Source organism: Enhydra lutris, unplaced genomic scaffold (assembly GCF_002288905.1).
Source record: "Enhydra lutris kenyoni isolate GAN:26980312 unplaced genomic scaffold, ASM228890v2 scaffoldscaffold19, whole genome shotgun sequence".
Classification (NCBI taxonomy): Eukaryota; Metazoa; Chordata; class Mammalia; order Carnivora; family Mustelidae; genus Enhydra; species Enhydra lutris.
Window position 1 is genome coordinate 25060923 of NW_019154103.1, and position 72089 is coordinate 25133011.

The window sequence follows — 72089 nt, forward strand, 5'->3', positions numbered from 1 at the left end:
TAAATTATATAAGTTTAAGGTGTACAACTTGATAACTTGATGATATATATGTTACAAAATCATTACCACAGTAAGGGTAATTAACGCATCCAACACCTTATATAATTACCTTTTTGTAAGTTGTGACTGTGTGTGTGTGTGTGTGTGTGTGTGTGTGTGTATTTGTGTATATACATATTATAAGTTAGGTAGGATTTTATAAGTTACATAGAGTTTTAACTCAGTCTTTATCCTTGTTAATCAAAGTCCTTGTACATGGGATACTATATATATAAAAGTGTGTTCATATGCCTACACACCTATTTGCATTCACATACACATATAACAGCAGAATAAAGTGAAGGAAAATTATCATTCATATATTTTGTCTGGGCGTGGTTTGGAGGATTCCAAACTAGAACCTTTGGAGAGTAATATGGTTAAACTTTGTATGTGCCCAAAATGCAAAAGAAGACCAGTAACAGATGAATTATCCCTGCATTATTCTGTTAAGGTTGTTGGTCTTTTCAAAGAGGCACACTAGGGTAATACTTGATAGTCAGCTCTTTTTAGGAGACTTATGGATTAATTAGGTTATCTTCATAATATAAATTAATCTTTTAAGTTGAAGCAACAATTACACATGGGTAGCATAATATATTTTGGCAGAAATTCTCCTGGGAGACTATAAAATTATTTGATGTGAAGAGTTAGTTTTCTTTCTCTTCTATGAGGTCAACCCAACAGACCTTATATAATAAGTTTATTTTCATAGCTCTGGCTTTCCTATTTTCTGTTCCAAGACATATGTAGATGTTTCGCAAACTTCAAAGAACAGGGCATTTACCTGGGAGGCTTGTTTAAAACAGAAATAGCAGGTTTTCATTTGATCTTTACCCTCCACCAAACCTTAAGAATCAATGAACTAGAGTCTTATAGTGAATGGGAGACAAACTCTTTGGTCAAATGTGTTTTGTAAATATGGGCTTTCAAACTTTTCTTTCTTGGGCGCCTGGGTGGCTCAGTGGGTTAAGCCTCTGCCTTCAGCTAGGGTCCTGATGTCAGGGTTCTGGGATCAAGTCCCACATCAGGCTTTCTGCTAGGCAGGGAGCCTGCCTCCTCCTCCTCTCTCTCTCTGTCTCTCTCTCTCTACTTGTGATCTCTCTCTCTGTCAAATAAATAAAATCTTAAAAAAAAAAAAACAAAAAACTTTTCTTTCTTGGGCGCCTGGGTGGCTCAGTGGGTTAAGCTGCTGCCTTCGGCTCAGGTCATGATCTCAGTGTCCTGGGATCGAGTCCTGCATCAGGCTCTCTGCTCAGCAGGGACCCTGCTTCCCTCTCTCTCTGCCTGCCTCTCTGTCTACTTGTGATCTCTCTCTGTCAAATAAATAAATAAAATCTTTAAAAAAAAAAAAAACCTTTTCTTTCTTTACTACAGAAATTCTCAAGCACTCTCCTATGTCTATGGCTCTGGAACCTCTAATCTAGGAGTATAAATGAAGCATCTTTCTCTCTCTCTCTCTCTCTCTTCCTTTTTATAAGATATCTATCAATGTATTTCAAACTGAAAATTTCTGATTATTTTATGTCCGTCAATATTGAAAGGTTCTTTCCTTCAAATTAGATTCAATTATTATCACCAGTCATGAAGCTTTAGTGTTCAGATGAATTTCCATTTCATATCTTGTATTCTGCTAAGGAGTTATTCTCAAAATTCCAAAGTATATTTGGGAATGCCCATGACTCATGAATATTTTCATTTTTTTTAAGAGTTTTTTTTCAAATATATGTGTTCTTCTGTTTAACTGTAGTTTTGTGGATTGGGTAATTATAAATATTAAGACAATTAAAATAAATGTAAATTTTTGACATATTTAACAACTGGTGCTTAGGTACTTAGGCATAAACAGATGGCTCAAGTGCAGATGTTTTCAGATACTTGGCTACTGTTCCCCTGTGGATCATAAATCATGGTAATAGCCAAAGACTCCTGAGCTAAATTAATTAATTAACTAGCTCACTGAATAAATAAATAATAACTTGATATAAAGTTTTCTTAAAATCCAGAGAGGGATTTTTTATTAAAATGAAGTGCATTAATTCTCCATTCATCTATATCCCTACTGTGTTGGTTTGGTGTGTTGTGTTGTGTCGTGTTGTGTTGTGTTTTGCTTTCCCCATACAATTAATACTTTCTACTAAGGTCATAAAGTGGTAAGGGTCTGAAAACAAGGTATCACCTATCACATTCTGGTGATATGAAGTTACCCCACATAGGATTGTGACCATACACATCACAGTAATAGCTGATGTTTACTAATAATGTTTACACACCAGGCACTGCTCTAGGGTTAATATAGATTAACAAATTTGCATTAACCTCCTCATGATACAGGTTAACCTATTATCATTCTATTTTCAAGACAAAATTGCGAAGCAGTGTCTGAGAAGCTCAACTTCACATACTTGTGGAATTCGGATTCAGTTCAGCAAAGTCTGACTTCAGAATATGGGGTCTGAATATCTGCTGTGATGGTTAATTTTATGGATACACTTGGCAAAGTGCTATTACCTAGTTATTTAAACAAACACTAATCTAGGTGATATTCTGGAAGTATTGATGTATTTAACATCTACATTGATTTAACTTTAAGTAAAGGAGATAACATTTGCTTAGAACGTTAGTGGTTGTCCTCATCCAATCAGCTGAAATGCCTTAAGAGGGGAAACATTTTTTCTGGAGAAATTTCACATGAAAATTGCAACATCACCTCCTGACTAAATTTTCAGCCTATGGACTTACCCTAAAGATTTTGGACTTGATTGCCCTATTTGCTACAAATTTGCCAGCTCCCCAATTGTGGGGTTAATTCCTTGAAATAAATCTCTGAGTGTATGTATACACATATATCCCATTGATTCTCTTTCTTTAGGGAACCCCAAATGATATATACACTATACAATAAAATGCCAGGATATATAATTGTTTCTCCTCTAACAAGTGTGCCCTTTGGGGCATGTGTCAATTTCTAAATGCTCAAAAATCGTTGTCCTTACCATTTATTTGGTAGCTCACTATCCATGAAAACCTGTGATTTACACGGGTGTAAATTAATGCTTAAATGATGTTCTAAGAACAAATTCTCTTTAAGAGCCTAGTATTCATCCCATGGGATGGAGAATAGGCTAACCTTATTGATGGCTCTTTCTGCTTCTTTCTACTCACTGCAGTTCTACTCATCTTCTAAAACTTGACTTGTCCTGTGTCCTCCATGAAGGGCCGACTGATTATTCAAGTCACACGGATCGTTCTTCCCCTTGAAACAAGTGAATACTGATTCTACACTATTTGTCTTGTTCTCAAATTGTTCTCTTAGATCTACAATTAGATTCTAAGCTCCTGACCCCCTTTTCACTGATATCCATCATGGATTTGAGCAGGCAATCCAGTAAACAAGTATTCAGAAAGTACCTCTTAGTTTTTTGTTTGTTTGTTTGTTTGTTTTTAAAGAGAGAGCACAAGTAGGCAGAGAGGCAGGGAGAGAGAGAGGGGGAAGCAGGCTCCCTGCTAAGCAGAGAGCCCGATGTGGGGCTCGATCCCAGGACCCTGAGATCATGACCTTAGCTGAAGGCAGAGGCTTAATCCACTGAGCCACCCAGGTGCCCCACCTCTTAGTTTTTCAATTTGATTTATAACAACCTGGAATAAGACTCTTCCAGATCATGTGATCTGTCCTATGACAATACTGCTGTACTCAACTGACCACAAAAGCCCAAAATAGTATACCCCATATATGTAGGGACAGTACAGTGGAAGATCCTAGACCACATACTAAATAATAGTCTCAGAGTATTCTGAAGTTTCGTTAAGATTGTCAGTTACATACATATTCTACATTAGTAAAATCATTTTTAAGTGAGTGGGTGTTGTCAGTAGTCTTAACAGTGCTCTTCTTTCACACACATTTAACCGCCATGGACTTTTATTATCCTAATGACATTTTAGGTAATCTTATCTTTTAGACTAGTGACTTTCAGATCTGTATATTCAGAGCCATTCATAAATATAAAAATTTGCAAATTTCATTCTTGTATGTATTTTCTTCCATAAGTTTTTGTTGATGGCTAGGAGCCATCATTGGTTGTTAAATTTATTTACAGAACATTTTACATGCAGAACAAAAGTTCAATAACGTCAAGGGAGTTTTTCTACATGTTTCAACAATTAGAGATAAAAATAGTTCATTGCTGTATGCGTGGTTTAATTGTCTACTGATTGACTTAGGCTCAAACAAATTTTCAACATATATGTTTCAAATTTGCACCCCAGAAAATTATTACTTTACTTCCTCTCAGGAATCTTTGAAAGTATATTATTAGTGAAAGCATATATGCATTTTATTTGGAAAATTAAAAATCTAGGACACTAACCTGATCAGAGGTGGAAAATGGAAGCTTGGAATCCAAAACTGGGCAAGAAGAATTTTTCTTGTTTTCTTCTTTCCTTCCCTTCCTCCCTCCCTCCCTTCTTTCCTTCCTCCTTTCTTCCTTTTTTCCTTCCTTCCTTTTATCTTTTTTTTTCTTTCAGCTCCATTGTAAATACCTTGGTTAGGTGAATTTTGCATAAAGTTTTATATTTGTGATTTATTTAGGGAAATCAGAGATCTAGCAATATGGGTGTTTTCTTGCGTGTCTAGCACTGAGCAATAGTTTCCACTTAAGAGAAGCATTATTCTTCCATCAACCACAGACCTCATCTGTTAAATTAAAATTAACAACAATCATTTAAGTAAACTAGTTGCCTTATATAGGATTCAGAGAATAGTGGTAAACTTTATTCTCATTTTTATTCTATACTCAACCTTTAAAGCTTATTTCCTGATTTATGGCCAAATATATATGAGAGTCTCATTATAAATTCACTTTTTTGTCCTACCTCCTCAACTACCATCCTATGTATAACTGGTCAATAAAAGATAATACAAATGAAGTGCCCATGCTGCTTCAGTAAAGAGCATCTTCGGAATCATACATTTGAATACCCCTCATTACCCAATCCTGGTAATTACAAATTACTACTTGCTTCTGGTTTTTTTTTATTCATATCACTAACAACTTCTGTTAAGAAGGAATTGACAGAATAATCTGAGTATCATGGTAGTAGGTTAGTTGGCATTTATTTTGCTTCAGTTAATAGAAATCCTTGTATTTTCATCAGCAAGAAATCTCCACATGAAGATGTGGTTTCACTGATAATGAGGAAATTAAGAGGAAGAAAAGGAAAAGTGACATCTAGCTGAGTGGACCAGTTCTAACATTAAGCTTATGATGCTGATGTCTGTGGCGGAAGAGGAGTTACTTAATTTATGAACACAACAGGCTAGCAAAAAACCTGTTGTGTTAATTGTCCTCAGAAGTGAGAACCAGGGGCGCCTGGGTGGCTCAGTGGGTTAAAGCCTCTACCTTCGGCTCAGGTCATGATCCCAGGGTCCTGGGATCAAGCCCCACATCGGGCTCTCTGCTCAGCAGGGGAGCCTGCTTCCTCCTTTCTCTCTGCCTGCCTCTCTGCGTACTTGTGATCTCTGTCTGTCAAATAAATAAATAAAATCTTAAAAAAAAAAAAAAAAAAAGAAGTGAGAACCAATGCCAGGTTCTCCTCCACCATATCATGGTACCCAGGCACTTCAAGTCTGACAGAATAATAAGTAAGTTCCCATGCAGTGCTGCACACCACACACAAAACAATATTTTCACCTCTTATTACCTCAAACCACACTGAAATCTTCCTACACTGCAGAACCTGAGTCATCTTTTGGAAAAATAAAACAAATACCCAACATTTGAAAACTGAAATGAGTAGAAGATCACATATGTCAAATATTTTGAGGAAGAAGTCATTGATTCCCTTTTCCTCATATTCTGCTATCTTGATCTCAATATACTCCCTAATGAAATTTGGCCCGTAGCCTGCCATTTCCAATTCCCTGCTTACATGCTGATTTTACTATTCTGTTTGAGACAAAGGAGTAATAGAATGAAGTAAACTGTTGGAAAATTATGATTTTCTAAATAAAATGGACTCATCTTTTATATGTCACACAAAACATACAAGAAAAATGTTTAAGGAGATTTTTTTCCTCTGAAAGGAGGGGGGACCAAAAGGATAGGTACTGCTTCTTGAGTCAGAAGACCCAGCTCCTTTTTTCACTAGTTAAGGAGTTTTACCTAAGTCATATAACTTGTTTGAGCTTCATATGGCTCTCCTGTAAACAGAAGATACTGATTATTATTATTAGTAGTAGTAATAGTAGTAATAGTAGTAGTAGTAGTAATAGTAGTAAATTACTTAATTATAAGAAACAAATGTAGAAACACAGATAAAGGTTATAGATGTCAATTGAAATTATAGTATGAGTTATAAAAATTACTATCTGGTTAGTACTTCTTCATCTGAGCCCCTTAGGTTTTTTGCAATACTCCATTCCCACTCCCACCTAGGGCTGTCATGTCAATTTCAGGTTGACTGTGACCCTGTCCTCAAGGCAGGAAATCCAAATCAAAAGCTGCTTCTTCTTCAGTTCCGTCTCAGCATTAGTTGACTAAAGCCACATCCCATTCGATCAAGGTCTTCTTAGCAGATTATTTAGTCCATCAAATCCTTTATTGCTAAGGTATTGCTAGATCAGGGATTAATTAAAAACAAGGAAAAATAACAACAATATAACAATAATAATGAGGGAAAATGCAATGTCAGTGTTTTTGAAATTGGCAGTGACTACTATCTCATATAAAACCTGTATATGTAGACATTATTTATATATACATAGATAATCTCATATATCTCATAGATACAACATATATATCTATATACATATCTATATCTGTATCTACAGATACAGATATAGATCTCCTATTGTCAACTTAATGTAATGTCTGTCACTAAGGTCAGGCCACAACTAAGTACTGGATCTCAGCTACCAAATACGATTTTCCACTCCCCAAAGTTATAAGACTACTCTAATTCTGAAACAAAAGCAAGGAAATCACACACAATGGCTGTTAACAAAAGACCTTTAAGAAGTTTCTTCTGGTCCAGCAGCAAAATGATTATCTGTTCAGACTACACAAAGGATGGAATAACATTAAGGCTGGTCCAAACATGCAATAAAGGGAGAATATGTGAAAAAAAATTATGATGAATCTAGAAGGCAACAAACACCATCATCTTGTATATTAAAGTAATCTACTCTAGGTGCCCTAACAGACAAACAAATCTCTATGGCTTAGCTGTAAGTTTATTTTATAATTTATTTCTCACTTTTTATAGTCTGATGCAGATCAGGTGTCCTTGCTAAGTCTTATATCTGGTTAAGCCAACTGTAAAACATGGCCACACAGTTGTATAACAGAGTAAAGTGAGGTATGGGAGAGACATGCCAGCTACTAGCTGCTTACATCTCAAAGTTATACAAGTCACTTCATTTCAAAGTTAGCCACATCTGGCAATCTTAATTGGAAGGGATACTGAAAATTCCAAGTAAGCTATTGCTAACATTCTGTAGAGGAGAGATGGGCCACCTGACCCAAAATTTGATTCAGATAGTCAGACTTAGGATACCACTGTGCCTCAAGAGGGTATGAAAAATTTAATACTCCTATAATTGGGCTTTTGGGGAAGAATGCAAGGAAGTCTCCCAAATAGGTCCAAAAACGTGTGTATAGGGTCAGTTGGTGTCCAGAGTAACTAGGGAGGGTGAAGGCTTGGGTTTTATGGCTAATAAGAGCCAGGGCTATCATGCTGTGGAGTTTGCACTGCCTCCCTAAATGGTTTGTTCAAAAGCTCAGCATTGTAAATTTTGAGACATGAAATGAGTGCTTTGGTCACTATCAGTAACAACCAAAGTCTGAAAAGAATAAGGAATGCCTTGGTTAGGACTTAGGGACTTAGTCTGTGTGGAGACATGTATGTCTTTGATTTATATTTTCAAAATCTGTGAGGCAAGAGACTCCAGAATTCTTTACCCTAAAAGAGGTAACCTTGGGTATAAAAAGTTGTTGCTTCCATTGGCTAGATATTTTGTGCAGACCAGCGATAACAGTCAGAGGGTCTATAAAAATGTTTGGAGGGGACCTACTGTTTTCCAGGGCAGCCTGTGCTAAGATAAATGCTGGAACTTTAGGCAGTTGTGCTAACCTTTGGGTTCCATCCTTTATCAGGAACATCCCAGTTAAGAACTGAAAAGCAGCAGCTCTCCAAGAAGGTGCATCACCTGTAATGGCTGCATTGCCATTCATAAACATTTCACTTTGGTGTTCCAGGGGGCTCCCCAGCTAGCCAAGAGGTGCAAAGAGGGACGACCTCCTCCAGCAACACATTTGTCAAGGGACTGAGGATAGGAAAGCCTACCTCCTGCTGAGGGTATGATACACCAGAGGGACTAGGTTTCACTCTGTCTCACAGACACAATTTCCTTTAGGCAAGAAGGCCTCTGTGATTTTGCCAAGCTTGCAAGATTCTGCCTGCATAAACCAAGACATAATAGACATCTGGGTGTGTAGGGTTACAGGCTCGGGGCCTGTGAGAGACTCTATTTCTAGGAGCCTGGAGCATATGATCAACACTTGTCATTCTAATGCCATACAGTGTGAGGTTGAGGAAGGCAGTTTCTTTCATCAGAAGCCAATGAACCACATATGGTCACCATGGTTACCCAGAAACTCTAAAAGGCATGAGAGGATGTTACCAAATCCCTTACAGGGAAAAAGTTTCTTACAGACATTAATGAGAGTGTCTGTTGTATTGCAATTTGGACAGATTCCATAGGCTTTTTTATAAAAGTCCCATTCAACATGGGCTGAGTGAGTTGTGAGTAACAGCATAAATGGGTATAAGTAAATTTGTAAAATGAAGTATTTGTTGCCTTCAGAACACAAAAGGACTAAAAGATGTTGGACTTATTTTAATGGTGTAGGTTTCGAGAGGGTAAATATATGTCTTGACAGCATCAGAGAAGGAATGGTCCTCAGGTTACCAAATAATTTTCAGGAATTAACTGAGGCTTTGTAGGATGTGTGGGGCAATGGCCCATTCCCTTTCCCTTAGGTCCTCTGTGACTATTTATATGTCTTGCATAAGTATGATAAATGAATCTTGGAGGAGGAGATCATCATTATGAGGGCACACTGGTTCTTCTGGGAAAAAATGGATGTGGTTGACGTATTCAATCCATTTCATTATTTTTCAATGGTCTTGCCTTAAAATCTGGCAGTTGAAAAAATACTAGTTGCTCATCAATTCATGTATCTTTTAAATAGCCAATCACTTTTTCACTAGAATAAGCTCTGGTGATGATCTCACTTGACCTTCACAGTCCTGTATCTGACTCCCGATGTTAGCACTCCCACCCACTCCCCACTTTCCACCACTTCCTGTATGTGCTACTCCTCAGTAGAAGCAGTGTTTATTTTTCTTTAAATAAACTCCTCCCAAGCCATCTTTTTTTCACCTATTGCTGTCCTTGTGACAGAATCTGGCAGATTCTTCTTCCCTCAGTGAGGTTATAGCTCATCTCATCATTCAAAGCACACTTCTCTCAGGGAAAAATTTTCCCTCGGGCACAACAGCCTCTCAGCTATAGTCCTTCATACAGTACTGTATTGTTTTTTTGTGTGTGTTTTGTTCTTTTTTTAATGATTGGATATATTGTCTGTTATTACCTGAAAGAAACAAAAATCAGTTATATTTATACTTTTCTATAAACTTTGGAGTGAGCTTTCAGATATACTCCTTCATTTGATTATTACAACAGAAGTAAAGATTTATTTTATATTGTAAAAGAAAAAGAAACAGAATCTAGAACGAAAGTGGACTGCTGAGGGACTGTCTTAGTTCAGGCTGCTGTAATAAAGTCCCAGAGACTGGGAAGCTGATCCACAAAAGATTATGTCTCATGTTCTGGAGGCTGGAGGTCTGAGATCAGGATGCCTGCACCATGCCCAGGTTCTGGCGAGAGCCCTCCTCCAGAATGCAGACCTCTGACTTCTCTGTGTCTCTTCCCATGGCAGGAAGATGACGGGCTCGCGCTCTGACCTCTTACGAGGGCACTCATCCCATGATTGAGGACTACACCTTCATGACCTGATGTCCCAACAGGTTCCACCATCAAATACCATCACACTAGGATCAGGATTTCAACATAATTTCAGAAGACACAAACATTCAGTTCATTGCAGGCACACACAGCTGGTGAGTATGAGAGCCAACACAAGCCCAGTCTTAGGACTCTTTGCCCTATTCTAATCTCTTATTCTCATGTTTGAACTCAAACCCCATGGAGTTATGCCTGTGTCTTTCAAATGTTAAAAACATCAGAACTTGCCTTAACTGTAGGTAGAGAGAAGGATGTTTTCATGGCCCATTAGATGGAGACCATTAAAAGCCTCTGACATTTTCAATCTTTTTCCTACCACCTGTTATTGTGACCTTCACTCCACCACTAACAGTATATCAACCTAGGTTAAACCATGGTTTATTTAGAAATCCTTAAAATGCAGTCGTAAAAAGTAACCTCTTCATATGATTGTTATACTTAATTAATGATTATGAATTAATTGGTGATTATGAATTAATTACTTAATACTGATATAAGCAATAGAACAGATACTCTTTTGGTGGGCAGGAGAAAATAAAAGGATTAAAGATTTAGAGGTTCCCCTTTCAGTAAGTGTATCCAAAAGAGGTTTCATCAAATGGTTCCTGGATAATACAAGGTCCTGGCTTCATGGAGAAAACTAAGTAAAGATACAGGAAAGCTGATGAGATTATAAACACTATCCTTAAGATTTTGTACAGGTTTATTAACTTCAGAGGTAACAGTCATTTCTTAGCAGCATTTTCAGGACAGGGTTTTGGGCCATAGGAGAGTTTCAAGCAAACTTTTTTTTTTTTTTTTTTTTAAATCCAAAGAATCACAAATAATTGGACTTGGAAAAAATGTTAAAGAATTGATTTACTCACATCATTTTTCAGACAAGACAGGGGACACCAGATAAAGCTGAGTAACTAAGTCAAGGTCAGAAACAAGTTTTGGATCAAGGTTTACTTCATTGTCACTTGTGCTCCTCAGTGTAATCACAAGTAACTATTCGCAGAGCTCAGTTTGGATTATGTCTTTACTCTTTTCTCTGCCCTCTGTCCCTGCCCTCAACTACACTGTGCTCATGTGGGCTCTACTTGCCCTAAAAGCTCAGTTCAGGAGATCCCTGTTACTTCAGTCTTGGTCAGAGCCTTCTTCCCTGTGTCTTCTTAGCAAGATAAGCTGAATGTTATCTAGTACGTATCACAGAGAGGATACATAACTCTTAACTTATCTATCCTTCACGTCCAGGATATCCTTATGTCCCACTTTTCTTTGCATCTCCAATGCTAATAATGGTCTCTAATCCTCAGTGGCTGACACAAAGTAGGTGCTACATAAATGCCGAATTCAAAGATCAATGGGTACCTGCGAGAATTCTCATTTTATACAACAAGAGTTTTCTCTCCTTATTTCTAGCTAATTGTAAGGTTAAACCCCCTTCCATGCAATCTGAATATTCTTTCTCTTTGCCATATGTTACTGAATTAATTTCATAACTTTAATTCATGTCATTTCCCAAACTTACTGTAGCCTTGCCATTTCTATTCCCCAGTAAGTTTTCCAAAACAGAACCAATCTGTTTAGAAGGGTGAGTTATAATTTTCAATTGTCATAGTTCCATTCATTTATTCTACATATCCAACAGGCATTTCCCTCTCTATTTTGACAGCTTCAGTTCCACTGAAATATTCATCATGTCCCAGCCTCGAGCAGTATTTTTCTAGAAGCCTCTGTAAATTCAGAACAGATCAGAGGATAAAGGATTTCAGGTATTTTAACTATTTTGCAATAAACACAACACATTTATCAAATTAAAGGAACTTTGTCAGAGGCATGATAGAGCAATGGAACTCTCTGCAAAAAATAAAAACCAGTACTTTCTATGTGGAGGAACGTTTCATGAGGTTTATCCTCACTTCCCAACTACAAAAGAAAAGGTAGAATTTTATCCAAGTGCATGACAACTCTTTTGACCTTCTAATATGCTCAACTTCTGTTGTGGGGGTAATTTTATTTGGCTTCTATAATTTTATTTTATTTGAGATATTTGAATATGCTTAACAATGTATATTATAAAAATTATGTATATCACACTCCCTCAACCATGCATTCTATGGGATACTTACCTAATTTAAATTAGCTGTCTTCATTATTTTCAGAGGATATGATATTCAGTTTTTATTTATTATTATATTAGGAATTTAGCTCAAATATATCAATAGCATAAAATGATATGCTGTGTTCAGTTATAAAAACAATAAAATGTAGGTCATATCAAGAATTGTGAAACATTTGAGCTATTTACTCTATTTTCAAACTAACAAATTAACCTTGCACAGTGTCATGGATGCTGGAAGAATGCAAGAGATCCTTGTGGCAGAGACAAAGCAAGTTTATTGCTTATAGAAATAGCAATACTCAGAGTACCATTATTTTCTTACTCTGGTTTTCTGAGTCTTTGTTTCCACAGAATGATGTGATGATCCCGTAATTATCAGGTGAATACTGCTCATGGAATGGATTGGGTTACAGGAGAGGAAACCTGAGCCTTTGCTATACATCTGCAAATAAACATGCTCTTTACCCTGTAGCTGGGCAAACTAGCTTTATTGTACTGGAGCAGCTATATTATACTAGACAGTAAACAGATCTGCCCTCTGCTATTCCGGATGGAGGCACTAACTCTATATTTTACTGTTATTTGTAATTCTTTTTTTTTTTTTTTTGAAAGATTTTATTTATTTATTTGACAGAGAGAGATCACAAGTAGGCAGAGAGGCAGACAGAGAGAGGAGGAAGCAGGCTCACTGCTGAGCAGAGAGCCCGATGTGGGGCTCGATCCCAGGACCCTGAGATCATGACCTGAGCCGAAGGCAGAGGCTTAACCCACTGAGCCACCCAGGCGCCCCATGTTATTTGTAATTCTTAAAAAAAGAACTCAATAAAAACTGTCAGTTTCTGCTCAGAAAACATGCAGTAATACGAGGGACTCATGGTATTAGTCAGGATTCTCCAGAAGAAGAGGATCAGTAAGAGATTGACATGATTGGCAAATTGATGTGTGAATTATTCATCACAGAATTTATCAGTTTTAACAGTTTTACTGTGGAATTTCTAGGGATTTCCACATACAGGATCATGTCATCTACAAAATAGAGATAATTTTATTGCTTACTTGCCAAGAACAAGGTCTGGTGAGGTCCTTGTTATGATGACTGGGTCCTTTAAGTAATCCATTAATACAAGGAAAGTAGCAAAAATAGCGGCTAAACAGTTCTCGATGGTCAGTGATCTTAAAGCCATTAAACCTATGAAGGAGAATTAAAGATGTCCTTTCCTCAACATTTCTGTAAGGTACACTTTGTTCTCTTCTCTTTCCTTCAGAACTGAAATGTGCTTCTCAAATTCTCCAATTTGCTAAATAATTATTCAACTTACATAGACGTATAAATACATATGTATGTGTGTGTGTATGTATGGGTGTATGTGTGTGTGTGTGTGTGTGTGTGTTTGCTGGGCAGTTTAGGACAACCATAACAATGGGAGGGTGGTATTCCTTTGCCATAGTTTGGCATTAAAAAAATAAAACTATATTTGTTAATATTTCTTTACTTATTTCCTATGTTTCTAACTTAACCCAAGGTTCTGCAAATCACAACTCAGAGGCCAAACCTTATCTGCTAACTGTTTTTATAAATAAAATTTTAATGTAGCACACACATGGGTGTATATTTACATATTGTCCATGATCAGTGGAAAAGTTAAGTAGCTACAGCAGAGATCAGGGGGTCCAGGAAGCCAGAAATGTTTGCTACCTGGACTTTCACAAAAAAAGTTTGCCAATCTCTTATCCAATCAAAACTTAAACCTACCCAAAAATCAAAGAATGACAGAAATCTCAAAATAAAACAAACACTATTGGAAATGGCACCATAAGGTTATGTCCTAAGAAGTTCTGAATTAGGAACAGTGTCCTAGACTACAAAAGTACAGTGGTATTATTAATTTACTTAAAATAATAAAAAATCATTTAATACACTCTGTGACCAAGATCTGGCTAAACTATTGCAGTAATACAACTACATGCATTCCCCAATTTTTTACTACCTTTTCAAAAAAAAACCTGTTTAACAGTGAATTGAGAAAACTGATTATTTAATCCTATTATTTGTGTTTCCATGTTTTAATGCATCATTTAACTTGTATTCTCTTCTCAACATCTTGCTCTAATGAGAGAGGACAGAAAAATGCAATAGACTATAAGCAGTAACATAAATGATCAGAATTACATGCATTTATTAACATTTGACACCAAATGATTTTTTTCCTTCAATTTTTTGAGCATCAACCAAACAAAAATTTCCTTACATGATCATTTATCTTTGGGCTAATTTGCTTGAAGCTCTAGAGTTGTCCACCTGAAATTTTCTATACCAATGACTTTTTAAAATCAATTATACCAGATACTAATAGATGTAAGTTTTAATATTCAAAACTTTATATTTAAAATAAAAAAATCTGCCTAGTGATTTTTCATGTGGGGAGTAAATTTGGCTAAGAGGTTGGGAACAAAAATTTCCCATTAAATTAATAGCATTACCTAGTTCTGCTACCTACTAAAAGGCAGTTCATTAAATTTAACACACACCCCCTTTTTTATAGTTTTATTGAAGTATACCTGACAGAGGGTGAAATTCACCCATTTTAAGTGCACCATTCCATGATATTTCAGTAAATGTATAGGGTCGTGCAACCATTATCTCATTTCAGTTTTAGAACATTTTCATCACCTCAAAAGGCCCATTTGCAGCTGCTCTCATCTTGCCTCCAGCCCTAGAGGAGCAATGCTCTGCTTTCTCTCTGGACCTGACTTATAAATGAAATGATAACATGTCATCTTTTGCATCTTTCTTCATCCATTCAGCATAATATTTTTGAGGTTCATCCACGCTGCAGTGTATGTTAGTATGTAATATGTATTACTCTTTTGTTCCTTTTTATTACTGACTATATACATATGCTGTATGTGTATTTTTTCTAACCACTCATTAGCTGACGGACATTTAGATTGTTTCCACTTTTGGCCATTCAAAAAAAAAAAAAGCCAAAAAGAAAAAAATTCCTACTCTAAAAATTCTGTTGCACATCTTTGCTTGGATATTTATTCTTGTTTTTCTTGGAGAATGTGTAGAAATCAAATTGCTGGGTTGTATGATCAATTTACGTTTAACCTTTAAGAAATTGTCAATCCAATGCCCAAATTATTTTCTAGAGTTTCTTATACCATTTTATATCTTTACCAGCAATGTTGATTACATTTTTTCCATATCCTAGCAAATGTGATATTTTCTATCTTTCTGAGTATTGTCATTCTAGTGCTTGTGTAGTAGTATCTAACTGTGATTTTAAATTGCATTTCTTTAATAACTCAATTGAGCATCATTTCATGTGCTTAGCAGCAATTCCCCTATCCTTTGTGAAATTTCTTTCAAGTCTCTTGCCCAATTTTAATTGGGTTGGGTTTTTTGTTTTTTTTTTGTTTTGGGGTGGGGTTTTTTTGTTATTTTTTGGTTTTGTTTTGTTTTAACTATTGAGTTGTAGATGTTCTCTATTTATTCCGGATAAAGGTCCCTATTCAGACATATGATTTACAATATTCTTCCCAGTCTGTGACTTGTACTCAATTTTCTTAAATTTGTTTTTTGAAGTACAAATTTTGAAATCTTTATTCAGCCCAATTTATGGATTGGGCTTTTGGTGGTGTTTCTGTATGTTTGTCCAATCCCAGATCATGAAGATGTTTTTCTGTCATAGTCTAGAAGATTTATGGTTTTGGTTCTTGAATTTAGGTCTATGATCCCTTTTTAACTTTTTAGTACAAATCTAAGATTTTTTTTTAATTTTACTTTTCATGAGATAAATCTCTCATGATCATCGTATATGACTCTTTTTACATGTTGCTGGGTTTGATTTACTACTGTGTGTATATGAGAGAGAGAGAGAATTTTATATCTACGTGCATGAGGGCTATAAGTGTATAGTTTTCTTGTGGTGTTTTCTCTGGCCTTGGTATCAGTGAAATACTGGTTTCAGTGATTGACTGTACTCTTCAGTACTCTATTTTCTGAAAAATTTATCTTTTAAGTATTTAATGGAATTTCCCAGTAAAGCTATTTAGACTTAGGCTTCTCTTTTCTTTAAATTACTAATTCAATATTTAATTACTAATTTCAGTTGTTAACAGGATTTGAGTTTTTTGGATTTTGTGTGTGTGTGTGTGTTTAACTTCTGGCAGTTTCTGTCTCACAGTAGACATCTGTCCATTTTTATCTAAGTTATCTGGTTCATTGTCATAAAATTGCTTATAATATTCTCTTATAATCATTTTAGTTAGTTAGTTTTAGTTTTAGTTTAGTTAGTTAGGGTAAAAAAATGATATTCTCTCATTCTTGATTTGGTGCTTTGTGTCCTCTTTTTTCTATTGATAAGTCTAACGAAAGAGGTACCAATTTTATTGAATTTTTTTTTTTTTTTTTTTGGAGAACCAAATTTGATTACACAGAGTTTTTCAAATGTTTTTCTATTTTCCAGGGGATTCTCTAATCTTTAATATTTCTTGTTTTCTTTCTTTGGTTTTAGTTTGCTCTTCTTTTTCTAGTTTGTCAAGAAGGGAGTCTAGTTTGTCAAATTGAAGACAAATTGATTTTAAAAATATTTTTTTCTGATATATTCATTTAAAACTCTAATTTTTTGTTCTTGTTCTAGTTACATCCCGTAAATGTTAATATGGCATGTTTTGTTTACTTTCAGTTTGAAATTTTTCTAATTCTCCTTGTAATTTCTTCTTTGGCTGTTTTATTACCAATTTAATTTTGTGCATTCAAGACATTTCTTTGTAGACTTTCTTTTTTTTTTTATTTTAATTTTTTAAAATTTCTTTTCAGTGTTCTAGAAGTCATTGTTTATGCATCACACCCAGTGCTCCATAAATACATGCCCTCCTTAATACCCACCACCAGGCTAACCCATACCCCCACCCCCTTCCTTCCAAAACCCTCAGTTTGTTTCTCATAATTTCAATCCCATTTAATGTATTGAGGCTTGTATTATGGAGTGTAGTATCTCTCCTGTAGAATAGTCTACATTTGCTTGTGAAGGCTGTATATTCAGTTGTTGTTGGGTTAAGTATTCTATACTTAGGTTAACCTGGTTGATAATTTATTCATGACTACTGTATTCTCATTGATTTCTCTAATTGTTCTATCAACCACTAAGAGTTATGTATTGACTGACATTTCTATTATCTTTTAATTATCTATTCATTCAATTCTATCAGTTTCTACTTCATCATATTTTAGGTCTCTGTGTTATATATATGCTCTTCTACTTTCAAAGACTTAACTAATCAATATGTATTTATCTTAATGTTTAGTGGTATCTTCTAAATTTGTCCAATATATTTAATCTTGTTACAAAAATAAGCATAAATGAAATTAGTATAATCACTATGATTATATTTTATGTAATAAATAAAGCTTAAGGGGAACCTGGGTATCTCAGTGGGTTAAAGCCTCTGCCCTCGGCTCAGGTCATGATCCTAGGGTCCTGGGATTGAGCCCTGCATCGGGTTCTCTGTTCCGTGGGGAGCCTGCTTCCTCCTCTCTCTCTGCCTGCCTCTCTGCCTACTTGTGATCTCTGTCAAATAAATAAATAAAATCTTTAATAAATAAATAAATAAAATTTAAGTGTTCATGTAGATTCCCACTTGTGTGACACTTAAATCTCTAGCATATTATGTTCTGTGGCCGGTTTACTATATCTTAAAATTCCATATACGTTCCATCTGTGCTCTCAATAGTGTTTTTCAGTTGGAAACTACAATAATCATCTGACAGGTTAATTAATGTATTGCTTTTTTATACTTTGAACAGCAAAGTAAGTGTGGCATTTTATATATGTACAGCCTACATACCAATTTGTTCAATTTTTTCTGTTAGTCATGTATTCTTTTTCTGCCACAAAGGTAACATAGCACAATTCAGATTGGGAACCATATAAAAAGTAAAGTTAACATTGCTTTACATTTATTGGTACTAGTAAAGGCTATGCAAAAGAAGAAGTATTATCTCTATAAACAAGTTGAATTGAAGACAAAGGATATCATATTAAAAATATTTGCAAAAGTATGATGGAAATATATTTATTCCTTACTTGAGGAAAAATATTATAACTCAGTACTGCAAAACAAGACCCATTGAAAGCTCACATGAATTCATAAAAACAACAGAATGATGTAACTACATATTTCTTAGATGGCTAACCTAAGCTGGCTAACCTATGGTAATGAACATATGACATAGAAGATAACTAGTGGTCTTTTTATTTCCATAGTCAACACAGCTAGTTCAGTCTTCTGTTCACACAGAGAAGAAATACCCAGACAGAAAAATGTTGTTAGAATGAGTAGAAGCTTCTTATTATTAGTCTTGTGTCAGTAAATAAATTATAACTATTCAGCACTTGCTGTTATGTGAATTTCTTTTTCATTAACATGAATAAGGTTTATATTCTTTCTAGAATGCACACTTTGTTCCTATACATACTCTCATATTTCTAGAATGTAATAAACACAGCATATAAAAAAGGCTAAAAATAATTAAAAACAACAAATGAGAACAGGGTTCCTAGAGCATCTTTTGCACCTACAAGATTTTTCCTACCAGCATATTTGCTATGCACTTTGCCCATAATAAATCTGATAAACATTTTATTTTAATATCCTTGTACTTTTATATTAGTCATTCAGATAAGTAAAATAGCCCAGTATGTTCTCATAGGCAAAATAAGGAAAATAACTTCCCTTAGTGGAGGAATGGGATTGACTCAAAATTTTATACTTTGAGCACCAAAAAGCAACACTCACCTGCCTTACACAATGTCATGGGTTTACTGACTCATAGGACTTAAAAGTCCAGCAGTGTTTAGGCTTCAGGTCAGTTAAATCGGGGAACTAGATCAATAGTTTGCAATTTTCTCAACTCTGCCCTTTTTCATGTATTGATTTTACTGTACTTTCATGGTCAGAAGATGGCTGCTTGTAATAAATAACAAGAACTACATCTTCCTTGTGCACACCTATTGCAGAGAACACTTCCTCCTACCATCTGGGAATGAATGTTCTCAGCTTCACCTTGATTGTACTAATAATATATACATTTCGGTCACTGGGAAGTCAGACTGGCTTAGGCCTGGGTCAGTGATCTTTTTTTTTTTTAAGATTTTGTTTACTTATTTGAGATAGAATGAGAGAGAGAGAGAGAGCATGAGAAGGGGAGGCTGAGCTGAGCAGGGAACCCAGTGCATAACTGGATCCTGGGACTCCAGGATCATGACCTAAGCCAAAGGCCGTTGCTTAACCAACTGAGCCACCCAAGTGCCCCTGGGTCAGTGATCATTATTAAAACATTTACAAGACTCTTGATACCTGAGGTTTTCTGGGTCATGAGCTGTCTTTGTTAATCTAATTCCTTTTGTAATTTTCCTTTTCATTTCTATTAAACATATTAGGCTGAAATTTCTCATAGTATGATTTCTATTAATTACTTCTGAACTTACATTGTATCCCAAATCATATTCCTTATACTGTTCCTTTGTATACTCTTTTGATCATTGTTACCAGAGTTGGCCTAATTTGTAAAAGTTTAAAGTAATTTTATTTTTTTAATTTCTTCCTTTTGCCTTAATATGTCCTTCTTACCTTGGAGAGTTTCCTTTGCTAACTTTTTCTAACTTGTTAAATTGATGTCTTAATTTCTTTTTTATGATACATATTTTTGAGGCTATACAGGATCCCTTAAATACAACTTTAGCCATATTTCACAAGTTTTATTGGCAGTTATAAATACCTCTCAGTATAACTGAACACAAAGATTGTTCAAAAGATTATTCATAAATGCCAAAAATTATTATTTAATTCTTCATGAAGTGATTTTCTTGGAAATTTAAGAAGTTTTTTTGTTGTGTTGTTATGTTAGAAACCATACAGCACATCATTATGTTTTGATGTAGTGTTCCAAGACTCATTGTTTATGTGTAACACCCGGTGCGCCATGCAATACGTGCCCTCCTTAATACCCACCACCAGGCTCTCTCATTTCTCCACCTCCTTGCCTTGGAGTTTCTTGAAATCCACAGTCTCTCATGGTTTGTCTTCCCCTCCGATAGGAAATTTAAGAAATTTTTTTAAGGAAATTTACTTTCCTTCTCTTTCTTTTTGTCTTCTTTTCTGCTTTGTATGGATTAATTTTTCCTATACTGTCATATGCTGTCACTTCTACCATTACCAAATTATTATTTTAAAATTCAGGTTACTTTGGGAGAGGGGGGTGGGGTTATAGACATTGGGGAGTGTATGTGCTAAGGTGAATGCTGTGAAGCGTGTAAACCTGGCGATTCACAGACCTGTACCCCTGGTGATAAAAATATATGTTTATAAAAAATTAAAAAATAAAATAAAGTAAAATAAATTCAGGTTACTTTTCTGGTTAAAGTCCTTCAAGGGCCTGGATTGGGTTTACCCAAAAAGATAAGTTTACACATCTTGATAATTCCTGCTCTTTAGTCAGAATCAAAATTCATGGCAATAAAATACTTTCAGTATGAAAAGAAAATTTTAGGTTAATAAAAGAAAACTGACTTTATAAAATTAACCTTCTTTAAACATTTCAGAAATTTGAAGATATTATCACTCACATATCTTAAGCTTAAATATGTTTAAAGCACAAAAATAACTCTTGCTAAGGGCAAGACAGAACTTGCTGAAGTTCAAATAAAGGCTAAGAAAAGAAGTAGCTCTTAAGAAATACAGAATTTCCTTCTCCATGTGTAGTCAAATAAAATTTAAGGCAGATTACCTTGATTTACATGAACAAATCCCTGAGTATACTGCACAAAGCATAAATGCACATCTTGTTGTAAATATATAGTAGAGAAATGTACAGTTTGCAGCAATAGTGCATCTGCCTGAAAATTATGTTTAAGATGGATTTATTGTTTGTAGTATAGGTTATAATGAGCAAACAATTTCAGAGTTACAAACCTTTATCTTTATCTTAAACTGTGTAGAAGAGAACCCCTCCATAATATCTTCCAACACGAAGCATGTTGACTGGTCCTGGGGTTCCAAGCTTTCTTGGTCTCATTTCACATTTTGTCATATTTGGAACCACAAAATTCAACTTCTTCAATACAAATACATGGAGGAACAAAGAGGAGAATGAAGAGAGAGAGGCAGAAGTTGAAGGGCAAAAAAGAGAAAGCTCCAGCCTACATGATTATGATTATTCCAAATCACAGCAACAAGGCAAAGCTCCCAAATATTATGGTTATATATCTGCCCCCCACACACCTCTGTCCACCCTTCACATTCACACACACAACAGGGTTGATTCTCATATTAAGTATAAAACTGAGTATAACTTGTCTTATGCTCTTGAACCCCCTTGGGTTCAAGATGATAAGCGACACACATTTTATTGTGTTTTTTTTCCATTTATCATAATTATAATCTCAAAGCACTTATTCTCATAGATGACCTTTTGTTCCTTTTTTGGAATTCACTGGTGCACCCTTATCCACACTTTTCTAATATGATCCAGAAGAGCATCTTTTGCTGTTAGTTTTATGAATATAACAAGATAAGATTAGTATTTAAGTTATCTCAATATGTCTTAGAAAAATGTATAATATTTGATAATATGGAAGCTTTCCTCTAACTTCATTTTCAAAGAAAAATACTAGATACCTCCTACCTAAAAAGGAAAACATTTGTTATATATACAATCTTAGGGTCCCCATTATATCAAAATAAATTTGGGGTGCCTGGGTGGCTCAGTTGGTTAGGCAACTGCCTTCAGCTCAGGTCATGATCCTGGAGTCCTGGGATCGAGTCCCACATCAGGCTTCCAGCTCCATGAGGAGTCTGCTTCTCCCTCTGACCTCCCCTCTCATGCTCTCTCACTCTGTCTCTCTCTCAAATAAATAAATAAAATTTAAAAAAAAATAAATAAATAAATTTAAGTCTTCTTCAAATCCATAAACTTATTGGAAATCAAACTGGAAATGCCATAATCACGTAGGAACTTAACTGAGAGGAGAAAGATCAAGTTTTTTAAATAAGCAATTTCACCAAGTACTATTCCCCGTATTTTTATCATGAACAACATAAAAAAAAATCTTTTAGAGATTAAAAAGAAAATGAAACTCTGTTAGTGTGCAGGAAATAGAAATGAGGGAATGTTCTGAAGAAAATGTTAGGGAAATGGTTACATAAGCATGACACAAAAACAGAGATATTTATATTAAGATTTATTACCACAATCTGTCTCTGGCTGGTTTATATAATATACGAACACTACCGTGTAGGTGGGGACTATTACCTTCCAGCACTGTTCATTGTTCCATTCTTCTGGTAAAGAAGCAACATACAGACAGATATAAAGCCCTGTTTATCTCTAATATATATATAATACCACAGTGTTGGTTTAATTCACAGATGCCTCAGAAATATGCACAAAAGGGTCACAATGCACTTCCATCTCAAATGATACAATGAAATTCAAGTCAAAATACATGTTTTAAAGGATAGTTTCTGCTTTTAATAAAATTGGTTATTTCAGTTGATATGTTTGCTGGAGTTGAATTTCCGAAGTTTAGGCTCTCTGTTTGTAATAGAGGGGTGACAGAAACTAAAAATCAACCCATTTTCCTCTATACCAGCACTATGCCTCCACATAAGATTTCATAAAATAAACAGGGTAGGGACCGTTCCAATGAAAACAGTACGCATTAGTGACACATATGAAAATTTACTCTCTCTCTATTTCCACTTATAGATATGTTACATTATACCAATTATGATAAAATACATGTAACATAAAATTAACCATTTTAACTATTTTAATGTATAACATTGAGTAGTCTTAATTACCTTCACAACTTGTGAAACTATCACTCCTATCTAGTTTCAGAACTTTTTATCACCCCAAAAGGATACTCTGTACCTATTAAGCAGTCACTCCCAATCCCCCCTCTCTCAGTCTCTGGCAACCACTAATTTGTTCTCTCACTCTAAAGACTTGCTTATTCTAGATACCTCATACAAATGCAATCATATAAAATGTGCCCTCAAGAACAAGGCAAAGATGTCCACTCTCACCAGTTTTATTCAAAATAATACTGGAAGTCCTAGCCAGAGCCCTTACACAAGAGAAGAAACAAAAGACATCCAAATCAGAGAAGAGGAAGGAAAATTACCTCTGTTTGCAAATGGCATTAATACAGGTAGAAATTCTAAATACTCCATTAAAGGCTTTTAGAACAAGTAAACAAGTTCAGAAAAATTGCAGATTACAAAATCAATATATAAAATCAGTCATGTGATATGATGAGCACTGGGTGTTATATGCAACTGATGTATTACTGAACTCTACATCTGAAACTAAAGATGTACTGTCTGTAGGCTAATTGTATTTAAATAAGAAAGTAAATAAAGTAAGATGAAATCCATCATATTTTCTATACTAACCACTCATTATGCAGGAAGGAAATTAAAAAATCAATCTTAATTACAACAGCATGAAAAAACAAAAAAATAAATTACTTAGGAATAAACTTAACCAAGGAGATGAAAGATTTGTACACTGAAAGCTACAAAATCTTGATGAAAGAAGTTAAGGAAGACACAAATAAATAGAACAACATCCCTTTCTCATGGATCAGAAGATATAAGATTGTCAAAATGCCCATATTAACCAAAGTGATAACTGGATTTAATGCAGTCCTTATTAAAATTTCAATGGCATTTTTTAAAAAAATAGAAAAAAAATACTAAAATTTATATGAAACTACAAAAGACCCTGAATAACCAATGCAATCTTGAGAAAAAAGAACAAAGCTAGAGGCATCACACTTCCTGATTTCAAAATATATTAGGAAGCCACAGTATTAAATCATTTTGGTACGGCACAAAAAGAGACATATAGACCAGTGGTACAGCATAGAGTGCTCAGAAATAAACCCATGCAGTATAGCCAATGGATCTTTGAAAAGGGGGCCAAGAATACTCAATAAGGATAAGTCTTTACAGCTAATGGTTCTGGGAAGCTAGATATCCACACACAAAAGAATGAAATTGTACCTGTATCTTAACACTGTTCACAAAAATCAACTCAAAATGAATTAAAGATGGTCTTAAATAAGACTAGAAATAGTAAAACTCCTAGAAGAAAGCATAGAAGAAAAACTTTATGGCATTGGTTTTGGCAATGTTTTCTTGAATATGACCTCAGAAGTACAGACAAACGAAGCAAGAATAGACAAATGGGATTACACCGAACTAAAATGTTCCTGTACAGCAAAGGGAACAATCAAGAAAATGAAAAGGCAACCTACAGAATGGGGAAAAAGAATTGTAAGCAATTTATATGATATGAAGTTAAGTTACAAAATATGTAAGGAAGTCATGCAACTCATAGCAAAAAAGCCTAAAATTTAAATTAAAAAATAAATTGATTGAAAAATAGGTAAGTACTTGAATAGACATTTCTGTAAAGAAGACATAGAAATGGCCAACAGATATGCAAAAATAGGATCCACATCAGGAATCATTAGGGAAATGCAAATCAAAATCACAGTGCTGTCACCTCACACCTGTCTTAATGGCTCCTATGAAGTAAGCAAAGGATAACAAGTATTGGCAAGCATGTTGAGAATTTGGAATTCTTGTGCACTGTTCACCGGAATGCAAAATGGTACAACCTCTATGGAAAGTAATACAGAGATTTCTCAAAAAAACTGAATGGAATTACTATATGATCCAGCGATCATATTTCTGGGTATATATCCAAAGAACTGAAACCAGCATCTCAAGGAAGTATCTGCACCTTCCTTTCATTGAAGTACTGTTCACAATAAGCAAGATATGGAAACAACCTAAATGTCCATTAATCAGAGTTGATAGGGCCTCCTTGGGTGGCTCAGTTAGTTAAGTGTCTGCCTTGGGCTCTGGTCATGATCCTAGGGTCCTGGGATTGAGCCTTGAGTCGGGGTCCCTGCTCAGCAGAGAGCCTGCTTCTCCCTCTTCCTCTGGCTCTCCCCTCCCCTAGTGTTCTTGCTCATTCTGTACTCTCTCTCAAATGAATAAATAAAAATCTTAAAAAAAGAACAGAGGAGTTGACAAAGAACCTGTAGCAAATACATACAATGGAATATTATTTAGCCTCAAAGAAAAAGGAAATCCTGTCATATGCAACAACACAGATTAACCTACAGTACATTTTGCTATGTAAAACATTTGTATTTATATTGACAAAAATATATTTTGGTCAACATAGTAATTATTATATATAATATCGTATTATATATAAATTATGTATTTATGTATATTGTGTGCATTTATTCAAATCTTTAATGTAAAATTAATTTAATTTTTAATTTTTATTTTAAAGATTTTTATTTATTTATTTGACAGAGATCACAAGTAGGCAGAGAGGCAGGCAGAGAGAGAGAGGAGGAAGCAGACTCCCTACCAAGCAGAGAGCATGATGCAGGGCTCGATCCCAGTACCCTGAGATCACGACCCAAGCCGAAAGCAGAGGCTTTAACCCACTGAGCCACCCAGGCGCCCCATAAAATTAATTTTATTTGCTTATTACCTTTTCCTCCTTCAGCTTCTGTATTTCATGTTGTTCTTCAGAGTGCAATAAAGGGTACCAAAGACAGTTTGATTCATAGTTCACAAGTCATAGTTTTTATTCTCACTTAATTTTTTTTTTTTACCAGATTCCTTTTGTTCCGAGAGTGTCTGGAATCTACTGATGTTTGTTTTATGTAGAACTTAAGGCCGTTAGGAACTTTCACCTGTTATTTTTGAAGGTCTCCTTATGGTCACTGCAATTCATGAACAAAACATCTGCTGTGTTAAATCAGAAATGTGATTGTTAATGAACCCAGAGGTGATCGAGTTCTAGGGAAATGATTCATATTAATAAAATCTCAGTAGAGAATGATGGAAAAGAAGAGGAATAATACAGCGTACTCGTCTGTCAGTTAAAATCTCTTTGTGGTTTTTTTCCCTCTGTTTAATAGCTATCTCTTGTTTCTGCCCAGCTTTATTCTCCTTTCTTTTCTTAATAGTGTCTCACTTTCTGTGGACTCTCTCCTCTACCTCACTCTGAATTGCTTTGTTTACAGATGAACCATTTCTGTGTCTCAGACCCAAGAGTAAATAATTGATCCTCAACTGGCCAATAAGTTAGTTTTCATTAGTATGTCAGATTTTTATAGGGTCTTACCATGTAACAAGGAGCTTTTAGAGAATGACGCTACAAAGCCACCAGTCTCATAGAGATTATATTTAAATGTATGATCTGTGTGTCTATGCTTCTAGACTTAGAGTGAGGGATGGACATGATTCACTCTAGGCAAATCAGATAAGAAATCTGGTTCTTTACAAAAATCCTTTATATTCTTATTTCCAGAATTCCTGGGTAAGAGTTGAGAATGTTTTTCCTTTATTTTTTCATCTCTTGGTTTTATCCAGTTTGCTCCAAGGGCAAAATTAATTATAATTGGGACCACAAACATTATTTTGATCATATCACAGCTTGATCAGTAAAATCTAAAAAATGGAAAATGTTATACAAGTTGCAAAGAGAATACTTTTGGAGTTCACTGACATAGCAAGTGGAAATAATACAAAGGCAACAGGTGTTAACATTTAGAACAGTACTTGTAACCTGCTCTTTTCTACACAGTTCTGAGACCCTGTTGCAAACCCTCCATACATCACTGCTGATTTCCTTGAAAATTCTCACCCCAGATTCCAGGAACTTATTTGTCAGTAATGAGATGCCCCAATGGACCAGTCCCAAATGAAGACTCTTTCTTATGAAGTGAGGCATACTGAAATAAAATCTTAGGAGATGTTTGGAGATGCCAGATCACTGGACAAAGGAAATGCCCATGTATTGTTAAGCATAATAAAATCTCAAAAATATTTCTTTTCATCTGTGATCCTGAAATTATATGTCTGGGATGAGGAGGGTGTTCAGATGTTTCTTAATTCCATTCCTGAGGAAAGGGTCTTCCTTGAGTACTTTTTATCCCCATGGAGTCTTTTATCATAATAAATAAGGTAGAAATATGGTAGAAAAACCACCAGGTTTATTAAAGGGCACTTTTCTTTGGTATAATGGAAAATGTGATTTTTGTGAAGTGGAGAATGAGGAAAATTTTATTTTAGGAAGAGAAAGCTTAAATTATATTGAAGGAGAAGAAAGATATTTAAATTTATGGTCTTATTATCTTCAATTAAACAGGAGGCTTGAAGTACATTATTTAGTAGAGAAAGAAATATAATACACTTAAAATATTTCTGAATAAATAGGTGGGCCTCCAAAGAATTGGTGAACCAGAATTAATATTTGTAGTGAAATTGCTATTAAAAATTGATATGCATGGTGGCATTTCTGTTGCATGACAAGATTATTATTAAGAAACTCTGTATATAGATACAAAGGGAAATTAAAAAATAAGATTAAAAACATTCTTTGCATAAGGTTAATTTTTTTATTAAGAATATTAGAAAATAATTTTTCCAATAGTTTCTTATGCAAAATTTTAAAATAATTCATTTTTTCCTGGGCTCCATTCATTTGGAATGTATTTTGGATACACTAAAATACTAGCCATTTTTATCTGTTGTATCAATCCATGTCACATATGGTATAGCTGTCAGCATTTCTTACTTGCCATTTGAGAACATGCAGTGCAAAAAGAAAATGTACTTCCATGACATTTGCAGAGAATGAAAACTATGCAATTATTTGCAGCTTTGCCAATTTTATTTTATTTTTTTGTTAGAACTTATCTTTCCTGTTCTGTGTTACCTTTTTATTTTATTTGTCCAGGTAGAATTACCTGGAATTCTCAAAACTTGCAGTGCAGGGATAAGAGGCTCTGTTAGGCTAGAAGTTAGTGTCTGTTTATGCTCAGAGAAACCAGATCAATTGTGCTAACCATTATTTTTCCTTCTTACACTGCCTTAGTTCTTTTTTATTTCCCTTTGCTTCTTATGTTTCCTTCCCCCAATGTTTGATCTGAAAAGTTAGGTTTCTTATTGAACATTGCAACAGATATGCATATTTATACCTGCTTTCTCCAAAATGCAACAAATATGACAATAAAAAGAAATTTTAAGCTATACATCCACAAGGACCAAAACCAAAATATACACACAAAGACACACACATACACACAACGAAAATGATAGAAGAAATATTTGGAAGGTAGAAAGTAAAGTCTCAGAATGTGTTAGGATAGCAGACCTTTGAAATAACACTCAGTGAATTTCTCTGGTATGCTGGGAAAGTAGTTAGGGATGGTGCAATGTATAAATTAAAGAGGGAAGCCATAATGTCAGAATTCAAATCCTGATTCCACTATTTGCTATGTGATCTTGAAGAAAGCTGATTTTCTTCTTTCATTTCTCAGTTTCCTGACCATTGCATGAAGTCAACTATAGTGTTATCTACTTCAAAGGGCTCTTTTCAGTATTAAATTAATTAATTTAAGACTTTATACAGTATCTGGAATGCTCTTGCTTCTCAAAATGCTGCCAGACTAGAGTTCTCATCCCAGCAACTTGAATTAACTCAAATAAACCGCTGCTCTGTATTCAAGCCTCACCCCGTCTGCACATTGCACAGATGCTCCCAAATCCACTGATGAGTACAATGTAACACTCACAAGCTTCCCTGGGCATTCGCTAACAAACACCCTGAAGGTGTGGCACTCCAGCCTTAGGATGCCGGAAAGAGGGGATGGAAATCTGTTACAGAGTGACTATAGGCTTTAGGCAATGCTGATGTCTAAATTCACAGGATTTGAAACTGACAGATCCAAGGCCAAATACTGGTTCTATCTATGTAGCAATAGGCAAGTTACTTAATCTCTCTACCCATATACATAGCTAATGCCCCACATATATTTAACACCTACCTCATAGTGGCACTGTAGAACCCCCAGTACATGGTGTGACACATAGGAGACACTCATCAGGAACAGCTAAAACAGGGCACCTGGGTGGCTCAGTGGGTTAAATCCTCTGCCTTCGGCTCAGGTCATGCCCTCAGGGTCCTGAGATCAAGTTCAGCATCGGGTTCTCTGCTTGGTACGGAGCCTGCTTCCTTCTCTCTCTGCCTGCCTCTCTGCCTACTTGTGGTCTTTCTGTGTCAAATAAATAAAATCTTAAAAAAAAAAAAAAAACAGTGTTTTAAAAATTTAAAAAGCTCTTGAGTATTTCTCAAGTATTCTGCAAGTTTATATCTTATGACTTAACTGTGTGACTTGCACAAGTTTCCCGTGATTCACAACAACTGTCCCATGATAGGATCCCCATGTCCTTATCAAGAGAAGGTGGTTCATTGTCTCTAGAGCAGAGACAATGCACACTTTTTGTTTCTCTGTATCTACTTGTTGTGGTACCCACTGTGAATATATAACAAATGAACACTGATTTATCTATATTAGTAAATACCGGATTATGCTACTGATAATCATAAATCCATGAGTCAGTTTTGTTATTTCTTAAATTTCACTTTAAACTGCAGGCGGTGCTTAGAAACTATGTGAACATCACACACAGACAAGGAGAATCTTTAATAAATAAAAAGTTCTGCCAAGGATTTAGGTGCTTTGCTATTGGTCTTTAAATCTGGCTCATTCTATGAAATATTTGAATTAAAATATGTGGAAACTGGGCACCTGGGTGGCTCAGTGGGTTAAGCCGCTGCCTTCGGCTCAGGTGGTGATCCCGGGGTCCTGGGATCAGGTCCCGCATTGGGCTCTCTGCTTCGACGGGGAGCCTGCTTCCCCCCACCCCTGCCTGCCTCTCTGCCTACTAGTGCTCTCTGTCTGTCAAATAAATTTAAAAATCTTAAAAAAAAAGACATTAAAAAATATGTGGAAACATATGTGTATTTGATACTGGAAGGAGATAGATAACAAAAACAAAACTTAAAAAAAAAAAAAAATTACCAGTACTGAGATCAAGTGAATTTATTGTACCTTTTAAAGAGAATAAATTTCTTTTAATCTGCGGTACAATTTAATGCTTATTATTATGTTTCTGAAATAATAGAAATACTATTAATTGTTCAAAAACAAAAGGATAATAATATGAACTACAATCCTAACACATGAACTAACCATCTTTAATTATTTGGCAAGTTCTTTTTGGTATTTTTCTTTATAAATGCTTTACAATTTTAAATTTTGAAATAGAATTATACTATATATGCTGTTTGTATCCTACTTTGTTTCACTTGGTATTTCAATTAGGAGAGTTTCACAGTTAATTAAATAATGTTAAAAAACATGACTTCTAATGGCTACATAAAAACTAATTTATCATTGTATCATAATTTATTTCCCATTTCTAGAAATGTGTCTTCATAGCTAATATAAATAATTCTTTGTATAAGGTAGATGTATTAGTTGTGAATCATAGAAACCTGCCCCAAGCTGGCTTAGAGAAAAGAGTAATTTATTCACAGAATACTAGTGTACTTTGGGTAAATGAAAGAAGAACCACAGGCAGATGCAGTAATGTCTCAGAAATAAATTAAATGAGGAATTCATTCCTCAAGACTCTCTCTCTTCTCCCTCTCTCTATCTCTATTTAGGTACATATGTGAATGTGAGTGTGTGTGTGTGTGTGTGTGTGTGTGTGTGTGTGTGTGATCTGTCATCTCTGCTTCTCTCTGTCAACTTCAGTTGCTTCTTTCTGTATGTGAACATCATTTTCATGGAATGCACACTGTCTTACACAACTTGGCAAGAAAATGGTCACTGACAACAACCAAGCCGTACTCAGCTTCTTACACACATGCACACTCACACTATATACACATACCCATGTCTGTGTGTACACACACATCCACCTCGAATGCTTTTATTAAGTACTAATTCAAAGTAGACAAGTGAATGATTTTAATTGATCTGGTCTCAGTCAGTTGACAATCCCTTGTCCAAGGCTTGGTACTCTGGAATAACAGGAAGAACCACAAGAATTACGTGGGTGTGAGCTACTATGGGAACAGTTTCTAGAAGTAGATGGTGGTGCTCTACAGATCGCTGTGTAAACAACCATTTCTTTTTGGAGACTGTATCTCTGTACACATTTATTAAGTATTTTATGATAAATTTTGAGAACAGGAATTACTATTAAAGAAAGAAAATATTTAAGGTTTTGCCATATAGTCCCATTCGTACCTGTAGAAATGGGTTATCAATTTGATAACCTTGAAGAGTGGATTTCGCTGAGATCTCGTTAATACCATCTTACCATATTTTAGTAGATGTTATGTATCTATCATGTTGTTTACATTAAAAATATACTAAGTCAAGATACTTAATATGTTGTATCCAATCATTAGTTATATGACCATGGACAGGACATTTATCTTAGTATAAGTTTCCAATGAAAAAAATTTTGAATTGTATAATGCCTAGTTTTTGCCAGTGAATGAGCTCTTAATATAAGAAAACCTGAATCTGTTGAAGGAAACTCCTGAACAGTGTATTAATGCAGTTCTTTGTTTTCCAGAATTATATAGCTGTTATCTTTGAATGTGTCTCAAGAACTTTAATCTGACTATTCATTCAAAGATGAGCTCTTTTGTCTCAGACTGCTGTTCACAAACAGAACTTCCAGATATTTGTTTAAATTACTTCTGTCATTTGCTACAGTTCCAGAGGTGTTTTAAGGCTCAAACTTAAAATCACATATATTCTGTAAGTGGCAAGAAGCCTTTATCATAAAGGAAATCCTTCGGTCTGACTGGCCATTAGCAGATTGAGAAGAGGAAATTAATAAATTAGGCAATAATTGAGGTAAAGCTTGTGTCTCAGCTGCAGACATTGGCTAGGCATTATTTCATCACATGTCATACAAAGAATTAGGCAAGAAAATGAGTGATATTCATGACAAGGAGTCAAACACTTTGGCTCATAGAAAAGAAAGCATCCCTAATCCAGAGATGTAATTCCATATCTAAGGTAGATTCACTTGATATTTTCTATATTGAGTAACATTAAGTCATTGAACTATGCCTCTGAGAATTATATGAAACATGAAAATCTGTATCAAAGCATTATTTGTGCATTGGAATAAATGCTTTTTTTCATTAAAGAACTTGCATGAATTTTATGAGTCTATCTTGACATGAGATATATATAAGAATTTTTCTTTCAAAACAATATATTTTGATCAAGCGTGCACTAATGCCTTTGAATAATGAATATATCCTTGTCTGTAATTTTTTTAAGATTTAATTTATTTATATATGAGGGAGAACAAGAAAGCACAAGTAGAGGGGAGAAGGAGAAGCAGGCTCCCCATTGAGCAGGGAGCCCAATAAGGGGCTCAGTCCCAGCACCCTGGGATCATAACCTGAGCCCAATGCAAATGCTTAACCAACTGAGCCACCCAAGCTCCCCTCCTTGACTATAAATCTCAACATTGTTTCTTTCCCTCTGCTTTTGTTTGTGATGGTGTTTGCATATAAGCAATAAATATTTGAATTAACATTGATTGCATCTACTAAAAGAAGAAAATACCAAAATATTGTCCTAAAATTATTGAAATATAAAAGCCTTGTGACTTACCATCAAAATAATTTTTGCTGCTTAAATGAAGGAGGAACTTGTATGCTATATGAATAGAAATGAGCTTGATTAGAAACGGTCGGTGATTGGTACCACATAAAGTTACATTTCCTTCAAACAGGTTACTATGGCTGATAGTTTACATAAATGAGCAAATATTTCATGGGATGTTACTTGCACAGCTATTTTATACTAACATATTTGTATGTCTTTGTAAGACTAATCATTAAGATTAACTACAATACATGTGGTGTTTCTTCGATTTTCTTTGGTAAGAAACACCTGGTTCAAATTTCTGTTGTATCCCAAATACCTTAATATACCACCTATGGATTTGGAATCAAAAATTTGCTGTCCATTACTTTTAATTTAGTGTTTGCTGGACTAGCAATATAAAGTTACTAAACAATATTGTACCGAATTTTCCTTCACTTTTTGAGGAAATCAAGGAATAATCTTTCACTCTTGTTTCCTTCATAATCTTGTAAGATTGTACTTTATTTTCACACTTGACCTTTTTGAAAGATCCAGGAGTTAACTTCTCATAACACAGCATTTATCAGATTGCTGTGTATAGTTTGGTTTTATAAACAAGAAGGCATACCATGACATTTATATATCTTCAGGAAGAATGTACCAGTTAAGAAGTGTGATCTAGTCTGTCATGTTCTAACACTACCACTTGTTTTTTTAAGAGAAGACATATTTGGATTGTCATGCAATTTCAAGTTTTCCAGTACATTATCATATCAGACATGAAAACTGTGGTTTAGAACTATTTATTTTTCAGCCAAACAGAATCCAACTAAATGCAGATGTTTTCTACTCCATAAAGTAATTTAGGGAATCACTTAGCAAACACATTTTCATCAATGTTACAATTCAAACCATTTCATGGCAGTTGCATTTACAATTCAATCCCCATAAAAACAGTCTACCGAACCTCAAATCATGGGTCTGCTAAGTAGTACCTGAATGTGCCCATTCACTTAATGTGCTCTGAATTCTTGGACTGCAGGAAGCCGGGAACTCCTCTGTACTTCAGAAACTTTGAAAATAACATACAGCATTATGATTGTTTGTGTTTGACTTTTTGTATTTTATTGAGGGTGGAGGAAAGAAAAAGTTTGAGGGAAAGAGAAAGATGAAGGTGCCTAATCTACATGAAATAGACAGAAATATAACTAAAAGATTTTTTTAAAAAAATCAATTCTGTGTGGCCATCCTTTCACTAGGACTCTCCTAAGCTTTTCCCCTGATCTCCCTCAGAATTGCCACCAGAATAATCTCTTACATATACCCACAAAGACAGGTTATTCTTCCCAAACTCATCCTTTACTCAAGTTTTTGCTATTACTTTACTCCGTAAGTTATCATCTGCCTGTACTAGAACACTCTAATAGTGACAGGAAGGTCTCAGTGGAAGATATTCCTTTAAGCGCCTTCTTGCAATGAACCAATCATATGATAAAAACAAAAGGTAAATTAGACAGTCATAAACATATTTACTAAGTATCATTGTTTGCAGAACATTAAGTATTAAAAAAGAAATTCCATTTTGAAATGTCTCATAGAATTAAAGATTAATTTTGGACAACGGTAAATTAGCTTTTCCCAGATAATAGTTAAGTGTTTTAATTACTAGGTTATTATTGAAACCATACTTAGTATATGACATTCTATTGGCCACAAGAAATTAATGCTCCTCCAGGAAGCGATTATCCAACTATGGTGATAATTAGCACACCAGGAGAACCAGATTTCTCTTTAAGATATGATTTACTCAATCTCACTTGATTATAAGGGTCACAAAAGAAGCATTTTATGTTCCTATAAGCCAGTCTATTAGTTTCAGTCACAAATTAACCTGCTACCTCTCTTGAACATCCTTTTTTTTTTTCCCCCTGTGGCTATTTCTTGTTGATTTGGGTTCCCTTAAGCCATTACGTAGAACTGCATAGTATAAACCTGTCACAGTTCTGCATTATATGTTATGCTGAGAGTTTCTGAAAATTTTCTCATGAAAATACTTCAGCTTGTGCTTTCAATAAGAGATATTACCCTTCATCTCCAGTGGCTGAATTATTTGAAGCTGATGAGTCATATAATAGTTTTCAACTCCCCAAAGCACCTCCATTATGGGAAACTACTTCTGTACTGTCATTTAGTTTGTGAAATATGAAATGCTGCCATGTGGTTTCTTCTCAGAATACCTAAGAGAAGAAAATATAGATGCCAATTGCTCACTAGATAGAAATCTTAAAAGGATGAATTGATACTGTTCATGTTTAATTTCTCAAGAATGATTTTACTTAAACTTAGGCTTTGCAAAAAAAAAATAGGTTTTGCAATCATTTATTAATACAGTGCTTTATATTCCCAAGCATAGTTATTAGGAATAAAATGCATTTAAATTTTTTTTCTATTTCTTTGTTTTATAAACTAAATGTCATAGGAAGTAAATAAAATAATAAAGTCTAGAAAAAGAAAAAGTAGTAATAATAATAGCAGTGTAAACCTAGGAATAACTTAAAACATATTTCAATTTATATTCCAGGCTAATGCTGCCTCTTCCGAATAAATTTATTTTTTAAAATTGTCATTTGGTTGTATACTTTAATAGCCATAAAAATTTTCTCACTACTGCATTTCTTCTGCCTGAGCAATTCTTAGGCTGTTATTTGTGTTGATGTAGGTAAGAATGGAGAAAAGTATTTAAAGAGGGTCCACAATGTTAATTCATTCACTTAATCATGTAAAGATCTAGTAAAGACAGAAGAAAGGAAAGGATAAATAGAGAAACTGGACTCAGTTTAAGGAGAGAGCGAGGAAGAAGGATTTGCAAGACTAAGAGAAAGCTGTTGTGCTCCGTGAGGTATTGTTAGCCAATGGGAAGATAGCATGAAGGAAGCCGGGCTGTTTCGTAAACACAAATTTCCTTTATCACTTTTTTGTATAATTTGAAAGGGATTTTAAATGTTTTCCAGTGGATTTGAATGTTTAACATGGTTTTTACTCAAATGTGACAGATTTCAGCTGTTATGTAGGTAAGCTTTATGCCCACTGCGTACATTAACACCAACCTGTTTTGGAATGCTGCAAGCATATAAGTAAGCATGTAATTATGACACATCACACTGCTACTTAGTACTGTGAGGATTCCACAGGTTGTTGAAATCAATGGGTCTGTGGGGCCCCTGGGTGACTCAATTGGTGAAGAGAGACTCTTGATTTCGGGATTGTAGGGATCTAGCCCTGCATCAGGCATCCCACTCAGTGGGGAGTCTGCTTGAGATTCTCGCTCTCTCCCTCCTCTGCCCCTCCCCCCACTCTCTCAAATAAATAAATAAATAAATCTTAAAAAATCTTTGGGGCGCCTGGGTGGCTCAGTGGGTTAAGCCTCTGTCTTTAGCTCAGGGCATGATCTCAGGGTCCTGGGATCAAGCCCCGCATCGGGTTCTCTGCTCAGCAGGGAGCCTGCTTCCCCCTCTCTCTCTGTCTGCCTCTCTGCCTACTTGTGATTTCTCTGTCAAATAAATAAATGAAATCTTAAAAAAAAAAATAACTAAGGGTCTGTGAATCTATATAGAGTTAGAAGCAATCCTGTTTTATTTCAGAAAACGGGTTGTTATTGTAATAGGACAAGAGGAGGAAAGAATTATAAATTTGTGGAACAAAATTTTAAATTCCTTTGATTACCTTTAGATATCTAAGAAAACTGTAAATATCATTGATTTTGATTCTGTCTAAAAGAATATAACATTCTTCTGGAGAAAATAGACAAATTCAGACAGATAGGTAAGGTTTTGTTTTTGTTTTTGTTTTTTTTGTTTTTGCTTTTGCATTGGTGAGATGTTAAAAGGGAATTCATTGTTAATTGCTTTCCTGTAGAAATGCTGATGTACTTAAATCTTTAGGAGTAAGTTATGTTTCAGGCACACTAAGATGATGAAATAAAAGGTTTCATAATCTTTGTACCTATAAATATGATACACATGATCCTGAAATAACAGACCATCCTACAATTTCAGTAGCTTAAGACAAATATTTTTATTTTTGTTCATGGTACTTGTCCATCACAGATCGCTGGGTAGGGACAAGGGGCAGGGTGTTCTGCTCAATGCAGTCACCAGGAGCCCAGGCTGATGGAATTTTCATCTTAGCAAATCCTTCCACGATTACAAGGCAAGGGAAGAAGACATGACCAATTTTCCTTTGGTTCCTACACTTTTAACTCTATGTGGCTGCTCTTATACCACTCATATTTCCTTGTCTAAAGCAAATCCAATGGCAACACTTAATTTCTAAGGAGCTGGCAACTGAAATCCTACAGAATACCCAGATGAGGGCAGAACCAGGAATATTTGGTGAACTATATCTATCTATCTATCTATCTCCTAAAAAAATAAAGATGTCTTTTCTAAAGAACTAAGTAATAGCATGTAAAATACAAAGCTACAGGCCAAAGTCTGTATTTTACCAAGAAGGGGATTTTAGTGAAGACCATAGAAAGGAAGTGAAATTTAAAGTTTCAAATTCCAATAAAGGATATCCCTTCTTTTCCTCCCATAAGACAGGTAACAACACCTCAGTAACAATGCCCAAAAGGGCCTGTATGCTGTGTTGATTTAAGCATTTGTGATATTACTAGTATTTTCAGGCCATTAAAACTCAGAGCTTCGTAAGAAAAGACACTTATTTGTGAATACATGTGATATCGTGACTAAATTAAATTTTCTCTAGTGAGCAAATGACTGTTTCATTTTATTTTATATTCTCACTTACCTTTATTTTTTGTTTGTTTCTAGTTGAGGAATATCAAAGATTCCTCAAAAGTAACATAGCCTCATACCAAATCCTATTAAATCATGGTGATAGTTTCAGCAGCAGCTTGTACACTGTTCTTCATGACTTCCTCTTACCACACATGTTTACCTCAGGTACTTCATCACACTATCCTGTCTATATGAGCTTATATGCAGCATTTTCTCCTCCCCTCCTGCTTCTGTTGTTAAATATTCTATTTTCCTCCCACGAAGATCTGGGATAATCTGTCCACTCTGTGTTGCTATTGCTGTGGTCTATTCTTTTCCTTTACTTCCTGGTCTTCATCTTGGACCTTGGATTCTGATATATGCATTCATTTGAAACTGCTATGGTAGAAAAATATGTTATCTAGAATTCTCTTCCTTGCATTTTTTTTTTGTCTTTTTTTGTTTTCCTATACCAATAGAGTAAGTGTGTATTTCCACTCTATGAAAAGACTGGTTTCCCAGCAGTGCCACCATGAGAATCTTCCCCTGGGCAATAAAACAAGCACCATGAGCTAATATATAGTAGATTGGGGGCATCCTTACTATATTCCTAGACCTCAAGTGGGAATGTCTTGAGTAAGTCTTTGTGGGGAGTATAAGGCATACTAACACCTGACTGCATATTCAATGTGTTTAGAAGTTTACTTCTTCTGGCAGTGCTCCTTACATGGATTAGGAAATCATAGGTAAAGGACATCATCCCTGATAACCATGGTTTTCATGTATTGCCTGGACATGAATGAATGCCAGTCTTGTGAAAAAACTAAGTGTTCCTCAACTGGACAGAAAGCTAACAAAGATAATAATAAGCTATTTCACTTTTCCATGGGAAAGGAAAATAAAAAAAAAAAGAAGAAGAAGAAGAAGCAGAGAGTTGCTGTATTATATAAACAAAGAAGTGGAGAGGAATTCCATGACTGATAGATTGAATACCTCCCTTGTGCACAGAAAGGAAAAAGACTTAAAAGTAAGCAGAAGCAGAGACAGCTCCTTAACTGTAGTAGTTTGCAAGGGTTGTCGCCACAAAGTATCACACGCTGGGTGGCTTAAACAACAAAAATGCATTGTCTGTGGGTCTGGAGATTAGAAGTCCAAGATCAAGGTGTCAGTAGGGTTGGTTCTTTCTGAGGCTGTGAGAGGGAATCTGATCCAGGGCTGCTTTCTACATTCTGGTGCTTTGCTGGTGGCCATTCCTCAGCTTCTGCTACATCACCGGACCCTGCCTCCATCTTTACATGGACTTCTCCCTGTACGCCTGCGTTGCCCCATTTTAGGAGGCTACCAGTGACATTAGGAGTCCACCTTACATTAGTACGATATCATCTCTTTTTTTTTTTTTCTTTTTAAAAGCAGTGTAGTTAACATATAGTGTTGTATTAGTTTCAGGTGCACAATATAGTGATTCAACAATTCTATACATTACTCAGTGCTCATCACAACAAGTGTACTCGTAATCCCCTTCACCTGCCACCCACCCACCTCCCCTATGGTAACCACCAGTTTGTTCTCTGAAGTTAAGAATAGTATGGTCTCAGGAGCGCCTGTGTGGCATAGTCAGTTTACCATCTGACTCTTGCTTTCAGCTCAGGTTGTATTCTCAGTGCTGTGCGTTTGAGCCCCATGCGGGGCTCCATGCTTAATGCAGAGCCTGCTTGAGACTCTCTTTCTCCCTCTCTCTCTGCCCCTCCTGCTTGTGTGCTCACTTTCTCTCTCTCTCTCTCTCAAATAAGTAAATAAATCTTAAAAAAAAAAAAAAAAAAGAGCAGTATGACCTCATCTTAATTATTTAACCTCTGCAATGACTCATTTTCCAGGCACTGGGTACTGAGGTACTAGGTGTTAGAATTTTAACATATGAATTTTTTGAGGGCATAATTCAGCACATAACACTAGCTAATGACAGACACAGACATAATATTAAAATCAAGAATTAGTTTTGTTTGAAAAATGTGGCCATAATTATAATGACATGGGAGACTTTTATAAATATTTATTACTGTGCCCCAGTCTCAGAAGCTGTTCAGCTGGTCTGCAGCATGACTTGTGTATCCATATATTTTTTTAAACTCCCAGGTGATTCTTAAATGCAAAAAGGAATGAAAGCTACTAGCCTAAAGAATCTGAGGTCTTATAATACCAAAGCAGCCAACAGTTGAGGATTAGCCATCCATTAGTTCAAACCTGATACTATTTTCCAAATTGGGAAGCTTCAATGTCAGTTCACCTCATTGTCTGTTGAAAGCCACTGATTCATCTGGCTTTACTGAATTTTCAATTTTTCATTTTTCATCTTCCTCCAAATCCTATCACCTGCATGGTTTATCTCATTGATTTACATTGCATTGTTATATGCAAGAGTGATATTCAAAATATGCATCAGCTGACAGAGCACAGATACTGACCCATCAGAGTAGACACCAGATTGACTGGAAGAGAAATGGCCATAAACACCAGGCAGCCATATGGCCATAAACACCGGCAAGCCATTTTAGCATGCGCTGGCTGAATATCAGTATTGCAAATGTGTTTTCTCCACCTGAGACTGGCTCTGGTTTCTATGCACTTACTGATTTGTGAGGGAAAATATTACTGCTGGGTCACAACCAAGTATGAGGCCATTTGGTAGGTAGTTTCCGCTCTAAACCATGCTGTACAAATATTTTCAAAGCAATGTTTACCTAATTCAAATATCTCGGCAACATCCAGTTATAAGAAGGGAAGTTTTAGTTAAAACGATGGATTTATTTGTCATGAACTATCCTCTCACCCCCCACAACACTTCATCTCATAGATCCCCCTTTTATATCTTATACATAATCCAGTGGCTAGAAGGACTGAATGGCTCATGGACAAGGTGACCATCTGTGGTTACAGCTCTACCTTCACACATAGCTGTTGACAAATTACTTCCATCGCCTCAGTTGTCATGGATATAAATTGGGTGACAATTCCAGTTACCCCTGATAAAGTTCTTAGGTAAATCAGCCAGGCAGGAGCAATCTTACGAAAACTATGAGATGGGTTAAGCTTTTCTCCTCTATTCACCGGCTACATTATTTTCTCTTTTACTAGATCATGAAGATACATTAAAATGGTCTTCTAATAAGGTGTATCTGAATGTGTACATGTTGGCATATGGCCAAAAGATATGGAGGAGCTAAATTTTGTTGAGAAAATTATTATTCCCTGACGATGAAATCTCTTCAGACTGTTGAACATTAAAATGGAGCAATCTTTCTTTAAAATAGCTATCAAGAGTAAGAGGAGGTAAAATAATATATCCTGTACCAACTCTCTGGGAAAAATAGTTCTACTTTGTCTATCAATTCAGCTCAAGGGAATAGTTTAATGTTATTTCCACTATAGCAGTCTATCACAAAAATTATCAGCTCTGAAAGAATCCAGCTAAAGAAGCTAAAACTAGGTGCTTTCTGGCAGCCTAAAAAGACATCATCATGGACATCAGAACCAAAGAGCTTTCCTTCTCGGGTGTAAACTCTCTTCCAAAAGATATCAAGGTGGTCAAACACTTAGGTAGTTTTAATAATTTTTGTAATTCATAATATGCCTGAATTTTGCACTTTTTTTTCTATGCAGTGATGGTTTCCTGAATTTTTCCTTGTGTGGGTGGAACATCCCAAGAACGTAATATGCTTTTGTGTAAATTACTGCTATGAAATTAGAAAATGAACTAGTAAGAGATAAAGAAATCTCTACTATCCACATGTATTTTGTTTCATAAACTATATAGTCTCATAAACTATATGAGAGAGAAATACGTTTTCTTTTCTTTAAAGATGTATTTATTCATTTTAGAAAGCAGGGAGAAGGGTAGAGGCAGACAGAGAGAGAAGGTCAGTATTTCTGTCTCTGTAGCTGTTACCAAGTTGTTGCCAACAAACTCACAGTGTTTAACTATCACGCTGTATGAGAGCGGAAGAGTGACCTCATCTATACACTACCAGTTTTGTTCTTTCCACATAGGCCACTTCCTCTGTGGTTACAGAGCTGAAGTAAATGGCGGTTAAAACCAGAGTAGCCCCCTAGCAGCCACCGTCTTACAGTAAGTAAAGTCCCAGGTGCCAAAAAAAAAAGATATTTTCCATATGCACTGAACTTTTATGAGTTTCGTTCCTGGATTCACATTCTGTCCCATATTCTTATTTTATATTGCTGAACTCAACTGGAGAACATTTGTGTGGATAAGGTCTTTCTCCCTCTGCTCAATCTCTTTGTATTGAAAAGTTTGCTCTTTTTCCTCTGTTCCTACTATTTTAGTGTTTTGGGCAATAAAAAAAAAAAAAACCTCTCATCTCAAGATGGCCACAGTTCTCCTTTTCATAACCCCACCTCCTGGGGACCTGCTATCAACCCGAGGTCCTGTGTTCTTGCTTGCCTGAGAGGGTGTTGTAGATGATGGTGTGCTGGAATCAGCTAACTTGGGTTTGTGAAAGCCAAATGAGCACATCTTTTCTCAAGTCTGTGTTCAGTTACTTCATTTTAGTAGCTGAGAATTGGCCATGGGGGGAGTATTTACCTCAGGCCTATTGGCAAACGCCCAAATAAGGGCCTTTTCTCTCCTGAAGAGCAAGTATGGCTATGAAGTTTCGGCTGTGAGGTCTGGATTCCAGGTTCCCACATTTTTCTTGTTCTCTGAGCCCAACAATAATGACCCTCGGAACCTCTACCATCCTGCAACACTGACTTACCAGCTAGTTTAGGATAATATAAATATATAAATATAAATATATTTTATTATATCTAGTGCATTCTTTAGTGTATCAACAAAATAAATTCTAAGAAAATGGATTACTGCGTTAAAAAGATGCATGAAATAGGCATTTTGATTTTACTAGACATGCCAATTTCCTGTATTTAAGATTTTGTACTTCTGCTAATAGTGCAGAAAAGTGCACATTTGTTTCTCCGCACTCTCACAAAGATTTGATGCCTGTTCCCATGTATTATTTGACCATTCTGAGAGGTGGAAAATATCATTTTCTTTTGTTTTTATTTCCTTCATTCCATGTTATATTGACTGTGCTTACCTATGTATTGGCCATTAATATTTATTTCTCTTACCCTATTTTTTTTATTTCTAGCATTTCTTTTGATTCTTAGAGCTTCCATTTCGCTGCTTACATTATCTATACATGCTTTTTTTTAAAGATTTTATTTATTTCTTTGACAGAGATCACAAGTAGGCAGAGAGGCAGCCTCGGGTGGGGCGGGGGAGGGGGGGGAAGCAGACTCCCTGCTAAGCAGAGAGCCGGACGCAGGACTCGATCCCAGAACCCCGAGATCATGACCCAAGCTGAAGGCAGAGGCTTAACCTTAACCCACTGAGCCACCTAGGCACCCTTATCTATACATTCTTGAATGTCGTCCACTTTTTCCTTTAGAGTAGAGCCAGTGCCATTTTAATCATGCTTATTTTTAAATTCCCAGTTTGAGTGTTCCCCTCTCTCTGCCATATCTGAGATTCTGATGCTTCCTTTGTTTTTTTCAGACTGTGGGTTTTTTTTTTTCCTTTGCCTGTTAGAATGCCTTGTTATTTTTTGTTGAAAATCAGGCGTCATGTATAAGGTAAAAGAAACTCATAAATTGGCCTTTAGTGTGAAGTTTTATGTTATCTGTCCAGGAATTGGGCTGTATTTAGTGTTTGCTCTTGTTGGAGGGGTCTGAAGTTAAATTTCCTCTAGTGTCCCTGTTTTTGCCTTTTCTGTTGTCTTTAGGTTTCCCTAGGGACTCCTTAAATTGGGCTGAGCCTTACAGTTCTTTCAGCTTTAATCTCCTGTTACTATACAGGATCCCCATTGATATGATGGTGAGATGTACAGAACAGAAACAGCTACAGTCCTACAAACAGGTGCCTTCTAGTGAACCTGTGTGCTCATGCTGTGACCTTCACAGGTACTTCTTACCTTTTTGTCTCTCCCATCTGAGGTGACACAGGAAAGCTAGAGGGGGCTAGAGTTGGGTATTTCTTTTCTCCCAGTTCCGTTAGGCTCTGGTAAAATAGTCTCCTCTAAGGACAGACATCTGTAAAGGAGAACATAAGCTCTGAATGTATTTCAAATTGGGTCACCTTTTTCCCCTCCCCCTGCTGGAAGCATGAAGGGACTGTTCTCCAGTTTTCTCAGAAAGAACCTGGTGAGGTTTCTGGCCCTCCAACTCATGAAGGAGTGTGGCAGCCCATCTGTGGCTGAGCCCTTAGGAGGTTTCTTCTCTCAAGCTGGACCATGTCCAGCCCCTAGCTATTAGTCTCTTACCCTTTAAGTGTTCCTGCTGATCCTGGCTCCAGCTGATGGCACCTACTCCCCTTGTAAGTTGTGATTCTCTATATTCACCTGTGTCTCTTTTGCATTCAGGCCAGCAGTCTGCCCTGTGATCTCAGTTCTCTGAGAAAGAACTGTTTATTTTCAGGCTTCTCTTCTTGTTGTGAATAGGATGGAATTGATGTCTTCCAAACCCTTTGCACGTCAGACCAGCCCATCTTCTATTTATTCTTTTCAGCAAACCGCTTGTTAGCAAGTTCAAAATTGACCCATTCTGAACTCTATTTCATTTCTCCCTTGGAAGGGAAGCTGTAGCTTATAGATCAGAGGCTAGGAAGTCAGATTCACATAGCACATTCCATGACTATTGTATTTTCCACTAAGATCTTGGGAACATAATTAACTGATCTTTACATCAGTGTCTCTTCTACAAAACAAGAATAAAATTTTCCTGTAAGATGTAGAGAACTGTATGTTCTCTTATTTGATAGGTACCAGGTACCTGAGGGGGGCAAATCAAGATGTATAAATTCAGCTCACCACCTGTTTTGATAAAGTTTTATTGAAACATACCCTGCTCATTTATTTATTTATTTATTGTCTATGGTTCTTTTGCATTACAGTGACCAAGACGATGCATAACTATGACAGACAGTGGGACGCGATATCTAAAATATTTATTATCCAGGTTTTTTACAGAGAACTTCTGCTGACCCCTGATGTTGTCCACAGTAAACACATCCCACCACTATCTAAGTCTAGTTCTTCAACTTTTTCAGGTATCAGAGGCACTTGGAGAGTTTCTTAAAGTATGACTGTTGAACCTCAATCTCTGAGTTTCTGATTAAGTAGACATAGGATGGAGCCGGAGGATTTGCAATTCTAATAAGTTTTCAGGTGATACTGATTTGCCGGTCCAGGAATCACACTTTGAGAATCACTGACTAAGCTATTCTACAAAAGAACTACAAATATCCTAAGAGGTTGAAATTTATATTTATGTCCCTTTCCCTGAACTCAAATAAATTTACTTTCTTTTGTGTGTTTTGACTCTGTTTCTCCTGCAAGGGAGAAAAAAAAAACAAACAAACCCAAAAACTAACCTCCAGGACACAGCTGAGAGTGCTAAGATTACCTATGACCTCGCCTGAAAGCTTTCCAGTTTCCGCCTTATTTCCATCTGTGTAAGCCATTAAATGTTCCTAGAATCCTCCTTCCTCTAGCTCTACCACTGCGGCGTCACCCAGGCTGCGCCTTCAACACCAGGTAGCCTCCTAGGATCTGATGATTTTACAGTCTTCTCACAGAGGTAAGAGCAGATCTTTTGTAATATTGACCTGGGATTAGTAGGTAATAATAACTGAGAGCTGGAGGAGCTTTGCTGTGAAGGTGAGAGACCACTTTTCATGAGAGGTTCTTCTTTTTGACGATGTCCAAATGACAATATCATGAATTACATGTATGTTGCAGTTGCTTCGACTTTGTTGTAAAAAAAAAAAAAAAAAGGTGTATAGTGTTTTTAATGTGTTAGTTGTAGGGGTATGGACCAATCCTGTCACTGCATTTAAAATGAAAGAAAAACGTATTTTAAATTACCATCTGTGGCTATGGTTTTGCTTCATGTTACAGTTATTTAGAGTTTAAATGTTATAAAATGATAAAAATTATGGTTTTTAGTAAGGCTGCTGAAAATTTTATAAATGTAATTACACAACTATTGAGCACCTGCTATATACAAGACACTGATATAAACAAGAATAGTAATACTGACTTGTGATGTTTTTATATAAAGGACTTGTATAATATATGAATAGTACAAGAAACATGAGGAAATTAGTGTATAAATAGTAAAATGATGCCGGCTGAAAGAAATGTTCTTAGAATGTATAAATGTGTGAGAGATCGAAGCAGAGGAGAAACCCCTGTGGCACAGGAGGTCTAAACAGTTACCCTGAGGATGTCCTATTGGCCATGGGTCTTGAACAGAGGCAGTATTTCCACAGGTGTGCATGATGCATGAGGGCATTTTAGAGCCTGGAAACTGCGTGAGCAAAAACAAGGAGTCAGGGAGGATGAGTTATTCAGGATGGTAGGGAGTTCTGTTTGGCTGTAGATACATAGGGTAGAAATACGTGAGGAAATGAATAAATGTGGATTTTGTGGAATATGTACCTAATTTGGGTTGGGGTAAATAGCAATTTTGAGCAGCAAAGATTTGTTCAGAGATAAAGTATAAGTTGCCAAATCTGGCAAGGAGTTTTGTGCTATGTGGGAATGAATTTAAAAAATAAAATTATGAGCATCTGAAATAAGATAGCAGAAGTTATGAAAAAGGAGGTGAGAAATTTAGTACCATTTACATGAAATATATATATATACACACATACACACACACACACACACACATATATATATACCATGTTTTATATATATATATATATATTATGGTATAAAATCAGAAGTTTAATATATATATCATTTCAAGTATATATGCAGTTATATAGTTAGGAAAAACAAAGTATACAGTTTCTTTTCCTATATACTTAACATAATAGAAACACTGAGATACACATGCCAAATAGTAACAATAAAGAGGTTCTCTGCGAGGTGGTATCAGTGATGTCTGTTTTTCCTTTTTGCTATGTTCTAATTATTCAGAAATACTATGGGAGTTGAATTATAAAAATCTTGAAATTTATATTTTAGGATCACATGTGTACTCAACAGTCATAGGCAATCTTCCCACCTAACATTGCCATCTATCATGGAAACTAGTAAATGTGTTCTGGGACACAAACATGAGAAGCATTAAGGATAAAGGTTAAAAAACATACTACGTGGGACACCTGGCTGGCTCAGTTGTTAAGTGTCTGCCTTCTGTTCAGGTCCTGATCCCAGGGTCCTAGGATCTAGCCTTGCATTGGGCTCCCTGATCAGTGGGAGGACTGCTTTCTCCCTCTCCCACTCCCCCTGCTTATATTCCCTCTCTTGCTGTCTCTCTCTCTCTGTGTCAAATAAAGAAAGAAAAATTAAAAAAAAAAAAAAGCATACTATGCATCAGAGGACTTGTTTTTATTTCTTAAGAAAAATGGAACTTGTAATGTCTTTTTCTTTTTTAGTTAAGCCCTTTGTAAAAACAATATTATCATGCTTGAATGCCAAAAAGCAGCATTCTTACTTAAGCAGAATTGATTGGTTTACATAGGAGTACGTGATAGAGATAAAACATGTTAGTGATGGATGTGACTTTTGTTGGGATTATGGTAGTTCTATTTACATTTAATTCAATTTTCCTATGTTTCCAAGTATTCCCTAAATAGAATAAAAGATATATTTCTAAAATATGAAACATTTGAGAGAGTGTGATAGTTAATTTATGTGTCCATTTGACTAGCCTAAGAAATTCACAGATCTCTGGTAAAACATTTCTCCATGTGTCTGTTTCTAGGAGAGATTGGTGTTTGTAGGAGAGATTAGCATTTGAATTAGTGAACTGAATAAACAGATAGCCCTCCAAAAGATGTGTAAGCCCTCAGCCACTGGGGGGCCCAAAGGGAGCAAAAGACAGAGAAAGGACTAATTTGCTTTCTGCTTGAGCTGAGACCCATTTTTGGCCCTCAGACATCATTGGTTCTCCCACTTCTCAGGCTTTCAGGCACAGATGAAGATTTCTGCCACCAGCACCCCTTACCCCTTCACCCCCATTCTCAAATTTCAGACTCAAACTGAATTATGCACTAGCCTTCCTGGTTCTCCAGACAGATCATGAGACATCTCAGTCTCCACAATCATCTCAGTCCTTTCCTTCGATAGACCCCTTCTTCCCTCTCTCCCTTCTTTCTGTTCCCTTTCTCTGAAGGGCCCTGACGAGGAGCATCAGAAAGTAGTAGCTGTAGTACGTCTCTGTAAGGTTATTACATCTGTAAGTGTAGAAAGTTAAGGCTCTAACTTCTGAAGCATAAGTCATTTCAAATATAAAACTCCATTATTTATATAGTGAAACACACAGACATACATACACTTCAACTGAAATGCTGCTGTGGATTGAGTGCGTGGTCAATTATAAGATCTGGCTAATACATAGCTGTTGTTCTGGAATACCATACAATATTGGAGGCCTATGCCTTGACGAGTAAAAATAAAATTGGGTAAGGGTTTAATAAAGAAGTATACAAAATTCTATGGTTAAACAGTGTAGAAAACACCAATTACTTTCCAGGAGGTTAGAGGAAAACATAACGGAAGAAGGGATATTTGAGCTGAGTAATGGGAATAAAAGGGAATAGAAAGGAAAAGTAGCGAAAGAAGAAAACTGTGCAGAGAGACACTAAATTATATAACACGCTCCCAAGTAAGGAGATATTTATTATGACCAGGACATATTGTAAGCCTGGATAGAGGCAGAAAATGAAGCCAGGTTAAATTAAGATAGATGGGGTCTGACGATAATGTTCTGTAAGGTAAATAGTTTGAATCATATCCTGATGTCCTAGGACTTCCTAAAGATGTCTGAAGTGAAGAATGATTTTGTTCATTTTCCAGAGAGAGAAGTTCGGTATCAGTGCATCAGAATGGAGGGAAAGAAGGGCACTGTATTAGAGAGAGGCCAATTAAAAAGTTTGGGAACTAATCACCCTGAGACAAGTTTGCGTGTTTTGTTCTCTCTAGACTAGGAAATTCTTTAAGGTATGTTTCTAAATGCTTAATTATTAGCTAGGTGATTATAATTTCTGTGTAGGGTTGTCTAATCACTTGTATTGCCAAGCTTGTGTATACGTGGTAATAGAACCTGAATGAAAGAAAATCGAATTTGTAAATGTCTAGTATGGTTGTGTTCTTCTATGGATGCCCTGTTCCAAGGACTGGATCTGAGGGAGGTGGGGTATGGGGAGGACCGTGTTCAGGGACTGTTGTCTCAGAGTTCTCAGAGTTACTCACCGAAATCATTTTCCCTCAATCCGACAGGACCATTTTATTTATTCCCTAGTACAAAAAACAGACTGACATTTTTCTGCATTATGCCAAATGTTTTCATTTCTCCATAAGCTTTATGCCTGGGACTTACAGAAATTTTTTTTTTCTGAAGATACTACAAAGATAATCTTGGCAGAGGGGGAAGGGAGGGAGCTGGGAAGGGAGGAAGAACTATGACCAAAACAATAAAATTTGCTTTTCAGGGTCTTTTTGCTGCTGTGACTTCCAAAAGTCTACTCTGAAATCCACACAGGAATTATCTTGTCCTTGGTTAGGCCTTCCTTTAGGATTAACTGTTTTCTGATGATAGTGGTTCTAGCTTTCAGCCTTTCTGCCTGGGAGGGTGCTAAGAGTAAGGAACTAGAAACACTGTCACCAAGCCCAGGGATCTTCCCTATAACGCGTGTGGTCCTGGGCTGTGTCCCTAAGGATTCCTGCTGTCAGAAACTGCCTTGCATCTTGGCTCATCACTACTTTCCTTTGGAACTCTGCAGCATTCTCTCATTGCCCTGCTTTTGTATTCCTTCCCCCTCCAAAAGTGTTATTTTCTTTAAATGAAAGGGAATTTAAATTTGGTTCTGTCTTGGCATCTGGGTTGAGAAACCATTCTAGGTCCTTTCCAGAACAGTAACTCTATGATCCAGTTCCATATAAAGCTTCAGTAAGAGGGCATTTAAGGAACCACAACATTTTGCATTCCACATATTTTTAAATATTGTTGATGGACTTAGGTCACTTTCTGAAAATTACTTGTGGTAACATGGCCCTATTAAAGGAAGAGTAATCTAGTTATCACACATTTGCATGGTCACACATACCAAGAAGTAATCTCTGTATTCATTTTATATTCTGCATTTTTGCAAAAATAACGTGCATTCTTAACTATAGACCTTAATAATTACTTTCATAATGCTTATGATAAATGGTTAATAATTAGACATGATTTTTAAAACTGTTTTGAGATAAGTACACTAAATCACATATATCCTGACTTAATGTATTACCCTATATTATTGCATTTATCCAGTAGGATAAAAATCTTTCATAACCTCTCCTAGGTGCCATGTTATACACTCAGCTAATAAACAAGAGCACTTTAAAATTAAATGCTTTAGTCATACTTATTACATACTCCTCTGTCCTTTTTGAAGAAGGAGATTGAAAGATACAGCTGATTCTTCTATATTCACAAACTTAATTTTTATCTAACTTAGAAATAACCACTTTCTCTGAATGGAACTGCAAACTGACTGGACCAGATCAAAAATAAAATAAGCACCCCAGAGTTTTTGTATCTCTGCAATTCTAACCAATTAATACTTTTCTTGAGCTTTTAATGTTATATAATACTAAAGTTTTGTAATTCTGTAAATAAATCTCTTTAAATGAAATTCTGAGCCTGAAATTTCATCTAAAACAGATTACTCCATCTATATTATATATATCATAGTGTTAAACTCAGTTAAGTATCTAATTCAGATATGTGGGAAGAAGTAAAATCAAGTACTATAGACAGGAGGTAAACATTTTCTCATTTGTGGATATTTAAGCTCAAAATAATATTGAGGACACAGAATGAGACACCAGTGGAACTATCTAAACAACTCATTTAATATAAATAATCAATATGTTATTCTAGATCTCCTCACCTATATTGTCTTTTTATACTTTGCTTAAGAAAGTAGGCTTCTTTTGGGGCGCCTGGGTGGCTCAGTGGGTTAAGCCGCTGCCTTTGGCTCAGGTCATGATCTCAGGGTCCTGGGATCGAGCCCCGCATCGGGCTCTCTGCTCGGCGGGGAGTCTGCTTCCTCCTCTCTCTCTACCTGCCTCTCTGCCTGCTCGTGATCTCTCTCTGTCAAATAAACAAATAAAATCTTAAAAAAAAAAAAAAAGAAAGTAGGCTTCTTTTAGCATTAGAGTTCAAAATTCACACACACACACACACACACACACACACACACACACACACACAGCTTGAGAGCCTGAGTTAGGAGATTTTGCTCTTACCTCTTTCTGACACAAGGAGAAATAGGATTTTAGACAGGTCAGTTGTCCTACCTGGACCTAAATTTTCAGTTTTGTAACATCAGAAGGTTGGCATAAAATATTTCTAAGGTTCTTTCCAGAATTGTATTTTGTGATTATATTTTTCTTCTGCCTGGCAAAATTAAAAAAATAGTCTAAGCTGAATATACCATCTTATAACAGATTTGTTATTAGAGAGGCATCAGAAAAATAAGCCAGAGAAAGAAGATGGCCCAGGGCCAGTTAGGGGAGTGTCACATAAAATGACCCCTCTTTCTGACTATCTGTTAGTTACATGGATCTGTTTTCTTACACATTGATTTCCTTATCAGTTTTCCAAACTGATCTTAAAAATAAACAGGCTAGCCAACCAACTACCAAAAAAATAGTTGTTGAAAGTGTCCATTCTGAGAGAACATGCTCAAGTATAAGAATACTACTCTTACTACTTACCTTATACCTTTAATTTCCGTTCAAAATAGAACTGGAACTCAACCAGGAGAGGTAATAAAGAAGCTAGGATTTCAGCAATTGTGCAGTTAACATTTGGTAGGGAGGTGGTTGGACAAACCCAGGTGAAAATCAAATGAACTTGGATTCAGAGGTGACTATATCTTACTCACAACTGATAGGAGTGTTAGAGAAGTTTACTTCAGTGTCTCAGGACTTCGAGGTGGCCTGCCACAGTGAAGCCAGTGCATAGCTTGAAGTCCATATAATGTTCCTTCTTTAAAACTAATTGTTTTTTTATATGCTCTGGTTGGTATATCTCCTAGGATACTGATCTTGGTTTTATATATCCTGAAATTGTTGATGAAAATACGGGCGATCACTACTTACTATGATTTCAATATTGCTAACTTTGTTTATACCTCTCTTTCAATTATCTTTTTAAAAAAGTTCTTGTTTAGTTTTTAAACCATGAAATAAGGCTTTTTCCCCCCTACCATCTGTACTCACTCCTAAGTGAGTTCACTTGACAGCTCTATGCAAATTGCTTAATGTAGTTTCAATGGTTCACCGCCTTCTATCTACTTTTGGTTGTATCTCATGAATTTCCTTGATGTCTTTCTCAGAAGAAAGTTAAAATTTTATTATTCCCCTTGTTTTCTTTTACTCAGAAAGTAGATAGAGGTCATGTCCTAGTAGACTTTGAAAAAATACATAAAGAAGTTATATGGACTGATAAACTGGACTTGTATAGAATTTTACCACATAAATTGATGCTTCACAGAAGTCAGGATAGGTTAAGAGTAGCTAAAAGCCAAATCAGGGGCGCCTGGGTGGCTCAGTGGGTTAAAGCCTCTGCCTTCGGCTCAGGTCATGATCTCAGGGTCCTGGGATCAAGCCCCGCATCGGGCTCTCTGCTCTGCGGGGAGCCTGCTTCCTCCTCTCTCTCTGCCTGCCTCTCTGCCTACTTGTGATTTCTCTCTGTCAAATAAATAAAATCTTTAAAAAAAAAAAAAAAAAAGCCAAATCATGTTTTGTGTTTTATACTTACAACCTTCTTGAAATTCCTATTAAATATACATTTTAAATTCATCTAACTGAAAGCAGACATGCAATAAAGGGTTAAGGATACATGTATGAAACAAATGTGTATGTAAGTATATCTATAAAATTAGTAACAATTAGTTTTTTTAATGGCCAAAACAACTGTAGAAAAGCTGAACAATCAATGTAACATTCAATTTCAATAAACTTGTTTTGCAAAGTTTTCCTAAATTATCAACCTAATTTGTGATTTAGCATCAGCTCCTACTACACTAGAATGGTTAATCTTCACATCTTATTTCTTCATAAACATTCTAACACGATCTTCGAATTTTCATGCCCAGTTTCTAGGATATGTTAACTCTTTCTAGTTTGGTATCTAAGGCAAAGCATGGTTTTTTTAAAATTCACTTCTGCTATAACTCAACACAGATGGTCCTTCTTAATACCTCCATGTGATAAAATCCACTAATTTTAAGTACAGAAGGAGAGGATTTTTATTTCTTTTATACAATTGTTCCATAATTACCACAATCCAATTTTAGGACTCTATCATCACACCAAGGGTTTTCTTGTGCTGGTTTGCAGTTTTATTACTCAGGGTTCTCCAGAGAAAGAAAAGCAATCTATAAGAGGAGATTTATTATAGAAACTGGCTCATGCTAACAACTTCTGCCATCTGCCATCTACAAACTGGAGACCACGGAAAGCTTGTGGTGCAATTCAGTTTAAGTCTGAAGTCTAAGAATAGAGGGCTGGTGGTGAAAAACTGGTCTGACCCTGGATGCCTGAGAACTAGGAGCACCAGTGTCCAAGAGTAGAAGATGGTCACACAGTGGAAGTAAGTCAGCCCCTCATAGGCCTTTTTTGTTCAGAGGTTCTCAGTAGATTGGAAGATGCCTATCCACATTGGGAAAGGTCATCTGCTTTACTCAGTTTACCGTTTCAAATGCTAACCTTTTCCAGAAACAGTCTCCCAGACACACTCAGGAATACCCTTGTAACAGCTATCTTGGATCTTCTAGAAAATCCATATTGTCTTTTCTAGAAATGTTATGTACCAAAACATGTAATGTATGGTCCTTTTATCGGGTTTCTTTTATTTTAGCATGTTTAATATTTGTCCATGCTGCTGCATGTCTCCAATGTTTTTTTTAATTGAAATAAAATTGACATATAATGTACATTTCTCAACGCTGACCATGGTAAGTGTAGTCACTGTCTGTCACCATACAAAGTTATCACACTATTATCGACTATACTTCCTACACTGTACTTTTCATCTCCATGACTTAGTTTATAACTAGAAATTTGTATCTCTTAATCTCCCTCACCTCCTTCACTCATTCCCCCATCCACCTCCCTTCTGGCAACCACTAGTTTTCTGTATTTAAGAGTATTTATGTTCTTTTGTGTTGGTTTATTCATTGGTTTTGCTCTTTAGGTTCTACACATAAGTGAAATCATATGGTATTTGCCTCAGTATCTGACATATTTCCCTTAGTTTAATATCCTCTAGATCCATTCATGTTTTCCCAAGTGGCAAAAGTTCATTCTTTTTTATAGCTCAATAATAATCTATTGTATATATACACCCACTTCTTTATTTATTCATCTACTGATGAACACTTGTGTTGCTTTTATATCTTGGCTATTAAAAACAATGTTTAAATAAACATTGAGGTTGTATATAGCTTTTCAAATAACTATTTACATTGTCTTGGGAAAAATACCCAAGTGGAATTGCTGAATCATAAAGTATTTCTATCCAAAAATTTTTGAGGAAACTCTGTACTGTTTTCCACAGTGGTTGCACAAATTTACATTACCACCAACAGTGCACAAGGGTTCCATTTTCTCCACATCCTTGCCAACACTTACGACTTCTTGTCTTTTTTATTTTAGCCATTCTGACAGGTGTGAGGTGATAACTCATAGTGGTTTTAATTTGCATTTCCCTGACAACTAACAATCTTTCCATGTGTCTATTGGCCATTTGTATGTCATCTTTGGAAAAATGTATATTCAAGACCTCTGCCCATTTTTTTTAACTGGACTAATTGCTTTTTTGGTGCTCGGTTGTAGAAGTTTTGTATATTTTTGCTGTACTTACCCCTTATTAGATTCAGCATTTGCAAATATCCTTTCCTATCCAGTATTTTATGGTTTTAAGTTTCAAATTCAGGAGTTTTTGCATTTTACTTTAATTTTTTTGGTATGGTGTTAGAAAATGGTCTAGATTCTGCTGTACATAGTTGTCCAATTTTTATACCAATTATTAAAAAGATTGCCTTTTTCCCATTGTATATTCTTGCCTCCCTTGTTGTAGATTAGTCAACCATATAGGTGTGAGTTTATTTCTGGGCTTTCTATCCTGTTCTGTTAACCTATATGTCTGTTTTTATGCCACTACCATAATGTTTTGATTACTATAGCTTTATAGTCTTTCTTGAAATCCAGCATTGTGATACGTCCAGCTTTGTTCTTTTTTAAGACTGCTTTTGCTATTTGTGATTCCATACACAGTTTAGGATCATTTATTCTAATTCTGTGAAAAACATTATTGGTATTTTGATAGGAACTGCATTGACTCTATAGATGGTTTTGGATAATACGGACATTTTAATGATACTCTTCCAATTTATGAGCACAGGTATATCTTCCTACTTGTGTCATCTTACATTTTTCTCCTCAGTGGCTTATAGTTTTCGGGGTATAGGTGTTTCACCTCCTTGATTGAATGTACACCTAGGTGTTTCATTCTTTTTGGTACAACTGTAAATGGGATTGTTTTCTTAATTTGTCTTTTTGCTGCTTCATTATTAGTGTATAGAAATGCAACAGATTTCTATATGTTAATTTCATATCCTGCAACATTACTAAATTGATTTACTACTTTTGCTTTTTGGTGGAGTATTTAGGATTTTCCAAGCATAATATCATGTGATCTGCAAATAGTAACAGTTTACTTCTTCCTTCCCAATACAGTGGCTTTTATTTCTTGTCTTAGTGCTATGACTAAGGTGTTCAATAATGTTAGATAAAACTGATGAAAGTAGACATCCTTCTTTTTCCTGATCTCAGAGGTAAAGCTTTCAGTTTTTCAAATTTAGTATGTGTTAGCTGTGGATTTTTCATATACGGTCTTTATTACGTTAAGCTTTGTTCCCCTTAACCCCATTTTGTTGGGAGGTTTTTTTCTTGTTTTTTTTTATGAATAGATCTTGTATCTTGTCAAATGCTTCTTCTTCATCTGCTGAGATGATCATGATTTTTATCCTACCTCTGTTATTGTGGTATATCATGTAGATGGACTTGCAAATACTGAACCACCATTGAGTCTCTGGCAAAAAAAAAAAATACCACTTGAGCATGGTGAATGATCTTCTTAATGTATTATTGAATATGATTTGCATACATTTTGTGGAGGATTTTTGCATCTTTGTTGATCAGAGATAGTGACCTATAGTTTTATTTTTTTGTAGTATCTTCATCTGGGTTTGGTATTAGTGTAATGTTGGCCTTATAGAATGTATTTGAAAGTCTTCCTTTTCTATTTTCAGAATAGTTCAAATTGAATAGGTAAAATTGGTAGAATTAACTTGTGAAGCCATCTGGTCCTGGATTTTTTTGGGAGTATTTTGATTAGTGATTCAATTTCATTACTACTAATTGGCCTGTTCAAATTTCCTATTTTTTTCTTGATTGAATTTTGTAAGCTGTGTGTTCCTAGGAATTTATCCATTTCTTCTAAGTTGTTCAATTTGTCATATAATTTTTCATAATAATCTCCTATAATTCTTGATATTTCTCTGATATCAGTTGCTACTTTGTTGCTTTTTCTTTTATTTCTGAATTTCAGTCCTCCTTTTTCTTGATGAGTCTGGTTAAAGTTTTGTCAATTTTGTTATCTTTTCATAAAGATAGTTATTAGTCATTAGTTTCATTGATAGGTTCTAGTTTCTCTTACTCTTTTATTTTCATTCTATAATATTTCCTCCTTCTACTATCTTTGTCTTTCTTTTTCTAGTCCCTTTATGTGTGATGGTAGGTTGTTTGAGGGTTTGTTTGGTTGGTTCCTTGAGGTAGTCCTGTATTGCTATAAACTTCCATTTTAGAACTGCTATTTGTGAGTCCCAAAGACTTTGCACCATTGTATTTTCATTTTCATTTGTCTCTCTGTATTTTTTATTTCTTATTTGATTTATTCATTGGCCCATTGGTAGTTGATAACATGCTGTTTACTCCCCACGTGTTAGTGTTTTTTCCAGTTTATTTTCATGTGATTTATTTCTGGTTTCATACCATTGTGGTCAGAAAATACGCTTGATATGATTTCAACCTTAAATTTATTGAGACTTGTTTTGTGGCTTGACATGTGATCTCTCTTGAAGAAGTTCCATTTGTACTTAAAAAGAATGTGTATTCTGCTATTTGGGGATGGAATGTTCTATACATATCTATTAAATCCATCTGGTCTAATATGCCATTCAAAGCCACTGTTTGCGTACTGAGGTTCTGTCTGGATGATGTATCCATTGATCTAAGTGGGGCATTAAAGTCTCCTTTTATTAATGTATTACTATCAGTTTCTCCACTTATGTCTGCTAATATTTGTTTTATGTATTTAGGTGTTCCAACATTGGGTGCATAGATATTTAAAATTATATCCTCTTGTTGAATTTATCCCTTTATTATCACCATCATTGTTTCAAAGTTTATTTCATCTTAGCATGGCTATCCTGGCACTTTTTGTGTTTGGCTTACATTTACATGGTATAGGTTTGTCTATCCACTTATTTTAAGTCCATACGTGTCTTTAGGGCTCAAGTGAGTCTTTTGAGGGAAATGTATAAATCTTGTTTTAATCTTTTTAGTCACCCTGTGTCTTTTGATTGGGGCATTTAGTCCATTTACATTTATAGTTATTATTAATAGATATGTACTTATTGCCATTTTTTTATTTTCTGGTTTTGTACTTTCTCTCTGTTCCTTCTCTTACTCTCTTCCGTGGTAATTTGATGCTCTTCTTTAGTGTGCTTGGATTCCTTTCTCTTATTCATGTATCTTTTAGAGATTTTTAATTTGTAGTTAACAGTGGGTTCATATATAACATCTTATGCACGGAGTAGTCTATATTAAGTTGATGGTCACTCAAGTTCAAACACAAATCTAAAAGCACTAAATTTTTACTTTCTCCTCCACACTTTATGGATGTGATGTCAAATTTTATATCTTTTTAATTTTTTAACCATTGGATAATTTTTATAGATATAACTGACTTTACTACTTTTGTGTTTTAACCTCTATACTGGCTTTATTTAGTCTATACTACCTTTACTATTTGCTTTAACCTGTGAATTTTTTCCTTTCACATTTTTCCCCCTCTAATTATGGCCTTTTCTTTCCACTTAAAGAATTCCCCTTAACATTCCTTATGAGACTGGTTTAGTGTTGATGATGGTATCTTTATATATTTTTTAAAGATTTTATTTATTTATTTGAGAGAGAGAGAGAGAGAGAGAGCAAGAGATCACAAGTAGGCAGAGAGTCAGGCAGAGAGAGATGGGGAAGCAGGCTCCTAGCAGAGCAAAGAGCCTGATGCAGGGCTTGATCCCAGGACCCTGAATCATGACCTGAGCCAAAGGTAACCCACTGAGCCACCCAGGTGCCTCGATGATTGTATCTATATGACCATTTCTTTGAATTCTTTATCAGGCATATTGCTAATTTCTGCTTCCTTTAGATCTTCTACTTTGATTTTTGTCTTATTTTTTCATTTGGGACATATTCTTCTGTCTCCTTATTTTGCCTAACTCTGTGTTGTTTTTATAAGGGAGACCATCTATGTCTCTTGTCTTGAAAGTAGTAGCCTTGGGTAAGAGTTGTCCTGTAGTATTTTACTTCTCAATAACCCTGGCCACCTGAGCCAGGACCTCCAAAGATGCCATGTGTGTTCTGTGTGCACCTTCCTGTTGGGACTTTGCTTCCTACGTGCACCCTGGGCAAAGTTTACTCCCTGCACTCTTGAGAGGCCTGTCTGTGGCATCTGTGGACTTGTTGGTGGATGGGGCTGGCAGTTAGCCTAGCTCTCTGAAGTTATCATCTCTACTCCAGTTGCTGGAGCATAGAAGATCAGGGTTTGCTCCCTGCTCAGTTAGCTAAGAGGTCTTGGAATTTTGGTGCATTGGTGTTTAGTCTTATCTCCCGCCAGCACAGGAGTCACATTGAAGCACATGTGTCCTATCTAAGGCTACCTGCCAGGTATGGTGGAGTAGAGGATCTTTTGAGGGATGCCTTTCAGGGCAAGCATGTTGGATAGATGTGTCTGCAGGAAAATGTTGGGCTGTAGCACACAGTTCTAGCAAGGTAGATGGAGAGTGTTAGCACTGGTTCTCACAAGTGTCCAACTATCTATGCCAGGAGAGGGGAAGAGAAATGGTGTCACCCAGCCCTTTTGTCCCTGGGGAGATCTGCAGATCCCTGCCTCTCCAATACAGGTTCTAAGATTGGTCAGTAAATCTTCTTCACATATACCCCATGTGCTCACCAAACTGTTCCTTCTGTGCTGTGTCTCTGGCAGAGTAGGCTGGCTCTTGAAGAGTGGAGAATCACTTTCTTATTAATCTCTAGCTATTAATCTCTAGCTATCCTATTAATCTTAGTGCTGGGTATGCTGGGTGTGGGGTCTGATCTTCTCACTTATACCTGCTTGTCATGTCTCACCCATGTGTGGCTAGTCACATCAGGGGTTTGTTTCCCAGTAGGGTTTTCACCTCCTCATACCTCTTTTGAGGTGGCTTTCTCTCTATGATTACCTATGGAAGGTCTCTTAGGCCAGTCATTTGTCGAGTTAGCTACATAGGTGTAACTATCACTGCAGTGTGGCTATGAGGCCAGGTGAGCTCAGAATCTTCCTGCTCTGCCATCTTTCTACATGCTCAAAGGTTTGTTTTTTGTTGCTGAGTATATTCCATGACTATATCACATATATAGTGTGCCATATATGTGTATCCATGGTTGATAGATATTCAGGTTATTTTCAATTTTTGGCTGTTAGGAATAATGGGATTTTGAATATTTACATGGAATTTTATGGACGTGTTTTCATTTTTCTCAGGTAATGAAATATTGATCATGTAACTACTACATGTTTGACTTTTTTTTTTTTTAAAGATTTTATTAATTTATTTGACAGAGATCACAAGTAGGCAGAGAGGCAGGCAGAGAGAGAGGAGAGGGGAGGAAGCAGGCTCCCTGCTAAGTAGAGAGCCCAATGTGGGGCTCGATCCCAGGACCCTGGGATCATGACCTGAGCTGAAGGCAGAGGCTTTAATCCACTGAGCCACCCAGGCGCCCCCATGTTTGACTTTTAAAGGAAGAACCAGGGGCGCCTGGGTGGCTCAGTGGGTTAAGCCGCTGCCTTCGGCTCAGGTCATGATCTCAGGGTCCTGGGATCGAGCCCCGCATCGGGCTCTCTGCTCAGCAGGGAGCCTGCTTCCCTCTCTCTCTCTCTCTCTGCCTGCCTCTCTGTCTACTTGTGATCTCTCTCTGTCAAATAAATAAATAAAATCTTTAAAAAAAAAAAATAAAAAAAAATAAAGGAAGAACCAAAGTATTGTAAAATGGCTGTTAAATTTCTACCAGCTATGTATGAGTGTTTTAATTTCTCAACATCCTTGCCAACATTTGCTATTAGTCTCTAAATTTTTATCCATTTTAACAGTATCTCTTTCAGTTTTAATTCACAGTTCTGTAATGTTGTCTCATGGTAGTATTAATATGCATTTCCCTAAGACTTAATGATGCTGAGTCTTTTATATATCACTTTTACTTAAGTGTCTAATTAACTATTTTGCTATTTTGCTCTAATGAAGAAGTTTAGCGATTTTATTCTTGTCAGAATGTTTTACATATTCTAGACAAAACCCTCTTATTAGATTCATGCTTTAAGAATGTTTTCACCATTTTCTTAATGATGTACTCGAAAAGCAAGCATTTTGAATTTAATAAAACTTAATTGTTTTTTATTTATCGATTGTGTTTTGAGCCCTATTTAGGAATACTTGGTTTGATTGAAGGTCACTAAAAATTTTTCTTATGTTTTCTAAGTTGAGTTCTTAATTTTAGGTTTATAAGCATTTCTAGTTTATTTTTGTAAAATAAGAACTAAGAGATTGATAATTTTATATGGATAGCTGATTTTTCTTCCAAGACCATTTTGATAATACCATTACTTCCTTCATTCAGTCACATAGTCATCTTTGTCAAAATAAATTGGTTGCATAAGTAAAGCTCTATTTCTGGATACTTTGTAGTATTCCATGGATCTAAATGTTTATCCTTATGAAATTAATATGCTGTCTTGAGTGCTGTAGCTTCAGAATAAGGCATGAAATGAAGTGAAAGTGCACTTTTTAAAAAATATTTTTTGGCTATGCCAGAAACTTTGCCTATCTGAATACATTTTATGATCAACTTCTGAATTTTTATAAATCTGTTAGGATTAGATGGAGATTTTATTAAATCTACATGTTAGAGAATTGCCCTCTACGTAGTGTTTGGTTTTCCAGTACATGAACAAGGTATGTCTCCATTTATTTAGGCTTTAATTTTTATCAGCATAGTTTTTGCATACCTCAGTTTACAGACTGTACTTTTTGTTAAATTTATTTTATTATAAATTTTGTTAAATTTATAAGTATTCTTTTCAATACCATGGAGAATGAAAGTACAATCTTCTATTTTCAGATTGTTTATTGCTTATGTATAGAAATAGGATTGACAGAAAAATCAGTATTCTGAGCCATACTTAAATAAAAACTTACTTTATTATTCTGTTTATATAAAATTCTAAAGAATACAGAACTGTAATGACAAAAAGCCAATCAAATGGTTGCCTATGGCAGAAGTAGGAGGAAAGATAGGCTGCAAATCTCCATGAGAAGATTTTGGTGAAGGATGGAAATACTCTGACTCTTGATTTTAGCAATAGTTCATAGGTGTGCATATCTGACAGGACTCATCAAATTGTGAATTCTAATTGATGTGGGTTACTGTGTAAGTATATGTAAACACACACATTTTCTAATTCAGATGATAACATCTGTAATATACCTGTATGTCATTACCCTTAAATCATGTGGGTTGCTTCTCAGAAAACTTGTTTAAATAAATTTGAGACAGGTGAATACCTTCCAGTGGTGACAAAGAAGGCAGTAGAAAGAGAACAGGCAAGTTTTTAGTTTTAAGCCTTTAGGATGCAAAAGGTTAGTCTCTCTTAGGCACAAATGATCAACTTAACCCAGATTTAACAATTTTAAATACCTTTGACTAAAATAAATTACATAAAGTACCCTTTAGAAGTACTCCTTATTCTAATTTAGATTTCAAAAACTAAGATTAAAACCATTATGATATTGATAAGAAAACCTCTATGTGGTTACAGAACTTTGGGGGGAGAAATATAAGTGATTAAAATTTCAGGGATTGTAGTTGCTTTGACGATCGAACACAGAAATCAAGTCATTTGCCTTATTTTACATAATTTTACAAAGCAAATATTTTCTAATGATTTAGAAAAAAGATATTGAACATGTCCTTGTCAAAGATGCCTCACTTGTTTATCAACCATCATTACTTGAGCTCTTCATCCACTGTTTCAGGTCCTGGGATGCACACTTAACAAGTCCGATATGGTCTTTGCTCTCACTAAAGTTACAGTACAATAGAAGCAGGCAGCAGGGGCCCCTGGATGGCTCAGTTAGTTAAGCTTCTGCCTTTGGCTCAGGTCATGATCCCCACGTCCTGGGATCCAAGCCCCACGCCTGTTGGGCTCAGTGGTCAGCAGGGAGTCTGCTTCTCCCTCTGCCTCTCCCCCTCACCCCCACTCTTTATGCTCTCCCTCTCTTAAATAAATAAATCTAAAAACAAAACATAAATAAATAAATAAATAACGGGTGCCTGGGTGGCTCGGTTGGTTAAGCAACTGCCTTCAGCTCAGGTCACAATCCCAGAGTCCTGGGATCAAGTCCCGCATGGCTCCCATCTCCACAGGGAGTCTGCTTCTCCCTCTAACCTTCTCGCCTCTCATGTTCTCTCTCACTGTCTCTCTCTCTCAAATAACTAAATAAAATCTTTAAAAAAAATAACTATGTAAAGACTTTTTGTTTTGCATGTTTCTAAGTGCTCTGAAGGAAATAAAAAGGGATACAAGAGAGTAGTGTCAGGTGGTAGGTTGCTACTTAAAATGAAGTAGGTGTGTACTGTCAGAGAGGAATGCCTTTGAGGATGTGCTATTAGAGCAGTGACCTCAGGGTGAAAGGGAATCACTTGTATGAATAGTTCCAGGAAGAGCATTGGAAACAAAGGTCATAATTTGCAAATGCAAAGTGCCAGACAACAGAATGAGCTTCATATGTGAGATGAAATAAGGGCGCCAACTGAGCTTGTAGCTGGGGGATCAAGTTGAGATTGGAATTGGGGAAGAAGTTGTGTAAAAGACCGTTCATTAATTTAACCAATTGACCAAAAATACTGGATTTTTCAACTAGAATTGAAATTCTAGTTCTCAAGAAATACTAACTGTAAAAGTGAGCATATAATACTATAGGATGGACATTCTTGGCAAAATAAATAAATAAATACCAAAATAAAATTTGAGAACTTAATGGAAAAATTTTTCTTTGAGTAGCACTTAAAATCTAATTGTATAATTCAGAAGTACATTAAAGTATACATTCAGTATTTTCCTGTCTGATTAGGTACACATCTTTAAAAATTGGATATGTTCATTTCATTAACTGAGCATAAAATCTAAAGAACTAAATTGCAGCGTGTTGTTAATAATCTGAAACAAAGGAATACACATGGGCAATTTATATCTTAGGCTATCTGGAGTTCAGGAAAAGAGCAGTTATGCCACTAAAATATTGGGAGACTTCCTTTACTTCAAGCAGCAACTGATCTCTTGCTTAAAGTTGAATCATTCAATTATTTCTTATAATTTGAGTAAATGAATGCTTAATAAAAAACCTGTGTATAAATATGAAGTCTATATTGCTCAATTGACTTTGAACTGCTGACATGTTCGCCTGGCTCAGAAATTTCTAGATGACTGATTTGAAAGTTTTTAACCTTTGGAATTCATTAAATAAAAATTTCATCATATGGCCCCAAATAGCAGATTTAATTAATATTTTTAAAATATGCATTGCCTTAGGTACATTTATTTTTAAGATGCCCCACACTTAGCTTCTAAGTATTTAGAGTTCTACTCCAGAAGCGGGAGTTGTGATATTGGTGATTAGTTTATCTTTACCAACAGCTGCCTCCTTTCTTTGATTCAGTTATCATGTTTCAGTCCTCTGGGATTTCTTTCAAGATAATGCTTCATAACTCACAATCTAAAATAAATGGATTCTTTATGGCTGTACCTATGTTTTATAACAGGAAAAAATATTTTGAATAAAATCCAGTAAACAGGTACATAAATACATAGACAACTAACAGAAACAAAGAAAGCGAAAAGGTGCCATCCATCAGGCAAGCAATACATGCTATCCATATGTCTAGGTGCTGAATATTTGCTATCTTCAAATCTAAAAGCTGTTACACAATACCATCACCTCATATATGCAAAGCAGACATTCAGAGAAACTTGGCTGAGCTAAATGACTAAAGATTGGGAAGAAACCAAATTCAGAACCAAGTCTTTATGGTCCCCAAACCGTGGTTTTTCCTTTTGTGCCATGTTGGCCCTAGAAGGATTAATGTCAGGAACAATGAATTAAGTGATCTTTATTAGTCTGCTTTCCTTTGATGTGTTAACAGATATTAAGTTAGAATATTTTTCATGAGGTCAGTACTCCAGCACTTGTCCTTAACAGAATATATACCTACTGAGGCCCCAAAGAGTGGTTGCTTTCAGGGCTCTTTACCTAACCACAAGTCACCAAATGATCATCTCCATTTTATTCAGGTCGAGTTGTACTGGACAAGAAGAAAAAATATATTAATAGCAACATGTACTTTAACATGTATTTTTCCACTCTTTCCCCTTCACTTGCCATCTAGAGAAAGTTCTGCCTTTTTTTCATTTAGTGTTTTCTCACTGTAAGCTTCTGAGAAGTGTCCCATTGCCAAAAAAGTTTTGATGCACTGCTGAGGGAAAGTAGAGGAGTAGAAACAACACAAGTAATATAGCATATTCTCTATGGAAAGGTTATGAAAGCAAAGGAAGTGCTTCAAATTCCAAGTATGTGGACAGGGGAGGGAGACCGAGGTACACTGTGCTCGGACCAAAACATTGAGGTGGTCATGAGGATATGGGCGGTGGGATTCTTGAGCTTGGAAACATGAAATTTCTTGTGATTTTGGAAGGAGATGGAGAATGTACGGGTTGCTGACAGATTTTAGTAAATTCTATGGATTGCATACTTGGTTTCCTGGACTCTGAGACACTTGCATAATATTCAGACCGGCCCAGGCTTGGCCATTTGCTGTAGCGCAATGCTCAGTCTCTCTGGAAATGTAGACTGGAAAACTTGGTGAGCATGCCTAGCACAGTGAGGCTACGCTGCAGTATCATTACTGCAAACGGCTGTGGGTATAAAAGATCAGTAACTTATGTGCCACATAGTCGAAGAAAGAGTGATCAGATTGTTGTGTGTATCCTAATTAGGGTTAGAGTTAGAGGGGCCCACACTTCCAAAGCTACTCAAAAATAGTCCTCTTGGGGCGCCTGGGTGGCTCAGTGGTTAAAGCCTCTGCCTTCGGCTCAGGTCATGATCTCAGGGTCCAGGGATCGAGTCCCACATCGGGCTCTCTGCTCAGCAGGGAGCCTGCCTCCTCCTCCTCTCTCTCTCTGCCTACTTGTGCTCTGTCAAATAAAAAAAAAAAAAAAAAAAATCTTAAAAAAAAAAAAAAAAGTCCTCTTACCAGAAGCAGTAACTGATAATGGCTTTCTCTTTTTGAACACAGTATGAGGTCCTTTGTTAAAATACTCTTCTGCCTAGGAGAGCTGTTCTAGTTCATTCACTTTCTTATGTAAAGAACATATTATATAGTCTGTATCTGAACTAAAGGAGACTTTCTTACTGCCTTTTAAGAAATTACCCCTAAAACAGCACTCTTTTAGTTTTAAAAATATATTAACATAAATGGATCTATGGCAAAATCAGTGTAGAGTTGTAGAAAATGTCTACCTGAAATAAACACCACTCCAAAACTAGACCCAATGGATTAGCTTTATAAAGTTTACGAATAGATAACAGAAGCAGGGAAATGAGCAGCTAGGTTAATGAGAAGTAGAGTAGCAGGGTGGAGTGAAGATAGAATGAGGCTGGGTGAGAGAACACTGAACAGCCTAACCCCGAAAACTCTCACCTCTTACAGTAGAAAAAGAGAAACTAGAATTTTAATTAATCCAGAGAAAGAGTACAGTGAATTATATCCATTTATTGACTCGTAAATTTTTTTTTCCAATAGACATGTATAAAGCAGAAAATAACATATATTAGGCAGTGTATTTGAAGTCAAAATCATTACTTCTGGAATCTTATTTCAGAGCTATACCCTCACACGTTACAACTGTGAGGGAAGTACGACTGTCTGAGGAATCATATGAGCAGTGAGACGTGTAGATTAGACCACAGATGTACGTCTTTTGTCTCAGCCAGTTTGGCTCACTCATTGACCGCCTTAGTCATTGTCAAAACATTTTCTTGATGTCAGCAGAGACATAAAGAAATAGACTGAACAATTTGATAAAATGGATGCAGTAATATCAGCCTAATTTTAAGATGTGCTTGAAGAATACCTAATAAAACTTCATGTTTCTAAGTGTTTGATGACATTTTTATGTAAACAGTAATAATTTCTCTACAGAGATACAAAATGCAGTAAGTAGAATTGGGTCTTTTTAGTACATTAAAATAGCATGAGTGTTCTGGTTATGTTGCGTGTCCTGTACTCGGTAAATTAATTGCTACAGAATATTTCAGAAAAAAAAAAAAAAACACCTGAAAATTACTTCATTTTGCTTTAGTACTGCTTTAAAGACAAAAACACTGAGAAGAGCAGTGTTTCCAAAAAAATGTGTCTAATTACTCAAGTTCTGTTTTATAAACACATAGGGGAGGGCCGAGGGAGAAGGAGAGAATCCTCAAGCAGACTACCTGCTGAGTGTGGAGCCTGCCCCAGTGCTCCACCCCAGGACCTGGACACCATGACCTGAGCTGAAATCAAGAGCCAGATGCTCGCCCAACTGAGCCACCAAGGTGCCCCTAAATTTACTAGTTTCTTCTTTCTTTTTTTTAAGGATTTTATTTATTTGACAAAGAGAGAGATCACAAGCAGGCAGAGAGGCAGGCAGAGAGAGGGGGGAAGCAGGCTCCCTGCTGAGCAGAGAGCCTGATGCGGGACTCGATCCCAGGACCCTGAGATCATGACCTGAGCTGAAGGCAGAAGCTTAACCCACTGAGCCACCCAGGTGCCCAATTTACCAGTTTCTACAAGTATTTTATTTTGGGAGACAAAGTTAATGAAAGTGGATATTTAACCAGTTTGGCTGAACAGACAAATTTTTACTGTACCATTTTCTTAGACACAAAAGCAATTTAAAAACCTAACTATAGATATATTATTTAATCTTTGACTATATATTTGTATTAAATCATCCTGTCATACAACTTACTGTGTTAAATGTCCATTATATATCAATAAGGTTGGTATTAAAGAATTTTCTTAAAAATTGGGCTATGGGGTGCTTAGACGGCTAAGTCAGTTGAGAGACCAATTCTTGATTTCAGCTCAGGTCATGATCTCAGAGTCATGGGATCAAGCCCCAAGTTGGGCTCTGAGTTCAGTGGGGAGTCTGCTTGAGATTCTCTCTCTCTCCCTCTTTCATTTCCCCTTCCCGTATGCACACATTCTCTCTCTCTTAAAAAAATAAAAAACTTAAAAAAAATAATAAAAAGGGTAAGTTTATAAATTACTTATAATGATGTATTTGTTACATTTCTCAGATCTAGTTAATTACCAATATCTGATTCTAGAAAAGTCCTCTTCTAGGCAATATTGGGGGAAAAATATGATGGAATTTCAATTATTGGAGCACTTCATCACTCTGTGTGACAGAACATAGTATAATCATGAAGTATCAATGTCCACATGGCATTTCTCATTTGCCTGTCATAGTTTCAAAGATTCTGGAATATTTTCTTCATGATAATACAGAAAAAGGGACACAAAGAAAATTAGAAATTTGTAAAATGAGCCTAACACACACCATCACTATACTTAAAATGTTTAGCTACCAGAATTTTGCAATTTCTCTTTGGTATCAAATAAGCCAACTTCCCTATCACAATGAATGGTAAATTCCTGCATAAGAATTATATCTCCCCCTTAGTCAAAGGTTACAAAGTTGTGGAACAGCCCAATAACTGTAAATGTGTATAGTATTCAAATATGTTTGAAGAAATACATCAATCTCAGATTGATGTCGTTAGTTGATTGGGTAATTTTTGACCAAGTGACAGACAATAGAAATTTTGTTATAAAATTAGGTCCAGAAATGTGCCCAAAATGTAATACTAAATTTATATATGTTAGCATAGATTTGAAAACCAAGCTTCTACCTCTTGATCTGGCCCATTTGGTCTGATGACTAGTAGCCTTTCACCATGAATTAGATAAAATAAAGTAGAATTCTTGAAACATGCCTACATCCAGACCTTAATTACTTTAGAGAACTGATCCTGACCTGCTCCACTTCCCTCCTACTCCTGGAATGCTCATCATATCTCCACCAGTCCTGCTGACCATGAAACCGGAAGAGAGTCTTTTACTATCTAAGGAAGTTTAACAGGTGTGCTTTTTGTAGACCTTTCCCATCTTAGATTACCACAAATTTCAGACGTAATTTTCAAATTTTACTTGTCCTCTCATTCTTCTTTGTACTCCTTCTGTTCGATTTACTTGCATTTATTGTAAAATTTCTAACCTTTTTCGCACACTCTCTTTACATGCCTGCAACACCTTCTAAACTGTAAAATCTCTCAAAGGCAGGTAGCATATTTGTGATTACAGGTAACCAGTGTTTACTTAGCACAAGAAACAGTGCTTTGTATAGGTTCAGCATCCGACTTAAATGTCTTAAAAGCTTAGAAACTTTTAAGAGCCACCTAGAATGTGACTGGCTGGGTGGAATAAGGTCTTCTGAGGGTTTCTGCAGATTACAGTAGATCTCTAGAACTTTCACTCTTCTCAAATCTAGTAGCTAATAAACAGAACTCTGGAGGCTGGTATAGAAATAACATTTTCTTCAAATACTTTGAGTATTTTCTGAATACATCTGAACATACTCTGAATTTGAGTATAGACTCACCCATTGTAACCACCACCAAATATTCATGGATCTCCCACCTCTTCTCCCCCACAAAATAGGCCTAAATCATCTCGTCAAAATGTTTTTCATGTAAATTCAACTATAAAACTATGGATGGAATTGTTAGGCTTATAACTCCTTATAACAAATGCAAACAAAATGAAGCAGACGGACTCCTTCCTGTCCATTATCGGATTTCTTATTTTCCTTTTTCTCTGTCCAGAGCCACGCAGTACTCCACATGATCCTTAAGTGGGTCTTGGAAGATGGGTCTCAGACTTGATATTATCAAGGGAGAGCAAGTGAGAAATCCACTGTCTTTTATCAAGCAAAGACTGGGAGTCCTGCAACATAAGATAAACTCAATTTTCATAAAAGGAGTGTAAAATGAAAACACACGTGTGCACACGCACGCACGCACACACACACACACAGACACACAGCAGTGGCTCTGAAAGTGATGTGAACCAAAATTTAGTCCAACAGAAGACCTATAGGTGTCAACATGCTTTTTATATTCTCCAGGGATGTATTTGTTGACATTTTCTGGTGAAATAAAGTAACAGACTCTGTTATGTTGAGAAAGGAAGGCCTAGCCCCCACTCCTCCTGATGGCAGTTAGACCAGAAATGTGCACTTGGAGAGAGAAAACAGCCAAAGGTACAGAAAGAAAAGCAAAATACACATAAAAAACATAGTGACAAGCCAACCTTTTCTGTTGCTTCTGACTTTAAAAAACTACAAAAAAAAAAAAGTCAACAAAACTTTCAGATACCTTTTCTACTTAAATTCCAAAAAATAATGACATAAAATGAAAATAACCACACAGAATTGTGTTTTCAGTGCTTTACCATGATTTGTGCCACACCCCCCCAGAAACTCCTGTTTTGAAGTCTTAACCCCAATATAGCTATGTTTGAAAATAGAACCTATAAGATTTAGTTCACATTAAATGAGGTTATAAGAGTGGGACCCTGATAAGATAGAATTAGTGTCTTTATAAAAAAAGACATGAGACTTTTCTTTCACGCTTACTCCTGTTTTTTTCATGATCAACTGTGAACTTTCTAAATTTAACTGACCTATTACTCTCAAATGTACAATATAATGATTTGACATTGGTATATTAGCAAAATATCCCCCTAGTAAGTCCAGTTAATATCCATTATCATAGATAGTTACACACATGGTCCACTCAAATAGAAAATACAGTATTATTAACTATGGTCCCCATGCTATACTTTATATCACCGTGACTTACCCATTTCGTAACTGGAAAATTGAATCTTTGACCCCTTTTACTGTTTCACTCACTCCATACCCCCTGCTTCTAGCAACCACAGTCTGTTCTCTATATTCATAAGCTCAGGTTTTGATTTCATTTTTCTGGATTCCAAAGAAAAGGGAGATGGCATGGCATGTCTTTTTCTGTATGACTTATTTCACTTAATGTAATGCTTTCAAGGTCCATACATATTATTCATAACTGAATAATATTTTATCTACACACTATCCTTTTTTAAATCCATTCGTCTGTCAACACTAAGGTATTTTTATGTCTCTGCTATTGTAAAGAATGCTGCAGAGAACATGGGGCTCATATATCTATCTCAGTGTTTTCATTTTTTTAAATGAATACTCATAAGTAGAATGGTAATTTAATTTTTAATTTTTTGAGGAAACTCCATACTGTTTTCCATAGTGACTGTAGTGATTTACATTTCTACTTAGCATGAGAGTTCCATTTTATCCATATCACTTGTTTTGTTGAGCGTGTGTTTATTGGTTGGTTTTGTTTGTTTGTTTTGGTAAAGGCTATTCTAGGAGGTTTAAGGTGATAACTCATCGTGAGTGTGACTTGCATTTCCCTGATGGTTAGTGATGTTAAAGATCATCTTATGAAACTGTTGGCCATCTGCATATCGTTTTTTTTTAATACAATTTTATTTTTTTTTCAGTGTTCTAAATTCATTGTTTATGTACCACACACAGTGCTCCATGCAGTATGTGCCCTCCATAATACCCACCACCAGGCTCACCCCTCCCAACACCCCCCCCAAAACCCTCAAGTTTGTTTCTGAGTCCACAGTCTCTCATGGTTCATCTCCCCCTCTGATTTCCCCCGATTCAATTTTCCTTCCCTTCTCCTAATGTTCTCCATGTTATACCTTATATTCCACAAGTAAGTGAAACCATATGTTAATTGACTCTCTCTGCTTGACTTACTTCACTCATCATAATCTCTCCCAGTCCCGTCCATGTTCATACAGAAGTTGGGTATTCATCCTTTCCGATGGTGACATAATGCTCCATTGTATACATGGATCCTATCTTCTTTATCCATTCGTCCACTGAAAGGCATCTTGGCTCTTTACACAGTTTGGTGACTGCGGCCATTGCTGTTATGAACATTGGGGTACAGATGGCCCTTCTTTTCACTACATCTGTATCTTTGGGATAAATACTCAGTAGTGCAATTGCTGGGTCATAGGGTAGCTCTATTTTTAATTTCTTAAGGAATCTCCACACTGTTTCCTGAAGTGGCTGCACCAACCTGCATTCCCACCAACAGTGTAAGAGGGTTCCACTTTCTCCATATCCTCTCCAACACTTGTTCTTTACTGTCTTGTTGATTTTGGCCATTCTCACTAGTGTAAGGTGGAATCTCAATGTGGTTTTGAATTGAATCTCCCTGATGACTAATGATGATGAACATTTTTTCATGTGTCTGTTAGCCATTTGTATGTCTTCTTTGGAGAAGTGTCTGTTCATGTCTTCTGCCCATTTTTTGGACATGATTATCTGTTTTCTGTGTGTTGAGTTTGAGGAGTTCTTTACTGCTCTAGGCAGTATAGACATTTTAACAATGTTTATTCTTTTGATCCATGAGCATGGGATGCTCCTCTATCCTTTTGTGTCTTCTTCAATTTCTTTCATCAGTGTTCTGTAGTTCATTTGAGTACAGATCCTTTACCTCTTTGGTTAGGTTTATTCCCAGGTATCTTATGGTCTTTGCTATAGTAAATGGAATCTATTCTCTAATTTCCCTTTCTACTTTTTCATTGTTAGTGTATAAGAAAGCAACTGATTTCTGTTCATTGATTTTATATCCTGCTACATTACTGAATTGCTGTTTGAGTTCTAGTAGTTTAGGGGTGGAGTCTTTTGGGTTTTCCATATAAAGTATCACGTCATCTGCAAAGAGAGAGAGTTTGACTTCTTCTTCGCCAATTTGAATACATTTTATTTTTTTGTTGTCTGATTGCTGT